This window comes from Phyllostomus discolor, chromosome 4 (genome assembly GCF_004126475.2).
Source record: "Phyllostomus discolor isolate MPI-MPIP mPhyDis1 chromosome 4, mPhyDis1.pri.v3, whole genome shotgun sequence".
Classification (NCBI taxonomy): Eukaryota; Metazoa; Chordata; class Mammalia; order Chiroptera; family Phyllostomidae; genus Phyllostomus; species Phyllostomus discolor.
Genome location: NC_040906.2, coordinates 101356516 through 101426069, shown reverse-complemented (window position 1 = coordinate 101426069; position 69554 = coordinate 101356516). Strand labels below are relative to the sequence as shown.

Below are 69554 nucleotides of genomic sequence, written 5' to 3'. Positions count from 1 at the left end.
AGGAAGTCAATTATTTCTTCATAGCCAGAACTGTGGGTTGAGATCTACCCCATTACTATAAATGCACATTTTGCATTCTTTTTTTTTAATTTAAGGAAGCATTGTTTTGGGGGCAGAACCCACTGAATTGGGCATTGTTGGATGTTTACTTAGAATGAACAAAAACTATCATTATGTTGTGTCCTGCTCTGTAAAATATAAAATGCAAGAAACATGATTTCATTGCAAGAGTATGCTGGACACCTGCACTCTGTGAATGTGTGTCTGTCTGCTCCAATGCACCCAACACCCAGAGGTCCCCCAGCCAGAGCTCAGCCATGTCCTCAGTGCTTTCATCAGCTTCCAGGGGCCATGAGCAAGGCTGGGGTGGTAGAAGCCATCTCTAGAATAAAGGTCATCAGGAAATAAGTGAATTAAGCATGGCCAATGACTTATAAAACCATCATATCACACTCGTGTTTACCAAAGCAAATGTGAAAGAGAGAGGAGATGACAAGGGGGGCGGTCTATGAGAAAAGACAAAAAGGCAGGCAACTTGGAACAAATGCAGCTTGCCCATTTATGAGACACCAGCTATCGGTAGGTTTCATACTCTTGAGTCTTGAACACCTTCCCTGATCTTAGGTGGACTACTCTGAGAACCAGATTCAGTGAAGATATCCAGCATACATTTAATAAATACCGGATCTGTGCCTGGACTCATGGAGGACATGGGGGTCAGAGCCTATCACATCCAGTCCTTGCCACCCAGAAACCTCAGTCAGAAGTTGTGGTTCTCAAATGGGGAACCATATGATAGAACCATAGGCATGGAAACATGGAAGAGACTGACAGCTGTAAGAGGAGAGAAGGGAGGTGGGCACTGGTTGAAAGAAGGGGAAGGGATAAGTTGAAGAACATGTATGAATGACCCATGGATATGGACAATGGTACAGGGATTGACCATAGGAGTTGGGGGGAGAGGCTGGGTGGAGAGGGAAAAAATGAAAAAATTGGGACAACTATAGTAGCATAAATAAAATATTTAAATTAAAAATAAAAATAGAAATTTAAAAAACCTATGAGCATCATGTACACTCAAAGGCAAGCACAATTCTGTGCAGGAGGTTGTCATTTCTCAAGTTGGAGTCTGAACGATTCTTCCCTACTAAGGAGCATAACCTCCTTCCCAAACTCTGGTCATCACTCGGCCAGGAGAAACACAGTAGATACACCCTCACTAACTGTCAGAATTAGAAATTGGGTCCCAGAGTGCCTTCCCCCTAATATTACAGAATAACTTTTGGGCAAGCACAAGATTCTGGGGAGTGCAGTGGAGGGCCACTTAGCCCTGTCTAAGTGAGATGGGTTGAAGAAGGCTCTCTAGAGAAGTGCCATATGAATGGATCTGAAGGACAAGGAGGGCTTGTCAGGTAGCAGATAAATATTATGAGGGAAGGAGAATTGGGCAGTGTGTGCATATCTTTAGCAAGAACGCATTAAAAGTCCCAGCATATATCAGGGGCCTGTCTGAGTTGGTCAGATCCTCTTAATCCAGGTTGTTATTTGCAGACACAAGAACACTCAGGGGGTGAAACATGCAGCTGGGCTCACAATTAGACTTCAGGTATATACAATGAACTTGAGTAGAACATGCAGGAGGAAAAGATAGAAAAAGAAAAATTCATCATGAGGAAAAAAGAAGAAATCTGTTATAAGGTGTAAGTGGCTTTGGGCAGAGCTCCAGTTGCTCCATATGCTAAGATACATTTGATGTTGTCAGTCTATTTAATTTTAGCCATTTTGGGGGAGTGTGTAGTGTTAGCTCATTGTGATTTTAATTTGTATTTTTCTAAAGACTACTGAAGTTTAGCATCTTCTCATGTGCTATTACCATCCTTTTTGGTAAAGATTAATCTCTTCAAATCATTTGCTTATTTTTTTGTTGTTTTTTAGTGCCTTGTTTGCCTTCTTGTTACTGAGTTACAACAATTGTTTATATATCCTGGATACGAGTCCTTTGACAGTTGTAAGTGTCAGAAGTAGTTTTTATATGAGTGAATTACTCTTCATTTTCATAATGATATCTTTGGAAGAGCAGACTTTCAAAAATTTTAAGAAGTTCCACTTATCAACTTTTAATGGTAGCTCAATATTCAAATATAGATATACCAAAATTTAGAAATTTAACTTGCTTAACCAGCTCATGCTTGGAAATTTGGGCTGTGTCCACCTTTTCAGTATTTTATTTGTTCAAAGGAATATCACTGTACTTAAAACTGTGTTTTAAGGATAGTATCAGATGTATCTCAAGAGACAGCATTTGTAAGGTTTTTGTTTTACACCCTGGAATGGTTTTCCTAAAGGACAGTTCATATCTTGTCAATGAAGCCCAGTTTCAAGTAACTGGCCAGTCCTCTTAGTATCCCATAGCTTGTTAATTTGTTTATAAATAAATAAAACCTCAGAAATGCTTAAAAACATACATGTGCAATACTGTCCTACACTTTGTTTAATAAACCATTTTTTTGTCCATAGATAAAGGTAATTGCCCTGGCTGGTGTGGCTCAGTGGATTGAGTATTGGACTGCAAAGCAAAGGGTCGCCAGTTCGATTCCCAGTTGGGGTACATGCCCGGGTTGCACGCCAGGTCCCCTGTAGGGGACATGTAAGGGGCAACCACACATTGATGTTCTCTCTTCTTTCTCTCTCCCTTCCCCTCTCTCTAAAAATAAATAAATAAATAAATAAATAAATAAATAAATAAATATTTTTTAAAAAGAAGATAATTATAGTAAATTTACAGTGAGCATTCCCAGAAGCTGAAATCTCATTTCTAAAGGAACTTAGCAGTGATTTATTGAAAGAGTGCTGGGCAAAGTGTGCTTTTCTGAAACTCTAATTACCCATCTGTGAAGCTGGCAAAGGTCAGCCTACTGTGTCTCACCAGCAAAGACGCCACAAACCAGATTAAGAGACACTGTTCCTGACCCTTAGAACAGGATGTCTTAACAGTAACTACCATTTACCCAGGCCACTATATCCTGGCTATGTTTAATCTTCAACAATTGCCTTGCCTGCTATTATTGTTCCATTTAGAAGGAGCAGGCAGTGACTGGCCCAAGGTCACATGATTGATAACAATAGAGCCATAAACTTGTGGTATAAAGCCTATGTAGTTGTCATTTTCTTCGCCTACTACCTTCTAGCCATACCACAGAACATACACAGGTCACTAAAAGTTTAAAGACATTTTGGATGAACACAGAGAAGTCAGTTATATAAGAATTTTTTTTTCTTTTGGAGAGAATTAATTTGCTGGTGGCAAAAGGGAGTACCTGGGTTTTGCTGGAAGCCTTGGAAACATCCTGGAGCCAGGTGGTGACCCCATGACTGGCCAGATTACTCCCGTAGGGCATGGTTAAACTGGATCAAGACTGGAGCTAAACATCTGGGTCTGTAGGTTTGGAAGCCAGGAGGTATAAAGTCTGGGGACATGTCTCCTTTCAGAAGGCCCTCTGGAGGGTCACTTTCCCATCTCTGTAAGGATCCCATAAAGGATGGCTGGAAAGGCCTAGAGAATGGACAGGTGATGTGTCAGTACCAGCTTAAACAGCAACTGTGAACTGCACGACTATAGCCTCCTTTCCTATCTTTACTCTTTAAAAAAGAAAAAGATTTTATTTATTTTTTGAGGGAGGGTGAGGGAGGGAGAAAGAGAGGGAGAGGAGAGAAACATCAATCGGCTGCCTCCCACATGCCCTGACTGGGGACCAAACCAGTGACTCCTCTCCTTGCAGATTGATGCCCAACCAACTGAGCCATACTGGTCAGGGCTCCCACCTTTAATCTTAACTCCTATCCCCCAACTTAGGTGCTTAGATATTCCAATTTGCCTAGGGCAGTCCTGGTTTATGTCTACTGGCCAGGTATAACTATTTTTATCCCCTTACATTCAAAACTGTCTGAGTTTAGATAGTCTATATTAATTCAGATGGACCAGGTGGAGACACTCACGAGAAACTCTAACTTAAAGCTCCATTAGAGTTGTCTTGAGAAGGACATTTTATGATAATATATTAGTCATGACCCTGTAGATTGCAAGTGACTTGAAATTGACTTTAGCAAGAAATATCATTATGTCTGTCTCTCTGCCTCTTTTTCTTTCTCTGTCCCAGTCTCTCTAACTCTCAACTCTTGATGATTTTATCCTGTCGGCAGGATCTTTAACATGGTGGGCAAACTTGCCTCTGGAGACTCAAGACTCACATCCTCATATTTTAACAACTCTAGCAGAAAGAGGAACTTCTGTGTCCTAAAAGCATGCATCTCTACAAATCCAGGGAGGGTTCTCAGTGGCTCTGCTTGGGTCATGCATTTATCTTCAGGCCAACTGTTATAGTTGTGGTGAATGGCTCACCTATGGTATGTGCACATCATGGTACAAAGGACAAGGCTGCCTCGAATCACATCAAACAAGGAAGGAGTTCTTAAGAAAAGGAGGACAATTAGCTGGGCAGACCAAATTTGTAGCATTTGCCATCTACTATACAGCCACCATTTACAGTCATTTCTAATATTCCAGGGGCTTTATATACCTGTATATTGTTCTTTATTTGCACAGTAATCTAAAGAGTGTCATTTACTTCTCCCCCCATATTGCAGAAGAGGCTGGAACAATTTAAATAATGTCGACAAATATAGAAAAGTGGTAAATGGAGGAGCTGACTTGACTCCATGTTGGTGTGCCCTTCCCACAATATCATGGCGGCATTTTACACGTGAGAGGGAGTGAGGATAATTTGGGCTGGGGGGCGGGCAGCCCTTCATGGACACCATATAACACATATGCTGCCCTGAAATCATACCTTTGGAAAGAGAAATTCCCTTCTGGTTCTGCCTGTAAAAGTCTTCTGCATCTTTTCTGTCTCTGTGAGAGATGACACCCAAGGATCCAGACCACAGTGTGAAGCAGGTCTGTTCCAAGCTGCAGCTGGCTAGGTACTGAATGATGTCAGAACAGGAGCCTCCAGCTGTCTGCTATTGGGTATAGCTGTGTGCTCCAAGTCTTCAGCTATAAAAGAATAGCAAAAAGTCTTACTGCCGTTGAATGCAGGATTATCCTGACAGTTAAGAGTATAAAAAAAAAAATCTCGCTCTGTCAAACAGAATGATGATGATGATAGCCATAATATAATGCTGGTTCAGAGCCTCTTTCTCAATTCTTGAAGAATAGAAGAAAAACATGGGATGGTGCTCTTTTCTCTCCATGGGAAGGGAAGACTGCCCTTTGTTTGACTAAGTTCTTCATGGTTTGAAAAATCACTTCCCCAGACTTCACAGTTCAGACGTGCAGGCACAGCACACACATTCTCCCCTATGCTTTCTCTTTCTACTTCACCACATTGTGGTTGCCCAGCTAGAGTCTTGGATGACAGTTGTCTCATTTCAATAAAAATATTTGTATTTTTAGCCCTGGCTGGTGTGACTCAGTCGATTGAGTGCCGGCCTGGGAACCAAAGGGCTGCAGGTTCGACTCCCAGTCTAGGGCACATGCCTGAGTTGCAGGCCAGGTCCCCAGTTGGGGGCACTTGAGAAGCAACCACACATTGATGTTTCTCTCCCTCTCTTTCTCCCTCCTTTCCCCTCTCTAAAAAATAAATAAATAAAATCTTTTTAAAAAGGAAAAATAATTTGTATTTTTAATAGCATTTATTTCTGATTACACACAAATATGTAAAATTTGAAAAACAAAAAAGAAAAGAAATAATCCCTCACTCCAAATTGCTCCACCCAGAAATTCCAATACTCAACACATTTGGATAGCAGTTAACACTATATTGTTATACAATTTAATATCCTGTATTATTTTAATAATACATTATGGCACTTCACCATCATAAGAAACTCCATGAGCATTATTGTTTTGATAAACAGTTCATGTATGTTTATACTGTAGTTTAGTTAATCACAGGTGGAAATAGGCCTTTTGCTGATGTCTGGGGGTGGGCTGGATAGATGGGCCTAGGGGTATCTGCTGTGGAGAGCTGGAAGCATGCAGGGCTCACAGGCTGGACTGCTGAAGAGGCAGAAGAAAAGGGAGGCCAGTAATGCACTCTATATTTGCTTGTCTGCCATTTCTTTTGGTCTCAACATTTAAGGGATCTGTTAGGCACCAGGCTGCCTCCCTGTTCTGTCAATGCTGACTTCAGGTCTTCAACATCACCCCTTCAAAGAGCCTCCAGTTGCTCCCTACATGGGGATGTATCCCTGGAAGGAGCTACATTGAACCCACTGCTGTTTCTGCGGTGAACCTAGGGCTGGTACTTGGCGCTCAGAAATGTTTGCAGACTGAGAGAGTGAGCAAGCATGATTGACAATAGCTCACACTTGTATGCTTTCAATTTTTTACAATTATAATAAATCTGATTAACACCTGTATTATTAAAGCTTTTCTAAAATTTTGAATTTTGTCATAGACTTGAGATTCTAGAGTTGAAGAATGTAGATATTTTGATGATCCTTAACACATATTGCAAAATTGCTTTTCAGAAATTCTGTATCAGTTACACTCTCAGAAGTAGTATGTGAGAGTGTCTGTCTCTGTTTTTTTTAAATATATTTTATTGATTATGCTAGTTGTCCCATTTTTTTTTAAGATTTCATTTATTTATTTTTTTTAAAGAGGAGAAGGGAGGGAGAAAGAGATAGAGAGAAACATCAATGTGTGGTTGCCTCTGATATGGCCCCCACTGGGGACCTGGCCTGCAACCCAGGCATGTGCCCTGACTGGGAATCAAACCTGTGATGCTTTGGTTCGCAGCCTGTGCTCAATCCACTGAGCTACGCCAGCCAGGGCTGTCTCTGGTTTTAAGTAATGTAATTTAAAAAATGATTTTGCTAATTTGATGAAAGTGGGGTCAGGAATCATATCTCACTGATTTAACTTTTTCCCCTCCCATAAAACTGAATTTTAAAAACCTATTTATTGACCATATGCATCTCCAATTTTGAGAATTGTCCATTTGTACCATCTACCCATCCATTTATATAAGTGGAATCTTTTTTTCAATATTTTATTTATTTATTCTTTTAGAGAGGGAAGAGAGGGAGAGAGAGAGATAGAGAGAGGGGGGGGGGGGAGAGATGGAGAGAAACATCAGTGTGTGGCTGCTAGGGGCCATGGACTGCAACCCAGGCATGTGCCCCGACTGGGAATCAAACCTGTGATGCTTCGGTTCACAGCCCGCGCTCAATCCACTGATCTATGCCAGCCAGGGCTATAAGTGGAATCTGTTTTTTTTTTTTTTTTTAAAGCTTCTATTGTTGGTTCATTCTTTTTTTTTAATATTTTATTTATTTATTTTTAGAGAAGGAAGGAAGGGAGAAGGAGAGAGAGAGAAACATCAATGTGCGGTTACTGGGGGCCATGGCCTGCAACCCAGGCATGTGCCCTGACTGGGAATCGAACCTGCGATGCTTTGGTTCGCAGCCCGCGCTCAATCCACTGAGCTACTCCAGCCAGGGCTATAAGTGGAATCTTAATGTTTTCCTTATGAATTGTAAGAGTTCTATTTGATTTAAAAAATATTTTCCTAGTTTCTTACACTTCAATTTTTTATGCCATATTTCTTTTCAAAATGGAAATAGCTGTGTTTTTTTTACCCTAATAGTAAAGACAATGGGCTACAATGGTAAAACAAACAAACAAACAAACAAACAAACAAACAGCCCTGGCTGGTGTAGCTCAGTGGATTGAGCATGGGCCTGCAAACCAAAGAGTTGCCAGTTCGATTCCCAGTCAGGGCACATGCCTGGGTTGTGGGCCTGTTCCCCAGTGGGGGCGTACGAGAGGCAACCACACATTGGTGTTTCTCTCCCTGTCTTTCTCCTTCTATTCCACTCTCTCTAAAATTAAATAAATAAAATCTTTTTAAAAATCCTCTAATTAAAAAAAATAAACACTGTAGAAAATCACACAGAAGAAAGTAGAAATCTCCTACATTGCTATCCTTGGACTTGTATTGACATTTTGACATTTCTGGAACATTTCCTTCCAAACTTTTACCCAGTGTATTGATGGTATTTCTTGAACTTTAAGCATTTTAATTTTTATGTAACACCAAGTTAGCATTTTTGGCTTCAATATATCTTCCAGTGCTTTTGTGCTTAGAAAAGTCTTTCCAATTTAGAGATAAAAAAAAAGAATTACCTTCTTAATAATAGAGCTGTATTTGTTTTTGCTTATGAAGGCATTAGAGAATATTACAGAACATTTGGGAAATTAAGAGAAAAAAAGTCAGCCATGATGGCTTGACCTTAGCACATCTATTTCCTTTGTACATAGTTCTTTTGAGTCTTTGGTCATGAACATTTATATTTATTTTTATGTGGTTGCAAGGATAATGCATGCACAATTTATCTTCTTTCACTAAGTATACCATAAGCATTGTTTTTATGTTACTACATAATCTCTGTAATCATTGTTTAAAGTGATACTCTAATGGCCCCTCTTGTCATTGTGCCATCTAGCTGACCCTATGCTGCTGAAAACCATGGAAGTTGGTTCCATTACTGTCAAGTGATATTTCAAAACACCAAAGAGCAGCAGCAGCACAGCAGACTCTCCCACTGTTCCTGGGGCTGACTGTAATAGGATTTGACTTCTGATCATCCCCTCTTTTCCTCAGAGGAGTGCTGGAAGAAATTGCTCTTGGAGAGTGGTTAGAAAAATGACAAATATAAAATGAGGAGGATAAAGACTAGAAATGAGAGCATGTCATGTTTTTAGGAGAAAGCTGCCTTGAAACTGAGGCTGTACTATTTAGGTTTTGTTTTTGTGACTCACACATCAGGTATGAGCTTATAATAATAATTTTGACAAAAACACTTTTCATTCAGGTGTGCTTGGTGCTTTTTCTGGGAAGCAGTTCAGTGTATTGACTGAGGGCTTAGTGCAGGAGGGCCTGGGTCTGAATCTCTGATTACCTGATGTGACCTTCAGCAGCTGCAGAGCCTCAGTCTGTCTTTCTGTAAAATAGGAATAATAGGCCAGGATCAAGATTCCCACTTACAAGTGCTGAGCAATAATAGGAGGAACCAGGAGTATCCAGAGAGACTACCAGGGGCCCACCAGGCAGAGGGAAGAGAGAATGGCTGTGGAACCCAGGCTGAAACTCTTATTCTTGAGGGTGTTTCTCTGCTTGTATAAGGGGGCTTGGCTTAAGGTCTACAAGAGTCCATCCTGCTCTCAAGGACCCCTGTCCTGGCTCCTGTCCACACACTGGACCTGTCTAGGTCTTGTCATTCTCAGCAGGGCCTCCAGGACACCTGTCTCCATTCAACTCAGCCCATAGTCCCTGAGAAAATGACCACCGCGGCAAAGAGCTGTGGCATCCTTCACAGCCCTGACATGATTTGGGGGAGTGGTGGGGATGGTATACATACAGGGTGGGGAAAAAGCAGGTTTGCTGTTGTGACTATGTGAAACGCAGTTTATTCTTGTATTATTATTATTTATTAATTATTGCATTATTTTCCATATGAAGAACTGTAAACCTACTTTTGCCCCCCCCTATTTATTCATGTTGAATAATTGTCATTGGTCTTTTGGCAAAGCTGGTTAGCAGTAAACTTATCTTCTCTTTGAGTACTGATCCTTTATCATTTTTCTTCCATCAAGCAAGAGGAAACACCTAGGGTATAGTGGTTGAAACCTGAGAGTTAAGAGCTGGTTCCTGGACTCTCTGTGCTTCATTTGTAAGATAAGAATAACACTTTTATTATATTAAAATGCATTTTAATAATAGCACTAACTCATAGGGCTCTTATGGAGACTGGACGAGATAATACCTGTCCAGGAGGCACCTAGGAAAGTGCAAGCCTACAGTGAGCGCTCACTAACGTTAGGTAGTTATTATAATAAAATAGCTCTTGGCAAACTGGAAGACTGAGCGCCTGGTTGGCGTGGGACTAGGCGCCTGGGACAGAGGCGTGAACATGTCCGGGAGGCATCAGAGAACCCAGGCGGAGACCGGTGAGTCTGCAGGCTCCGAGGAGGCTGAGAGTGGAGCGCAGGGCCACAGAAGCCGGGGGAGACAGGGGGCTCCTGGATTCCAGGGGCAAGCACCAATCGCCGCACGTTATCTCTGCTTTTTGAAAGCATCTTGCTACGTCATCTGGCCTCCTTTCCTGGGCTGCGGGAGGTAACTAATGGAGAGGAGAACCGGGCCCACGGCGGCGCGAGACCCACGACTGTCATATTAGTCCTCGTCCAGGGAGTCCCGCTCCGGGAAGCCCAGCGCACATGCGCGCCGCTCTCTCCAGGCGGGCTGAGTGGTTCCCGCGCCTGAGAGGCCCTTTAAAAGGCAGTGTCTCGTCGTGCCGGGTTGGCTGGGGGTGCTGACCGCCCCCGCAGGCTCGGCCCCTCCTCTCCTCTCCAGTCCCCACCTCCATCCCTTCTTCCTTTCCTCGTCCCCCGTCACGCTCCCTGCTGGCTTGTGGGCGCACGCTCCGCCTCCGCCAGTTGGCTCGGCTATCCAGTGCACCGCTTGGAGCCGGACCGGACCCCGGAGCCGGTGGCGGGGGCTGGGAGCTCGGCGCCCGACCGGGCGAGGCCCTAGGCGAGATGGCAGAGATGGGCAGCAAGGGGGTGACGGCGGGGAAGATCGCCAGCAACGTGCAGAAGAAGCTCACCCGCGCGCAGGAGAAGGTGAGCGAGCCGAGAACCCGCCGCGGCGCGGTTCCGGCCACCTGCCTCCATCCCGCCCAAGGGGCTGGTTCTCACCCGGGGTCGGGCGCTGTAACCTCCGGACAACCGCTGCCGTTGGTCTTCGGGGGTACACGGGCTGCGCTGCCCGGAGCTGTGGTCGCCTTCTGCGATCCGCGTCATCTGTCTTCCCCACCCCCCACGGCGGGCTGGAGAGAGCGCAGCTGTCTTCCCTTCCACCTCCCGGACCATTTTGTATTTTCGCCGCACGTCTGCGGAGAAACGGCGGCCCACGCTGATCTTGGGTGTTCGAGGTCCACGCTAACTCCGCCCTGGAGGCCGAGGACTCGGAGATTTGGGACGAGGTGGCGCCCCCGGCGGTTCAGGCCCCCAAGGGTGCTGCGGAGCAACAGCGCAGGGGGAGTTCCCTCCGCCCTGGTCGTCTGAGCAGTGCTGAGGGAATCCCGAGGGTGTCCCTGGGCCTAGGGGCCCGCGAGCTCGCTGCGGGTCTCTAGAGGCCCTCCTCCCACCCCCCTCTCCCTTTGTGTCCCGGCTGGCTGCCGGAGGATTGGTTTTCTTTTCCCGAGCGTACCCGCGGCCTGGAAGCTCTGGGGAATGAAAGGTTGCGTACCCATTGGGGGCTTCGCATTTCCTGAGGGTGGGAGGGGGCTTTTGGGACTCACTGTCGGGGTCGGGAGCCGACCGACCCGGAGGAGAGCGGCGGGCCTCAGGGTCGTGGAGGGCACCGCGGGGAAACTTGAGCCCTAGAGCTGGGAGCAACTGGCCACGGGCCGGGCCTAGAGCCCGGCCTCTCCCAGAGCCCTGGCTGTTTAGGAGATGTAGGACTGGGGGCGGCGGCCCCGCAGGCTCGGCCTTCTGCCCCAAGCCACCTCTGGTTTATTGCATTGTATTGTGCCAGCTGCTGACGCCACTTCCCCTGCCCACTCGGACTCTGAAATCTGAGATTGCAGAATTTGTGCTCCTGCCAGGTTGGCCCCTATCCTCCCCACCTTGGGTTCTGCCCCACGCCCTCAAGATGCGCGGACGAGTGAGCCCGGGGACTGACGGCCTTCCCTTGCAAGGCTTGTGGTTGTTTATAAACAATGATTTTTGCACAGCTGGGACCTGGGGGCTCCCTCAGGATTCAGCCACGTGATGGAGGAGGTGCACCGGCTAGAGCTTCCCCTTGCCTCCCGCACAGTCCAGCTGCTCTTCCTGGTGGTCCTGGGCTGAGGAGGTGAATGGCAGTGGGTGGAGGTGAGGGCGCTCAGCCAAATTGCAGATCGGGTCTGTCCCAGCTGCCCTCCCTACCCACCTTTCCGCCCTAGGCTTGAAGGACGGATTAGAGCGCTATAGATTGTCAGTGGGTGCTGGGAAGGCTTCAGCCTCCCAGGTTAGGGAGGGCAGATGCTGCTGCCCTTCCGGCCCCACCTCTCCCCTCCCCATTCCCTTTTTGTGACTGGATAATCCATCTAGGCGCCTGGAGGGGCTGCTCTGGGCCTAAACCTGCTTCCTGCTCCAAAGGGACCAGGAAGATGAATGGGAAGCAGAGAGCTGAAACCAGGTTTCCTGCCCCTACTCCACTGAGGTCCTGTTCCTTCTTGGCTTCCCTTGCTTTTGCTGTGTCCCGTTTGCTCTGGTTGCCTTGTCACTGTAGCAGCATCTTTCAGTAATTCAGGGGCAGTAGGCTTATATGAAGTGTCCCCTTCATATATGCGGTGATATTACTGGCCCCCCTGAGCTGCCACCCCTCTCTCTTTAGCCCATTTTGTGGCCACAGGCAGTTGGCTGACAGCTGGTCAGCTATCGATGCTGGCCTTGCACAATGGCTGGCCCTACCTGAGCTGGGACTGGAGCAGCTTAATGCTACTGGTGGGCAATGGTTAGGGTGTTGTCCCTCATCAAAAGCCAGAGCAGCACAACAGGCTTCCCGGCTGAGTCTCAGAAAGTAACCTTTCTTCTGTCCTCTCCCTTGTTAGCCCAGCTGGGTACCCCTTTCCAGGCAGTTTAATATGTTAACCCACCAGGACTTCTCCCCTCTCCCTCCTGCAGCTCAGAGTCTGTCACAACCTGAGTGACATTACCTGGCTGCCTCCTAGCACCTTCTGGTAGTGACAAAATCACATTGAACCCACTTTGTCAGTGGTCTCACAGGCACCCCTGTCCTTGTCCCACCTGTCAAATAAGTGAGCAATGTGGTGATTCTAGTTGTCCATTTGCCACAGGAGGACACTCTCTGAGCAGGGCCAAACAGTAGCTCAGTCCATTGGGACTTGGAGAGTGACAGTGTGGTCAAGGAAAGCTTGCTCTATGGTGCCTGTGGAGCCAGCTTTCTTGTCCCTCAGCTCAGAGTGTCTCTCCATATGTCCTGACTTGGCAACCCATTGACCAGCCTGCATCCATCACTGCTCTGAGTGCTTCCTGAGGGACAGGGCATTCATTTGGTCCCTGCGGGTCCTGAGTGACTGTTGATGAACAAACAAGGGTGTTTGGAGGCTCGGCTTGGGAGCCCTTACACTGACCTGTGGGTGGACTAGTTTGTGCTGTCTGTTCCTTTGCCTTCCCTTGTTTAGCAAATCCTGACTGGACATGTGTCCTGGGCCTGATCCTGGGCTGAACCCAGAAACAGTGGGGAGCAAGGTGTGTGTGGCTCTGGTTAGCGTGGAGCTATGGTCGTAAGGTCCTGTGGCCTCTGGGCCTGGTATGGGAAGAACATGAGAATGTATGGGAAGGGTCACCAGGGTCTGCCAGCCTGGCACCATTGCTGCTCACCTTCCAGCTCCCAGCTGCCCCCAGAATGCTTGGGGAGCAGAATGCATGCCTGGAGCTCAGACCCCAGGCGCCATGAGGTCATCTTCCCATTGTGTTTGGCTTCTTGGACCCTCTATAAATGACACTGTCCATTTTTGGGCCTAGTAGGGTGGTTGGGCAGAGCTAATTTAGGGTGGAGCTGGGTCAGATGACAGAGGATTAGAGAGTGTCTGGCTTGGCCCCTTGGGGGAGGAGATGGTTGGGGAAAAGGGACAGCTGGAGTGGGGGTGGAATCTGGCCTGCTTCCCGCTGAGGTTCACTGCCCAGGAGTCCTCAGAGATGGTGCATGAGGGTGGCTGGCCTTGAATTGGGAGTCTGGGCTGATGGTGACGGAGAAGGCCCTGTGGGAGTGAGTGGGTAAGCGTGTGTACTCTTTGTCTGGTTGGGAGGCCCCCCTGAGAGGGACAGGGTCTGGCACTGTCAGTGGACAGAAAGCCCTGGAATGCGGGAGCAGATGCTTCCTGGAGGGAAGGTGCAATGGCAGTTATTTATAGAAGCATGACACATGACCAGAGTGGCACCATGCTTATCTGGTGATCAAGGGCTTCTTCTGCAGCATCCATTTTGGTCCCTCAGTAGGAGTCAGGCCTTTACAACCAATGCTTATCCTCATAGCAGCCTCGAGAGCAGCCTCCTTACACCAAAGAGCAGGCCCTGGGAGCAGCAAGGCCACCCAGGTCTCTTCCTCCCACCTCCCCCTTTTCCATGCCCTAGTCCAAAGGTACTCCTCCTTACCCATATTCTCCATTTCTGTTTCCCCTTGGCATCCATCTCTCTGCCCTTGAGCAGCTGAGGAATCTTCCTGTTCTCCTGCTCTACTTGCTCATCAGCACCCCCACCATCCTTTTCCTTGCTTTCTCTCTCTTTAGTCCCTGGTCTATCTCATTCCTTTGAGTGTTACAAGCTTTTCTGTACCTTTTCAACCTCAGATCAGCTTCTCCCTGAGCTCGAGCTATTGATGTACATGGTTCCATCTTGCCTGAGGAAAGAAGGCATCAGAGCTTGGCATCATCTCTAGGTGGGGTGTTTATGGGGCTTGGTGGACATTTGGCTAAGGAATGTGGATGTGGGAAATGGGAAGCCTGGCCTCCAGCCTTCCCTGAGGCCCAGTGGGCTCTGTGTGGGTTGAGTGTCCACCTAGTAGAGTCTGCTGGTTCATGGCAGGGCTTAAAGTGAGGCTAAGGCTGTTTTGCTCAGGGGCCTGGAAAATAGGTGAGCACATTGGGCTGCATGGGGTGTGGAATAAGGTGTTCCAGGAGGGATATTATGGACCAGGGTGTAGGGTGGGTGTGAGCATTGCAAAGCTGCCCATACAACTGAAGGGAAGTTGTGTGGTGTGTTGGGATTGGTGAGTTGGGGGTGGGCAGTAGATTTGGGCCATTTTGATCAAGTCTTGAATCCAAGGGTATTTGTGTACCCTGCAGGTTCTCAGAGAAGCTGAGGCTTGAACTCTTGTGCATTTTAATCCCACCAGAGCTCCTTCTCACCTTCATCCTCTGGCATCTGGCCAGGCCACATCCTGGGCTCTGCCATCTCAGCCTAGCTCATCCTGTACAAGCTGTGTGAGTTGGAAAATGTGAGGAGAATGCACTGCCCCTCCCTCCTCACTTGGTTCTTTTTTCATGAGGTTCTGGAATTCCTGGTGGTAGGCTTCTGTCTTACCAAAGGGGAAGAGGGAGTGCACGTGTGGGCGTGGCAGGTAGGCTGTCCTGGGCTCCCTGCTAGTCAGGACCTTGGGCAAGTTGCAGAATTTCCCTCAACCCAGTTGCCTTATGTATAAGATGGGAATAATAATGGTTCCTCTTCACATGTTATGGAGTAAAGCCTTAGACAAGTGCTCATTAAATACCGGCTCTGGGGCAGAACAGTGCAATTGAATGCAAGCTGCAGCCTCTTACAGGCCTCGATAGACAGACAGCTAATTCCTGCTGAGCCCTTGGCTGATCAGGGATTATGATGTTGCCCTAGCCCCAGGTGGGGGGTGTGCATGTGATGTAGAGGGGTGGCTTGCAGCGGGGAGTGAATCAGACAGCTCTGGGTGATCTTGACTTGCCTGCACATAACTGTAGGTCTGGGTCAGTTTTCTCTCTCTGGGTTCTACGTTGGTTCTTGGCAAAAGGTTGAGGATGCTCATTCATTCATTTATTTATGAAACAAATGTTGAGTACCCCTAGGTGGTGGACACTGTTCTAGGGACAGGGGCAGAGGCCAAACAAAACCAAGATCCACATTCAGGAAGCTGACATTCTAGCTGAAGAGACAATAAAGAAACATGCATCTGTGGTGGCAGGTAATTATTATAAGGGCAGTGAAGCAGGGAGTGGTGACCTTTAGCTTTTCCTCAGCAGAGTGTGATGGATAGGCTCAGCTTTTCCTGAACATCCCCAGTGCAGGTGCTGAAGACTCAGTATGTATGTGGACGTGGGTCCTCACACAGGAGATTGGGTAGGGAGAGGCTGAGTGGAAGCTTCTGGTCTCCAGTTTACAGGGCACCTTTCACCTGGGGGTGAAAGGTTTCCTATGGGATGTCACCCTGCTATATTGTGTTTCTCTAAAGTTGCCTTTTGGTAAGTCTCCTTTTGGGATTAAAGGTGCAAAGAAAAGGACACCAGTGTTAAAACCAGCCATCAGAGGGCAAGTGTGGGCAGCCTTGGAGGGCAAGGACTCCCACCCAGGATGTAGGATGGGGAAGTGAGAGGGCTGCTGAAAGAGGAGGAGAAAAGCAGCAAATATGGCCTTGCCTGGTCAGGCCATTTGTAAGATTTTCACGTCAAGCATCACTGCAGTATGGGAAAACCACTCGGGCTCTGGAGCTGTGGGTTTGATCCCTCACCATCAATTATGAGGAAAGTCATGTTGACCTCTCTGAGCCTCAGTCTCCTTACCTGAATTAGGTGGTGTGTGCCACAGATTAAATGGACAGATTAAATGGACATGAGGAAAGGGCAGGGCCCCTGGTTTCCTAAAGGAGTTGTTCTTGACTGTGAGAGAGGCACACCTCATGGGAACTGGCTGGAACCCTAGGTTCCTGGTGCCTCCCCAAAGAGGTGTCACCTCCCAAAGAGGCCACATGGTTCTCTGGACTGGGCAGAAAAGCTGGCTGCATGCCAAGGCTGGGGACTTGAGAAGAGAAGGGCAGGTTACTGCTCCAAGGGAACTCTTTGTTAAATATTAACTTAATAGTAATAGCCCTGGTTTATTACGTAGCTGAGTGCCAGGTGCTTGGTAAATATTGTCATCCTTACAGCAGTCTGGTGAGGTCATTAGGATTCCCAATCAGCAGATGAAGAAACTGAGGCTCAGAACAGTGGTGTGATTTGGGCTGTCCTGGTAGCTGTCTGGGTTGTCTGGGGGACTTGCAAATAAGATGAGTGAGGCCCTCCTGACCAGGAAGGCTATCGCTTAGTGGGGGGGTGGTGGTTGGACAGATTTTTGTCCCTAAGACCTCTCCTTTTCCTATTAAATGAGATTTGGGGCCCCATTCTCCTCCTGGATCCCCACCTACTTTATTCATTATAAATGAACACCCTTTATTATGACATATCTATTTTTGTTTAAGTGTTTCTTTGATGAAATGATGGTAATACTAGCTATTTCTTAATGTTCTTGGGGAGGAAATGGTCCTGCTGCTGATCATGCCACATAGACATACACACATATAGGGAAGACTTCACTTTTCCAGGTGTGGAGTCTAAAAGTCCAGAACCTACTGCTCTGCGAGCTTGCTGTCCACCCTCTGGACTGGCCGTGTGGATGGGGAGGCAGCTCTCCCAGGTCCAGGCTGCACGCAGGCCCATGATATTCTGGGGCAAGGTCCCTAGAATATCTGCTCCATGAAGCTGGGTCCTGCCTCCTGTAGAGCCTTACTCTGGTGTCCCCAGCTTGGCACACAGGTGTTCAGGGTATACCTGTTGCACAGGTGTATGGATTCTTCAGGCAGGAGAGAACATAGGCTGATGGCTGGCAGAGGCTCAGGAAATTCACTGGGTTTCAGGGTGCAGGGGGAAGGAGCTGTAGCTGAAGGATTTCAGCCTTTAGAGATCAGGGGAGGCAGCATTGGGAGCTCAGGTGTTGGAGTCAGATGGAGGGGCACATCCCATCCACTACAGACCACTCAGAGGGACCTGGACCTCACTATATAGCATCTTCTTCCACAGAAGAATGGCTCAGAGCTGTGGTGGTGCTTGCCTGAACCAAGGGCTGCGGTGTTTGGGCCAGAAATGGGATTCCCAGGAATGGACTGGGGCCCTTTCAGGGAGTCAGTCCTGCTTGGCTTTAGGCCATAAGCCTGGACCCTCTGCAGGGGTGCTCTTCCTACCTGAGAAAGTTTTTAGGTGACACAGGTGCTAGAGATCATTGACCTGGGGATCTGCTGGACCCGAGACCTCACTGTTTAGGGGCCAGTGAGCTGTTGCCCTCACACCCATCTCCACTCTTTGCCATGCTTCTTTTCCGTCGTCCAGGACTTCACCTGGGGTGGGATGGGGACCACAGCATGGGGCAAGGGTGGGAGTTGGAGCCTGATGGTGGGCAGTGGTCTGTGGGCACTGAGGACTATACATGCTGCCCCTGGAATTGGGCATTGGTGCCACCATGCTGTACCCAAGCCTGGGTCGAAGGGCCAGGTCCCCACTGCTATTTCTGCCCCATGGAAGGCCAGCAAGCTGCGGATATCTCCACCTCTGCAGCTTGAAATCATGGAGCAGTGAGCAGCAAGCAGCGTATCTGGAGCCGAGGGAGTGAGGGGGTGGCTACAAGCTGCAGTTACCATAGGACTGGAGGAGGGACTCATCACTGGCCTGCTGGCTGGGGTCCTAGACCTTCTTGGTTCCTGCAGGCCACCATTCTGGAGTTCCCAGGGCACCTTTGGGTGGACATTCTTGCTAGCTCCTTGTTTTAGGTGCCTCAACTTCTTACACTGAATTATCACCAGTGGCTATGATGGCCTTATTCACTGCCAGTGTCATTCTCTATTTATGGCCCATATGCTGTGGGCCAGGATGCTGAAGCACTGAGGATACTGAGAAGAGAAGAACCTGCCTGCCCCTGCTCCCAAGGAGCTCCCAGCCCCTGTGAAGTGCCCAGAACAGCACTGGGGGGAACACTAGGGCAAGGGCACTGGGGCCCTAAAAGCTTCCCATCCACCCTGGGCAGTCAAGGAAGGCTTCCCAGGGGATGTGGCCCCTGATCTGGGTTAGAAGGGCAAAGGAGGCAGGTTGTGGGGTGGGGAGTGATGTTTCTGGAAGCCTGTTTAGGGTGGCTGGAATATGTGTGAGGGGGATGAGGTGGGATGAGCCTGAATCTAAAAAGACAGGTGAGGGAGATCAGGCCCTGGAGGACCAAGAGGGGCCAGCAGGCTCTGCCGCCAGATCCCCATTTTCCCAGCCTGTTCACCTTTCTTCCTCAGGTCTGGCCTGAGCCATTTGTTCGTCTCCCAGTCGGCTCACTGATGACCCAGTGTCTCACGATCCTGGGCCTCGGAAGTCTCTGGCTTTCCAAGGAAGAGAAGGAGGCAGAGTGAGGGGTGGGTGCCGAGTACCCTGAGGGAATGACCTTAGCCTCAGGTTAGGATGCAGCCCTGTCCAGGAAGGCACAAGGGTCTGGGGAGGGCTTCTGTCCCAGACTTTACCCCTTCAGGGCTGGGGTCACAGGGGCTGGTTGGTGTTTGTGCCCTAGCCTTACTGGAAAGGCTGGTGTGTACCCCATTACATGGATACCTGCTTCTCTGTCTTTTTGGGGTCCCCAAGGTGACACTAAGGAGCAGGGGACACTGCTGGACTTGGAGAACTTAAGAACTGGGAGGGGCCATCAGTAGATCAGTTCATCCTTCTCCAAGGCACCCTGTGTACTCTGCCCCTTGAGGTCAGGCTTTTGACCAGATGGGGTCCTCTAGCTTCTGGGTCAGAGCTGGGGAGACTCCTCAGAGGAGAAGTGTCCTCACAGGAGGAGGGGGCATGCTAGCTGGTAGGGATCTGTGGCTGTAAGCACAGCTCTCTGGGTGGGGAGTGGATGGCAGTATGGAAATGTGTGGATGGAGGATTAGGGGAAGCAGTGGCCTGTTGAGAGGTCAGGGTTTCCAGACATGCCTGTGCCTAAGGTGCCTTAAGAAGCTATGGGGCTGGAAGAGGGATGGTGTGACAGGAGAGCTCTTGCTAGAGGCCACTTTTTCCAACAGTTGCTGCTACTTTCTTTGGACCCTTTGCTCAGCTCAGCCTTTCCCCAGGACTATGGCCAACATGTCTGAATCCTGGAAGAGCCTGGACCCGACATGGGCACTAGGGACAGACCTGGTTCAGGGAGACCTAGACTGGGAGAGACCCCTCCGGGGGACCTTTACTTCCCCCATCCCATCTGTTGTGGCTCCCCCCTTTCTCTGCTCCAAGATAGCATCAAGTTTCTCCTCACAAGTCCTCCAGCTCTCTGATAGCTTCCTCAGTGGTGGGCACATGAGGTGTGAACCCTAGGCCTGGGAGCACTGTGGCTAGGTGAGCATAGGGGAGAGATTGAAGGGAGAAAAGGGAAGAGACAGTTAGGAGGTTTGTGTGGGAGGAAGACAGACCCAAACATGGAGGGAAAGGAATATGGTCCCAGTGACCACTTGCCCTCTTTGGGGCCCTGTGCAAACCATACACTCCCTGGGCCCTCATTTCATGCTCTGTCAATGGGAATGGGAGTTCCTGCCCCAGGGCTTATGGAGAGGGTCCAGGAGGAGGTGAATGTGTGGTTAGTGCCTAGTCCCTGGTGGAGGCCATCTTGGGGAAGCCCCCCAGAGCCCACATGTATGTATCATTCTGGCTTTTGTGTTGTGAGTCATTGTTTTTGTGTATGACAGATCCTTGAAATTGAATTGCAATACATTTCCTCCTTTTTTCCTGTATAGGCTGAGAAAGCTAAATTGGGAGGTAGTGGTATCACCTCCCTGAGGTGGGAAGTCAGAATGTCCCCCCAAAACAAGAGCCTGACTGAATGGGGGAGGACAAATGGTTCCAGGTGGGGTTGTGGTTTGAGAGTCCAGATGAGGGCAGGGAGCTTAGGGCAGAGGTGAGAGGTCTCCCATCATTCATTCATTCATTCATTCATTCATTCATGGAGCCTGGTGTGTAGCAGAAGGGTGCACAGGCTTGACAGACTTGAGTTGAGCCTTGACTGGGCTCCCGAGTGTATGTCCATCTGGGAACTGGAAAGTCGAGATCCCCATCCAGTCTGTGAGATGCGGTGACCTCTGGGACTCCTGTAGGTGATAATGGCAGAGCTGAATTCCTGCTGGGTTGAGCCAGGTCCAGATGGTTCAGGAAGGGAGGACAATCTTAACATTTCCATGACATTCTGACCCTCATACCCACCATTTTTCATTTGTCTCATGGTGTGAAGTAGCAGGACTGGAATGTGGCTCCCTTTGACAGATGAGAGCCCTGAGGCTCAGGGAATCCCTGGGATTTCCTCCCTGGAATTTCAGTCATTAGGCTTGGCCCCAAGTTGTCCTTTCCCAGGTGCTGCGTCTGGCCATTCCTGAATTCAGAGAATCAGAGGGTGATAGTGACAATTAAAATGCAAACATGAGTGCTTAAGAGTTTTCAATGAAAGTGCAGGGGCTGCTTTTGCAGGGCACACACATGTCTGCCGTTGTATGTGTGTGTAGCTTGGACTCTTTGGTTATGCCAGGACTGGTGCACTAGAGGAGAAGGTGAACCTGCAGAACTGGCCCTTCAATGTGTTGGGGATCCCCCAAAGGCTCCATGAGGAGGCGGTTGGGGGGTCATATTTGGATAGAGCTGGCCCAACTTTGCACTCCCCAGGGAGCCTCAGGATAGAGGAAGAACTGGGCAAAGATACTACAGCTTCCACCTCCCACAAAGAAAGAGTTGAGGAGGATCCTGGGGCCAGGGAGACTATTTAAGACATGTTAATGGTCAGGAATACAAATTGAGTCTTGTGATCTAAACCAAGAAAAAGAATCCATAATTAATTGGATGCATTTGCTGAACCTGGGACAGGGCCCAAATATCATTTTTCTGAAACTTAAACTAAGCCAGAAGTTTATATATTTGTGTCCTTCCTGCCCTCCTCCCTGAGGACTCAGAGGAGAAATCTATTCTGGAAGCAGGCCTGGCTGAGCTAGAATGCCACCATATTCCCTAAGCCTGGCCCTCCTGGTTGGGTGGACTGTGGCCTGGGGGAGGCCACAGCCAAGGGAGGCCCTGGGTCCTTTTTGAGTGTCAACATAAGAAATATCTAAACCTATAAGAACTGTTACAGATTTATTTAAGCCAAACTGACAACAATTGCTGGGAAGCAAAACCTCAGTGGATTGAGAAAATGTTCCAGAAAATGGCAGTTTTGCACCTTATTTTATGCATTGCAATCAAAAGAGAAGAAAGATGTAAATGGGTTGCACGAAAACCACTGGTGATAGATTAGGGAAGTGGGAGAAAGCAAAGTGGAGAAACTTCTGGGATTGGATAAAAAGGAAAATGGTAGACACATACTTCTTTTACATGGGTACAGGATAGGTAACAGTCACCAATTAATTCAATAACAATGTAGGGATTTATGGTCTTTCTCTCTGGTGTGATGCCTGTGTTCTGAGTGGTCTGGAAAAAGGAAATTTGACATTCTGAAGGCACGTTATAGTAGATGCAAAAAGAGAATAGACAGACTCACTAAAGGTAAAGATTGACTTTTGCCAGGGAAGATTCTAGCCTATAACATGACTACCCACCATAACCTGCCTCCAGTTAGAAAGTTTTAATTTCAGACCATCCTATTTTTTTACTTTAGGTGTCTGAGATTGCAAGGCCGTCACACAGGCCTCCCCTCAGGTTTAGTATCTGGTCCCTTTTTGTCCACGTGAAGATTTTGAGCACCATTCTGGGTCCTGATCCTGGCCCTACTGGCCTGGGCTGTGTGAAAGCTGCCCTGAGGGCAGGTGTGTGCAGGGCCTTGGGGAGGGAAGCTGAGTCATCACTGTGGGGAAGCCATGGTCAGCAGTAGGACAGAACCTGATGCCTGTGTCCTGACTTAGTACCACTGTACTCGTGAGTCACCTTGCTCGTTATGTGCTCCAGGAGACCAGGGGAAGCCACCTCTGTGTGCTGCAGCCAGCACTGTCACTCCTGAGCAGTGTGGTGGAGAGAGAGGCCTGAGTAATCAAGTGTTCTCCATGCATACCTGGAGCCCCACATGGTCCAGAACTTGTTCCTCCTTCTCTCCACCTGGGACTGGGACCAGCTACTTAACCCCTCTCACTTTGGTTTGCTCCTCTGTAAAGTGGGGTGACTCTCTCTCTTCTGGATGTTGAGCCTTGGAGGGTGGAGGCTGGAGGCTGTGAACCTGGCACTGCACATAGTAGGCATTCAATGCCAAGTGAATTGGAGTGTGAGCCTCCTGTGCATAAGGGATGAGAAAGGTTTTGCAAAGCATCTGATATAGTGTGGCAAGGCGGAAGACCCAGGCTCAAATCTGAGCTCTGATCTTCTCAAGCCCTTGATCTTGGGGAAGTTACTTATTTCCTCTGAGCTTCAGTCTTCCTATTTTTGAGGATTAAATGGGAGAATAGTGCCTCCATTTCACACTCGAGGACATGAATTTGAGGTAGCAGCTTGTGGTCTCAGTTCTGTGGGGTGAGGGTGGCTGAGATGCCTTAGGCAAGTGTGGGATGTTCAGCTGCACTCATGCCCTGCATGTGTGTCCTGTTGGGCCATCTGCCCGAGTCCAGGCTGGTTTTGGCCCCCCATCAGCTAAAGAGTCAAGGTCTAGCTTAGAATGCAGATGGTGGGGCCTGAGGCCTTAGGGAAGAGGATTGCCCAGAGAGGCCCTACGGGGGCCGGGGGCCAGGTGACAACATGGATCCCCCTCCACTTTCCATCATTTCAGACCTTCTACCCTGACCTTTTCTCCCTGTAGGCAGCAGGAATCCCTTCCAGCTTTTAGATGACTTGGACATTTTCAGAGCTGCAGCATAGGATGGCCAAGGGCCAATCTCCAGGACCTGGCGCTGGGCATTCAGATTGAGACCTAGTCCCATTCTGTCCTCTTCTGTGTTTTTTGCATGCCTCCTTTGGCATGCTCCCTTGATTTTGTCTTTTTTTTTTTTTTTTTTTTTTTTAAACAAAAGGGATTGGTTACTGTGTGGCTACTCAGATTTCCCTGTGTTTCTCCTGGGGGACAGTAGGTATGATCCCTTCCCCAGCAGGCAGAAAGCATATACTGGTATTAGCTGTGATTTCTGGAGGGGACTTATTCCACCCCTCCCTGTCCTCACTACCTCAGCTTTTTTGAGCCTTTGGAAGGAGCCTGGAAGTATTAAAAGGAAGAATGTGGGCCAGGCCCCAGAGACCTCCTTAGATGGTGAGACAGGGGCTCTGGAGTGGACACTGCCTGACTCCTGGGAAGCCAGAGCTAGGTCTTCCTTGCTCACCTGGTCTTCATCTTCCTCCTTCAACTCTAAGGGTGGGACACTGAGATCTGGAGAGTGATGACCCACCTTCCCAGGGCTCTGGTATGCAGTCCTGAAATAGTGAACTGTATGCTGACCTCCTGCATCTGCTGGGATTGGAGGATGGTACCTTCTTCTTCAGTACCCTGCTGTGTGCTCTGTTTCTCTTGCCCCTCCATTCCCTACTAGATAAGAATAGTAGAGTATAGGATTAATAGGAGGAAGCCCAAAAAAGCCCATCCTGCCCCCTGGACATTCATTCCATCTGTCGAGGCTGGGGCAACCACGTGACTCCCCTAGTCCATTCTTGGTCTGCTTTTGCTCTTCTGTCCTCCCCAACCTTGACCCTTAACCTGTAAGTTGATTAAACACCCCCTCCTCTTCCAGTCCCTTCCCACTCTCCTCTGTCTTTGGCTCTAGTGAAATGCAGTGGAGCTAGCCCTGGGCTGGGAGCACGGCCACCCCAGAACCAACAAGTCCCCACCCTTGATTCTCCATTCAGAAAGTGAGAAATCTTTTCTGTGGTGGCCTCATAGGTACTGGGAACTTGCGCACAGTACAGGACTGAGGCACAGCTCCCAGGCAGAGGAGGGGCCGGGAGTGGCTTCAGGGACTGGTATGAGGACCAGCCCTCCTCACTTCTGTGTCATGTGGTCACTTCTGTGGTGTACCCTTGGGTGGGTAGGACTGGATGGCAGCTGCTTAAAGCTGACTCTGGGCATTGATTGACTCATTTGAATTAAAAAATAACAATAACCAAAATAATAGCAATAATATGTTTGAAAAAATATCACATCTTATCTCCTTCCAGTATTACTTAATAGTTCCAATTGCACAGACCTGGAAGTGCAGGGTTCTGATTGGTAAAATGAATGAATAACCTGGTTGCACATTTAGGTTGGGCTTCTCAGATAGGAACAGACATATGCAAAGGGCTGAGGGCATCTGGAGGGACAAGTGGGTGTCTCTGTGTCTGCGGTGGGGTCAGGGAAGGATGCTTGGAGGAGTTTGACCTGAAGGGCCGGCATGGTTGGGCATCAGGAGGGCAGCAGGTTACCTAATGAAGGCTATGGGGGTTTTGTGGACCTCCACTGGTCAGGCCTTTGCTGGGCCCCTAGGAAAGGTAGATGGGTGCAGGTAGGGCCTTCACCCTCTCCTTGCCTCATCTCTGTTCTCTTCTGTGGGCTGTGCCCATGTCTGCTGCTCCTCTGAACAGGCTGTCCTCCCATTGAGCCCAGGAGGCAGGTGCTGAGGAGAAGTGGGTGGCCCGGGGACAGATTCTGCCCCTTTGTTGATGGCCGGTATCCAGGAGCCTGGGCTGAGAATAGCACCCACACTTGCATGGAGCAGACAGGTGGGTGGGTGGTGACTTATGGGGTGGCTGTGTTGATATCTCTGAACAGGTGGCATGGAGCACTGGGCCAAGGGTGGGGTCTGAACGCCCCACCCAGCACAACACAAGGGCCAGTGGGTGGCCCTGGCTGTGGCCCTCCATGAACCTCTCCATCTCTATAGAGTGGGCTGTATCCAGGCTTGGCTCTGAGATGTCGAATATCAAGTACCATTGGGCTGCCCATGTGGCTGCTAGTGTTTGGAAGAGGCCAGTACTTTCTGCTGCTCTTTGGTTTCCATGGGGCACTTATCATTTTACCCTTTTTCCAAAGGCACCAAGGTGTGTGGGGGCATGCAGGGTCCCTGCAGAGCTGATGGGTGAGGAGGATGCTGAGGGGATGTTGGGCTAGGAGAGGGAAGTGGAGTGGGCTGGTGTTTGCTCTCTGTGGGGAATGTTCTGTGAGAGCCCAAATGAGTCATGGGGAGCAGGTGTCCTTGGCTGCAGGCACCAGGCACCAGGAAAGGCTGTGTGGGCTGCGTGGTGGGGAGGGGGCAGGGTGGGGACTGGATGGGAGAGGCTGCCAGAGCTTTCTGGCTTGGGTGGGAGGTATCTTGGGTCAAGATACAGTAATGGAGCAGGAAGGAAACCAGTTGTCTTACCTCCACAGCCACTCATTATCCACCCTTAAATTCCCTGTTGACGGAGAGGGCTTGGCTGTTTCACTGATGAGGCTCAGGACTCAGAAAGGTGGAGTTCCCTTCCAGGGTCGTACAGCTGGGCCTCTCCCTGTACCTCCTGCCTGGGGCCTCTCCCACACATAGGGATCCAGAGCAAGAAGTGCTCTTCCCTGCTGACTCTCCTTCCCCTTTCCTTAGCAGCTGTCCAGACAGACCAACACTCTGAGCTTGTCACCACCGAACTGGTTGCTGGAGTGGGTGTGACTGAGGCAGGTGGGTGGGGAATGGGGAGTGGCAGAAGTCTGATGGTAGGTCTGTGCTGCCACCCCAGGATCCCTAGGCTGGTGTGTCCCTGCGTCCCTCCCTGATACCTTTGTATACCTCAAGCTCACCATGATCCCTAGGTGTCCCCATCTCAGATGATGGCACCTACTTCCTTGACGTGGCTCAGACCCTGGAGTCCCCTTCACTTCTCTTTGTCACCTCTTGTTTTTTCTATTTCTCGCCATGTCCTGACCTTGCCCAAGCCACCATTGCCTCTCACCTGGGTAACTGCAATCACCTCTAAACCAGCTCTGTGAGCTCTTGCTCTGCCATGTGTCCCCCCACACAGCATCTATGTGTCCCCCCACACAGCATCCATGTGTCCCCCCACACAGTAGCCTGCAAGGTTTTAAAACTGCCAGTCAGGTCAAAGCTCTTCAGTGTATGTGTAAGAAAGGTGCAAACCTTTAGGGGAGTTTTTAAAATTTACCTGAGCCAAACTGATGGCATATGCCAGGGAGCAGGATCTCAAGGGCTCTGGAGAATAATGGGCTTATAATTTCTTCTGTGCATATGAAATTACAGAGGAAATGAAAGGAGGATGACGTGAAGGTGGGAAAAGGCAAGGTAGGGATTGGATATAATGTGCTCTCTTTAGGGTTGATACCCCCTTCAAGAGGTCTCACTTCTGGTATATCAAAGGTGTGTTAACCTAGATACACAGAAACAAGGGGTGGGGCTTGCTTAAGGCAAAGAGAAACTTTTTACTAAAGAAGTTATATGCCTGGGGTGTGAATACGTACTATGACCTGGCCAGTTAGGATTATGAGCAGATCACCCTGTGAGGTTACTTCCTCCCTTTTTTTTTGTCCACAACCCTCTCTTCAGACACATTGGCTTTGCTCTTCTCACCTCAGGGCCTTTGCACCTGCTGTGCCCTTTTTCTGGCATTCCTCCATTATCAGGTTTCATATATCACTTCCCTGAGCTCCTCTCAGGAGCAGTACTTCCCTTGCCTCACCCACTCCATACCCTGCTGGGTTTTTGTTAGAGCACCACATGCTGGTCCTTTGGAGCACTGGCCCCTCCTGGGCAGGGACCTTGCTTTGCTCCCTGCAGAACAGAGCTATGCAGTCTGGGGGAAGGCATCCAAGATGCCCCCAGCCCTCATAACCCAGGGGAAAGGTCCGATGTCCATGGTGGGGGCTCCGCACTAGAGAGGCTGTTGGGTCAGTGCTGTGAGGGGTGAAGTCAGGTGGGAGCCACTGAGGAGGGAGCAGCAGTTCGTGAACAGTCCTGTCTTCCATGGGAGTGTGGGCTGGGTGGGGTGGAGGGCTAGTAGGGAGGTCTACATAGTTGGGTGGCACTTGGTTGTAAAAGTAGGGGCCCACCTTGGTCTGTCTGGTTTTGGCCCTTCCAGAAGCCTTCCTACCCCCTGTGGACTCCTGGTTCTGTGAGGCTAGAAATGGGCTTAGCCTGGTGGGAAGGGGCTTTCTGAGGGGAAGAGAGCCTGTCACCAACCAGCCAGGGCCCTCCAGTACTCCCTTGGGGCCCCAGTGTTCATTTAGCCTGTCCTCCTCTCGGCAGACCCCATACCCCTCTGTGCACAGTGGCACCTTGGGGTTGGGAGCTGATGGCTGTGTTAACATCCTAGCTTCTCACTCACTTAGCCCTGAGGTCAGGGACTTTGAGCCTCAGTTTCTTCTTCTGTGGAACACCTCCATCTTCTCACAGGATTTGGAGGACCCTTGTAGGTCTTTTGGATGCCTTTGGATGAGTGGCTACTGCTGTTTTGTGGCCTCCGTCTCACCCCCCACCAACCCAGCCTGGCCCCTCTGAGGACCCTGAACCCCTTCCCCATCTTGGCTTTCGTCCCATCTGCCTCTGCTCTGCTCTGTTCTAGTCTGGTCTAGTCACCTAGCCCACCCTAGCTCTTCTAGGGTCTGGGTGGCCCTACCCTGACCCTGGACCCAGCTTATCTGCTGAATGGATGGAATTTCAGGTACACTGGCAGGGGCTGGAGAAAGGAGAGGAGGGAGGGAGTCTCCTAGCCTGGAGTCAACTGGAAAATCCCCACGTGAGGTGGAGCCTTCCCTTCTACAAGGGGAGATGAATATGGAGGGGGAGGAGGAGGCCTCCATCCCTCCAGCTGTCTCAGGGGTGGAGTTAAGCTGCCAGCCCTGGAGTGGTCACAGCGGAAAGGGCCTGGGCTGGAAGGGCATCTCTGCACTCTGGCTTTTGCCCAATCAGTCACATTTCAAGGCATTATTGTGGAGCTAGCCATTGCTTTTGTGTATCCAGTTAAGGACCTAAAAGAGGAAACCAAATACCACTTTTTACTCTTGACAGTATTTCACAATGGAAAGAGAAAGTAACTAAAAGAGGAAGGAGATAATTTTAGAGGTGTAGTCTCCCAAGAAAGGCCAGTTGGCTTGCTCAGTCAGTCAGCTGTTCTGACCAGGGGCCCACAGAAAAGGATGGTGAGCCTTTTTGGACTAGTGACAGGGACAGCGATTTTCAGAACACAAGGACTTAAAAAACAAATCGCCAAGTGGGGCTGAGGCCTTGGAGCTGGGGGTGGGGATGGGTATGGGTAGCCCAGCTGTAGTTCACCAGTAGGAACCCGAAAATGTGTTCCTAGTTTTACATGTTGTTGCTGAGCTCTTTGCGGACTGTATTCTGCTGTATATCTGTGTTAGTTATGTCACAAGAATGTTTTTTCTACCAGCTTAATTTTTGGAATGAAGAAGGGTGGAGTGGGAATTTTTTGTAGTAAACCCTAGACATGCTGCCTGTTACTCCCAAGTGCCTGTGAATCCTGTTTGAGAATCATAAGTTGAACCATCGGGCTTGGGGTCCTGGTTCTGCCACTTGTTAACTGATTGACTTCTTTGAGCCTCAGCTTCTTCATCTGCAAAATGGGTCAACAGTCACTACTTCAGGTTGCCCTGGTGACACACCTGTAAGGGTGTGAGAGGTGGTGGACCTCCCTCAGGGTGGGTCCTTGGACCGGGCTTTTGGGGTCATGCTTTGTCATGTGATTTCAGTGAGGCTTGTTGGAGCTCAGAAGTGGGGACAGATGCAGTGCCTGCCACTGGTGTCCATGGAGAGCCTGCTGGGCTGGCTGGGCAGGTGTGTGACTGAGAGATGGAATCTGGTGGTTAGGGATCCCTTCTGGAGTGCGACCCTTGTTAGCAGCATTTGCCCTGGGAGGAAGGCAGGAAGGCAGGAAGGCAGACAGCTCATTCCCAGAACCAGCCTGGGGGAGCAGAGACTAGGGGAGGTGACTTAGGCCCCTAGGCCAAGCCTGACTCTCAGGGGCAGACCTGCGTGTATGTGTGAACATGCCCCGGAACTGGACCCTTCCACCTTGGGCCACTGCTGGTTTCCCTTTCTCCGATTTTTCTCTCCAACTGTCCTTCATTCTGGTTCTTCTTGCAGTTTCTCTTGGCCTTTGCTCTGGCTCCATGGCCTTCTCAGGCTGAGGCAAGAGCCCTGTGTGTGAGTGTGTGCACAGATAGGTGGCAGGCATCCACATGTGATGTGTGAGTGTGGGGGTACTGCCATGTGGACACAGGAACCTGTGTGTGTGCAGAGGGGCACTGCATTGGGGGCCTTAGTGCCGGGGGACATTTTGGCCTCTTACGGATGGGATGCAGTTCCTGGTTCTTGCCTGAGGCCAATGTTTCAAAATGTATCTTTCTTAAGTCATCAAGCCTTTGGGAAGTTGTAGGGCAAAACTTCTTGGTGCTGCATGAGGCTAAGGGGCTTTGTTGGCCAAAGCCTCTCAGCCATGCGTCCTGAGCTTTCTGGGACGCAGGCTCTGCTCCCAAGCAAGAGCCTGAGCTACTTATCCCTCAGACTTGGCTGGAGCTGGGCCCGGGGGTCCATAGGCTTAACACCCTCTCAGGGAGGCCAGGCCTCTCTTTCCAGCCCCTATCTCCACAGTCCCTCTCAAGCCAAGGGCACTGCAGCAGCTCTGCAGCTTCTGACCAAGCCAAAGTTGTCACTAGGAGATCACAGGCCTTGGTGAGCAGTGCTGCTCTGAAGGCAGAGTTGCCCGATTCCTCTTTATGAGTGAGTTCACTGGGCTTGCTGGAGGGAGAGGCAGAATTTCCTGGGCTGAATGAGAAGGCAAAGCTGCCCCCTTGTACAGTTACCACCAGCCTGGGGTCAAGAGCCACGTCCCAGGAGAGATACCTGGTGAAAGAACCCAGGAATCAGAGTACCCAGGTCTGGTTCTGGCCAGCCCCCAGGTGTTCCTGTGTCTCATCCTCTCACTCACTACGTGGGAGCACCACAAGCCCACTTAGAAGAAGAGGCCAAGGAAGGCAGGCCCTGTGGAGGGCCAGGCTACAGCACAGTGCTGAAGGCGCCCCTGGGCCCCAGCTGCCTGTTGGAGGAGCCTGTTGTCTCTTTGCAACCCACCATGCCCACAGTCACCAGAGCAGCCTTGACTGTGTGGCCTTGACTGGAATACAGGAATGGCCCCAGAGGGCAGCTGCTGGGGCTGTCAGTCCAGCTGGTTTGTCAGAGCAGACGAGATTGAGCCATACTTCTTCACAGCCACCACAAAGCCACAGAGTTCTGACCCTGCTTCTTCTTAGCCATGGGTCCAAATTAATGTCTCAGCATTCCTTTTCTTATCTTTAAAGTGGGGTAAGCATAGACAGCCCAGGGCATGGCCTAAAGATTCAGTGAGATGAGTAACCACATCTGTACCAATGAGCACACCTCTTCTTGAAGCGAAGGGATTGGGACTCCTTGGAGAAGTGACTCATTCTGGGCTGGGGCAGGAGAAGTACCAGCTGAGCCTGTAGCATCTCACGGTGTCAGAAAGCAAGGAAGTACTTCAAGACAAGTGGAGATATGGCCACAGGGTCCCACTGGCCAAATTTAGGAGAGTTTAAGCTTCAAAAAGAATGATGATGGTAACAGATTCAAACACAATGGTGATATCCCCGACCTCTCCATACAGAGGCACAAGAAGGGGCACTTGTTCTGTATGGAATGCCAGGTCACATGGGATGTGGTAGCCGTCTTGGGTGACCTGGTTCCGTCAAAGCTGACAGGTGCAGTGCTGCTCAGACATCAGTGTGCATACTGAGTACCAGGGGACTTATTACAGTTCAGAGTCTAACTTAGCAGGTCTGGAGCAGGGAAGATGGCACTGAAATTCTGTATTTGTGTCAGCTGGGCTCCCAGATGATTGTAATGCTACTGGTCTATGGATCCCACTTGACTAGCAAAGTATTAACGGAGGGTGAATGCTCTGTGTGAAAATGTGTTGGCCTTAGACATTCACATGGTGGCAGCGTGTCGGCCCTCAGGTGATTGATGACCAAGAGGAAAATTACCTTTACTGCAGAGGCCTGGCAAACACTGTGCCATGAAGGGGGTCAAGTTCAGCATACTAAGCAGGGCATATCCCCACGTAATGTGGCCGGAAGAATACAACATCATCTCTGTAGTCCTCTTGCCAAATCAGTGTTTAACCTGAACTTAATCACAAAGAAATAATCAGATGGATCTAGAGTGTGGAGCATTTTTGTGACTGCTTTGTACTTGTAAAAATGTGTCATGAAAGAGAAAAAAAAGTATACAATAACGAATAATCAGTAGGTGTAGCAGGTAATATTCTGTATTAAAGGAGAGAAGAGACATGACATTCAAAAGCAATGTGTGATCCATGTTGGATCCCAGATCTAGAAACAACAGAGATGTAAGGAATATTTTGGGAAAGAACTAGGGATATTTGAGTATGGGCTGCTTATCAGATAATAGTGTTAAACGAATACTTAACATATTGGGTGTGTTAATGGTTCTATGAGTATTTAGGAGAACATTCTTATTTTTAGGAAATATGTTGAAGTATTGAAGGGTGAAGTATTTGGGGGTAAAGGATCATGATGTTTGAAGCTTACTTTGCAGAGGTTCGGCAAATATATAAACCAACCACCCACACTGTTTTATCGACAAAAAGAGAGAAAACAAGTGTGGCCCAGGGGTAATAGTGCATGTGGGGAAGGGTATCTGGCAGTTTGATGCACTCTTCTTTCAACTTCCTTTGAGGTTTACAGTTCAAACTAAGAGGTTGGGAGGGGCATGTGGAATGTGGCAGAGAGTGGTGGGCTGGAGCTGACCTCTTCTCCTTCCTCCCTGCTGTCTTTGCAAGCACTCCTGAGACCCTGCCCAAATGACTCCTGCTTCCTGGGAGGAGTGCGGGAGCAGGGTAAGCCACTCTAGTGTCAGATCTCTCTCAGGGGGCTGAGGAGCCTGATGCTGGCTCTGCACTGTCAACAAACAGCCTTTGCATTGTGGCTGGACACCCATAGCATGAAGAACCCAGGTAGTGGCAGAGAGCCAGAAACCCAGGGGTCCATGGGCAGAATATCCCATCTTGTAATGTCTGCCTGGGGGAGGGCAGCTCTGGCCACTTGGTGGCCTTTGACTCCTAATTCTAGTGGCCCGGGCTCACTTTTTCCTCTTCGGGTGTAACGCCCAGAACAGGGCCAAGCTGTGTGTGTTGAGAGATCTGTGGGAAAACCTGGCCTTTAACTTTTCCACTTGCCTGACCATGTGTATATTGGCCCCTGCTTGTCTGAGAACCTCTGTGTGAGGGTGTGAGGATGTGCATCCTGTCGCTGTGTTCCCCTGACCACTGCTTTGCTGGGAGGAAGCAGTGGGGTGGTGCGGCCCACCACCTGCGTACGACTGGCTCAGAGTCTGAGGCTGATTGAGGTGGCAGAGGAGCAGGGCTGGAGGAGATGTTGAGGAAGGTGAAGGCCTTCAGGGATTCCAGCAGCTGGGTGGTGAGTCCCTTAGAGGGAGCTGGATGAGGCCCCCCTTGGATGTGTGAGTATGAGTGTGTGTGCAGGTGTGGGTTGGGGTTCTGGGGACACTCTGTGTGAAGGATGATGGATGGCCATGTAGGATACTTTCTACAGCAGCTGTTCCAGGCTGCTGGAGGGGCCCCCAGCTTTGCTACATGGCACAGCGCCTGGACACAGGCCTGACTGGGAAGGTGGGCCATCTGTCCCTCTGGCTTCCCTCCTCCCCAGCCTTAGGTTCTAGAAAGTACTTATTCCTGCCTTGTGTCATGCCATTCAGATGCAAGCATGTGTCACCACCAGTGTGGGGGTCTGGGCACTCTGGGAGCCAGAGGCCCCAGGAGGGGATGGCCTGGGGCTCAGGGCTCAGCAGTCCCAGCAGGCCACCCAGCATCAGTGCAGCCGGTGAGCCTGCAGGTACAGTCCATACCCGGTGGGCCAGCTGGAGTGGTGTGGGTAGGGCGTGGTCTCCCGGGTGCTTGTCCTCCAGTTTTGGAGGTTGGGAGCAGTAGTGTTATTCAGCTCAGTCCTCACTACGAACACCTTAGGCTCAGGTCCTGATTTATCTCTGCTTACCTGGCATCTGCTCATGGAGGTAAAGACATTTCCCTGTGAGGAGGGAGCACTTGATGTCTGTAAAATTCCAGGCTCCTTAGGCAGTAAGTGACAAACTCCTCTTAGTTCAGGTAAGACTGGCCGCAGGGGTCTTCTGTCCCTGTGGATTTGGTGGCCATGCAGCACAGTTGTGCAGAGGCACATGTTCGTCATGGGCTTGTCCATCCCAAGGCCTGTTTGCTGCCTGGGAGGACAGGAGAGGGCTTGGCAGGCCTCTGTCCATGCTCTGGGTCATGAGAAAGGCCAGTCTCGAGGCTGGGGCAGGAGCACCTCGCTCCTCCATAGCACTCTGGCCACAGGGAGCGCCTGCCGAGCCCAGGCTCCAGTGGGCATTCTTTTGTGTCTGGGGAGTCTCCCTCATTTCCCCAAGGTGGGGCTGCTGGCCCTGTCCACAGCCAGGTTCAGAGAGGCTGAACTGTGGTTGCTGTCAGAAGGGGACTCCTGTTTCTGCCCTGCCCTGAGTGGGATTGTCACTTCAGAGACACTTCAGCTCCACTCCTATCTGGCTGGGCTGAGGATGTGGTGAGAGGAACCAGAGTGACGCCGATAAGGCTTCCTGCACTGCTGGCAATTGTGCTGCTGAACTTGTCCCTACTTCCTCCTTCTGGGCTAACACCAAGTGTGGTGGGGCCTGTGTGCCCGTCCTCTGTCCCACCATCAGAAGCCTCCCTTTGCTTATCACAAAGGGAGGCCTGTGGCAAAGGGGGAGTGTCTGGGGCTCCCCCGATGCCTAATCCTGGACAGAGTGGGAATTCTGACCATCTGCCATCAGGCCCTCTTCCTCACCTAACTTCTGCTTCTCCTTTAAAACCCAGCTTGGTCATCCTGCATTCTCTGAGCCCCCATAGGCCAGGCCTTCCTAGACACCCAGAGTCCCCCTGTTGCTCTCAGTGGTCTGTCTGTGAGCTTGACATAGGGGTCCCCACTAAGCATACATCAAATGGGTGGAGCGTCTGTGTCCCCAAGGCCTAAGGTCACAGCTTCCCTCTCAGCAGGTGGAGGGTCTCTGCAGTCTGAGCACCTAGCAGCTGCTGTGTGTGACAGCAGCCCCAGTTACGGAGGGTGGGAAATAGGAAGCAGATAGCATTTGAGGGTGTGGGATTTTATTGGACTGAATTGTGTCTTGGTGTCTGCCCTCGGGCAGGTGGTGCTCAAATTGTTTTCTCTTCCAGTAGCCACACTGGGAGCTCCTTGAGGATAGGGATACAGGCCATGTGCCCTTCTTCCCTCATCTATAAAATGGGGTGTATTTAAGTAAGGATTAAATGAAGCCGAGACCAACATACATTTACTGAGCGTTTTCCTGAGCCTCAGCCATGTTGTGGTTACACATATTACTCCCATCTCAGAGGTGGGGCACTGAGGTGTGGAGAGCTTAAGCAGTTAGCCCAAGGTCACTCAGAGCCTCCCAAGCTGGTCACCCCTTCCACACTGCTTCTTCAGGGCTGGGACCCACTGGAGTCAGCTTGGGTTACCTAAGACCAGACTTTGGATCAACACGTATGCTAATTCTAATCCTAGTTCTAATGGCTGCTTCTCATAATAAGCTGTTGTATACGACCATGAGAGGAGACTGAATTTGAGAGATAGGATGTTTTGTTCAGTGTCATGACTCTGCCCTCAAAGCCCATGGCTCAGATTAGCCAGTGGACACCGAGAACATGCCGCCTGTCTGCCCTGTGCGCAGCCTTTTGTAGGAGCTGGGGGCAGAGAGCTGGACCTCAGGCTGTTCTCATGGCTGGGGCAGGGCCAGTGGTGGATACTTAGACACCATGACACAGCAATGAGGAGTACAGTTTCCAGACCTTAAATGGTACAGAATGATGCGGGAGAGGGAGAAGGCAGAGGCAGCCTTCACAGAGGAGGTAAGGTTTTGAAGGATGAATAGGAGTTTGCTGTGTGTACATGCATGCCCATGCATATGTGAACAGTGTGTGCATGTGACTTCTGTCTAGCATCTTGAGATGCCATCAATGTGGACCTAGTATGAGGGTTAGTTGTTGGCAGGCCTGGCCCCTTGTGTACAGGCTGCTCTGAAGGCCTTTGAGGGGCTTGCTGTTACTTGAGTATGTGCTGTGGGCCAGGTACAGAGACATGTTTTATAATCGTGAGCCTTAAGGTGGGTGCTAACATTTTCTTTATTTTCCAGATAAGGCACTTGAGGCTAAGAGAGATAGAAAGAGTCCCTTTTCTCAAAGGTCTTCTCACTGCCTGGCATAGTCTCACTGTAGCTGGCCTTTCTTAAGTCCTAAAGCTCTCCCTGGTGGCTTTGGCCATCTGGGTGTAGCACACAGCTGTGTCTGGGAATGGGGCCAGTGTGCGTATCTATGTGTGCATTGGGAGTCCCAATGGCAGGTGTAGATCTTTGCTGATTGAGTGCATCTCCTCAAAGAGAAGAGGCAGAGGTGGACAGGCCACCCCCTTGGTCCTCCAAGATTGAGGGCCAGCCAGGCCATGATCCTGATCCCTGGGAGCCTCTGGCTTACTCAGTGACCTCTCTGATTTATGGAGATTCTTTCTTACCCACAGGTCCCTTTCTCTCTTTGTAATAGAGCTATCTAATCTCAGGCACTTCCACAGCTCCACCGTGTTCCTACAAGACCAAATAGAGGTGGCTGCCATGGGAAATGGGGGCCTGTGGGTACGGTGGTGGCTTGTTTTGCTTTCCTCCTCTTACCTTAGTGTCTACTTGGTATCCAGCTGCATTTGTCCAACAGATTGTGTGCTGACCATGCGGCACAGAATTGTTCATGGGCTGCTCCCCAATGCACACCCTTGTCTCTCCTGCCACTCACATTGTCTCTCACTATCCTCTGTGACCTCAGGTTGCCTTGAATAATTAGAAATTTCTTGGTAATGTACCTCATCTTTCTAATCTTGCCTTTGCTATAAGCTCGCCCTCTATATTAGCTGCTGCTTCCCCCTGGAAGTCCTCCTTGATTGCCCACGCTAGATATACCTCTACCCTGGACTCCTACCAGGCCCATGGGCCTCCTTCTCTCTTGGGGCTGGACCCATATCTGGTTGATCTCTGCTGCTGCAGCAGAGATGCATGGCACTGGCCACAGAGCAGGTGCTTGGTGACAGATGGCCGAATGTACTACTGAGTGCTGATTGGCCTGCTGTGGCTCCTGGGACAGCCAGCCAGGAGCAGCAGGGAAGCACAGGCCCTCCTGGGCCAGTGGGGCAGGGGGTGGGGGTGGGGGGGGATCCATGGTCTCCTCAGGAACTGGGCATTCCTCGGTCCAGAACCCAAGTCTGGGTATTGGGTGGGCAAAGCTGGTGCTTCAGGCAGTGTAGCCCACTTTAGGGTCTTTGAGGGGAGGATATAGCTGAGGGGAAAATGGTGAGGACCTTCTGTCCTCAGGCAGCTGCTGGGCTGGCTCTGCTGCTCCCATCTGCTGATACTCATCCTTGCCCTGTCCCAGCTTTTTTCCCCCTGCCTGCCGTCCTCACCACCACCTGTTTTCTTCTCATTCTTGTTGGGTTTTGGCCACTGCCTCTACTGAACATCTAAGTGTTTTCTTCTGCTGCTTAATGGAGGTCCTGCCCTGCACTGTAGATGGCAGTCTGTCTCCGTCTTGGCCTCTGCTTCTCTCTCCCTGTGAACCCCAACCCCTCTCTGCCTCAGCATCACCTTTCCGAACCACTATCTCTTATCTCTCTCTGCTCTTCTCCCATGGTTTTCACCCCTCTCTTTGCCTCTTTATTTTGTGCCTCTCTTCCCCTCTCCCCCCTCTCCCCTCCCTTGTCCTCCCCTCCCCGCTCCTTCTCCCTGCCTCTTTCTCTTCCTCCTCCTCCCTGGGACTGTGGGAAACAGGACCCCAGAGTGGGGAATCTGGGAGAACCTGACAGGCCAGCCCTTCTGTTCAGTGCTTCCTCTCAGGCTCCTCTCCTGGTCTAGGATCTCTCTCTCTCTCTCTCTCTCTCTCTCTCTCTCTCTCTCCCTTTACCTACCTGTGCCTTCTGCCTCTGCCCTCCCCTCCTCTCCAGCATGTGGCTATGGTGTCTAGACGGTGGGGGCTATGTGTGTGTGCCCAGGGAGGCCTGCTGCTCTGTGGAAAAGGGAGCGGGTGGCTAGAGTGGGTGATATCTGAAAATCGAGTCAGATTGGGAGGTGACTCCTAGTGACACAGAGCCTAGTCCTTGGTCACTCCCGGCTGCCCTTCTCCCTCTGGGTGAGAGGGTGGGAAGGGCACTGCTCTGCTTCTCCCTCTGGGATTCAGGAGCCTTGGGCCCAGGATATGGAGCTATGTGGGGAGGTGGGTCCACCCCTGGTTTTTAGCTCACTTTTCAGCTGCCAGGGCTCGGGTGAAGCACCCCAGCATGCAGTGTGAGATCATCAAGGAGGGGCGCCTGATTCCTCCTGCTGTCTCTGAAGCCCCTTCCTCCTGGTTTCAGTCACTACAGCAGGCCTGTCCTAAGTTCCTCCTCTTGGCTGATGGGCAAGCCTTAGAGAAAGGATGGGGAGGTCTCAAGACTTGTGGATGCAGTGCTGTTCTTGGGGATCATAGCAGCCATGAGACCTTCCGATGGTCCCAGTGCCCTGGGCTGGTGATATTGGCTGGGGCCTCTCAGACCCTGGCTGGAGTGGGGAAAGGCCTTCAGTATTGATGACTGGGCCTTCTTGGTCTGGCCAGTTTCTTTCTCAAGGTAACACTCTTCTCTTCTCACTCTGCCTCTGCAGGTCCTCCAGAAGCTGGGGAAGGCAGACGAGACAAAGGATGAGCAGTTTGAACAATGCGTCCAGAATTTCAACAAGCAGCTGGTGAGTGTGGGTAGCCCTTGGCCTTAGGGAGCTTGTGAAAAAGGGACTGTGGCTGCCAGGTGGAAACTATCAAAAGCTGAATTTGTGGAGTAGGGGAGATTGGAGAAGGGGATTGATGTGGGCTGGCAAGGTCACAGAAGACTTCTGGAGGAGGGAGCACGGGCACTGGACATGGACCATGGTGGACAAGAGGAAGGACAGGGGTATACATGAGGTCCTTGGTGAGACATAGAAAGGGTGGGGGGGGGGATGGTGGGGATTGGGTGAAAGTAGACAATAGATTGTGGCCAGACTCTAGACAACCTTGAATGTCATGTCAAGTGGGAGCTACAGAAACGTGTAAGGAAAGGGTCATCTGCAGGCTTTACTGTGGGAGCAGAACAGACTGGATTTGATTTGGATCCTTGCTGAGCATCAGCTGTGTCTGGCTTTAAGCCATTTGTAGATGGCTCGTGGCTGCTTCCCAACAACTGTATAAGGCAGCCAGTATCATTGTTCCCTTTCTGTAGAGGAAAGACTCAAGGCTCAGAGAAATTAGATAATTTTCCCAAGGCTGTCCAAGTGTTGGGGTGGATTCAGTTCCATACTTGTCTGCTTTCAGAGATTGCAAAGGACTTGAAGGGCTTCCTTACCAGGTTCCTTTGGAGGCCAGTGGCCAGTTACAAAAGGGCTCAGTCACGTGGCAGCCTGGGGGCAGTGCTTAGATACAAGGGAGGACTTTCTGCCTGAAAGGCTTTGGATGCTGTGACTGGGTTGTCTCTGAAACCACTCCCCCACAGAGTCCCAAATAAGCCACAGCTGTGTCTGAGACAGTAGAAGGGCAGTGAGAGGACCCTGTGACTATCCCATCCCTGGTAAGGGCCAAGGCAGTAGGGAAGGAAAGAGAGCTGGGTCATGACTGGCTTCTGCAGCTGTGCCCCAGTGAGTGACAGATGGAGATGGACGCCCAAGGAGGCGATAAGGATGCAAGTGGGCATGGGAAGTGAGGGAAAGGTCTAAACTCTGCTAGGAAGGGGGCCAGGTGAGCACCCACCACCATCTCTACAGCTGGAATGGGACCCAGGGAAAGGGGTCTTTTTTGGAGAACTCTGACAGCTCCCTAGCCAGGGCCTGGTGAACATGCTGGCAGAGGGCCCAAGGCCAAGTCCACCTTCAGGAGCTTGACTGAGAGACTCCTAGGGTGGGGGTAGGTGCCCCCATGGCTGCTTGTCCCACAGACCAGTCATAGGGTGTGTTTCACAGCCCCGGTAGGCACCACGGCAGAGACTGCCTCTGTGGCCCTGGGTGAGCTCCTGCTCCTTCGGTCTCAGTTTTCTTGACTGTGAAATAGATGGTTGAACAAGAAACCTGAAGTTTTTCCTTCTGATTCTGTCTCCTGTAAGCCCATGGGACAAGTCCTCTATTCATCTGTCCTCCTCAGTTATGGGATACTTCTCTGACAGTCATTTAGTGATTGTTGTTACTACAGTATCTACTGTGGACCTGGTCCTGTGGTGTGTTTTACAGACATGAGCCTTGCATCCCTGAGCTGGATGCTAATATTCTTTTTATTTTACAGACTAGGCACTTGAGGCTCAGAGAGATTAAGCAGCTCTTCCAAGGCCTCCTAGCAGGTGTAGGGGCTCAGGAGTTTAAATCCATATCTGCTTACTCTCGAGCTCCCACTCTGGAGCTAGAGCCAGTACTAAGGGCAGCTAACTGCCTGAAGACAAATGTTAGGGCAGCCTGAACTGCAGCCTGTGCTGGGACATGGGGTTGTCTCAAGCAGGGTGGGCTGTTTGGTAGAAGGTGACGAAAATGCAGTCTGGGAGCTGGGGTTTTCTGTGCCCTGGTCCCAGCTCTGTGGCCAGAGAGTTGCTCTTCTCATTTGTTCCTCAGAGCCGTTGCCTCTGCACCCCTGGCTCTGGGCAAGCTGTCACTCACTGATCCTTGGGCAGAGGGGTGGGCAGTGAGGCCAGGGCCAAAGGTGTGCTAGTGGGTCTCTGGCTGTGGACATGGAGTGGCCACTTTAACTGGCACTCTTTCCATCTTCAGGTTGGTGGGGTGGACAGCTTTTCAGGGGCTAAGGGTGCTAGCAGGAGGGGGCAAATTTGAGTTCTCATTTGAGGCTTGGGGTAACCCTCCCTTGGGGGTTTAGGCAACCAGTCGGTTCTGGATTTGATTGGTGTGTGGGGGTGACTGGGCCCTGGGGGTGGGTGTCAGGATTTACAAAGGTATGAGGGTCACTATTCTGCAGGGGGTGAACTTAGGGTGTTGAAGTGGGCTTAGCCTTTCCAGCCTGCAGGGCTGGGGGGGACTCTCTGAATGGCAGGGAGGAGATCGAGCATGGGGAGCCTCAAAGCTGAGCATCCTCCTGTTGTTCATCTCTGAACTCCGAGCACAGTGAGCCCAGCACTAGTGAGGGACTGGGGTAGTGGGTAATATGATCTTTAGGGAAGCACATTCCTAGTCCTTCCTGTTGAGGTAGGTCCTAGGAGAAGGTATAGGTCACCCTGCTGTGTCACTTGTTATCACAGCCCCTGTGGGGCTCACTTAGTACTAGCCACAGCACCCCTGTCCTCTGTGCCTGCGCTGAGAAATCCTGGAGGCCTCTTGTCATTCCTTCCCCCCTGAGCACTGTAAACCCAGCTCAGGCAGTCCTGAAAACCATCCAGGGTCCTTCAGGTGGGCCAAAACCTTCTCATAGGGGCCAGCTATAGCTTGTACCCTAGGGACTCATCCTTGCTGTCTGTTTATCCTTCTTGTCCTTAGGGCCCACCCAGGCTCTGCTTCAAGTAGGCATCCCAGTCTGGGAGGGAAGACCCACCGACACTGATGCACAGTGGCAAAAGTCAGCTGGAGCCAGAGGGGCTGCATGCAGGAGGGCATGCCCCTACCCCTCAGACCCACTGGGAAGATGGGGCTCAGTCTTCAGGCCACCTGTGGGGGCTGATGTCAGGGATGGTGGGGAGCACTCTTTGGAGGGAGAGGTACTGTGTAGATGTGGGGTGCTGGCTGAGCTGCCACCATAGAGCTATAGTAGGTGTTGGTCCTGGGCTGTGGTGCCGGTCCAGACTCTGGAGCCCGGAGAGCCCACCGAGGGGGCAGTGGGTCCAGAACTTCGTCCTTCCCCCAGCTGCTCTGCAAGGAATATGTTAGAACTCTAGGCAGTTCTAGAGAATTGACAGAGCGGTTTTGGAAGTGAGCACATGAATTCTGTGCTGGCAGGCTTGGGCACTGCTCTGCAGGAGCAGCTTGATGGTGAAGGGCTGTGTCTGACCCTGGAGACTGACCTTGAAGCTGGTTTAGGGCCCCAGCTGCAGTTGCATGTGGGTGGCAGACTCTGGGCCACCCCTTGCACATCTGTGTCCCACGTGCCTGCTCACAGTGTGGCCTTGTTTGGGAGGCACAAGGGGCCCTGGTACTGCTTGGTACCCAGGCAAGCACAGCACCCCATGCCATGGATGACCCTTTCCTTGGGGTATGGTACACACAGGTGCTGGGGGCTGGTAGGGAGGGGAGTGAGATGATGGAGGCTGGGCAGGAAGAGAAGCTGGGTTTGGAAGTGTGACCCCTGGCACATGAGGCCCAGCGTGATTGTAGCCTCCCTACCTGGCCCACTCCCCCTCTTACGTCCTATGCCCTCCCTGTCAGCTGGGCCAGTGCCCTGAGAGCCCTGGACATGACCCCCACACTTCTCTGCACCCTGGTTTGGCCATCCCCTTCCAGCAAGCCATTCTCTCTGCCTGGCACGCTGAAGTGGGTGCCCACTGGTCTTGGGCACACCTAAGCTTTTGGAACAAGGTGCTTCTGCCCCTGACCCTCGCCCATGTTTCTGTGCTCATTGGTCACCCGTTCTGTGGTTGCATGAGGATGGGCTTCTGCATGCCAGTTCCATCATACATGTGTGTTCTGCCATGTGTGTGTCATTCAACCATGTCTTCAGTGTCTTGTCCAGGATGGAGGGGTCTCTGTCTTCTTAACTTCCATAGAGGGCTGAAAATAGTGCCTGGAGGAGACAGACAGGTGCTGACAAACTTGGGATGAATGTCCCTTCAGGCACATGGCTCCTACAGCAGGGATGGTGCCGAGAACACAGTGGGTGCTCAGTATGTGTTTGTGGCCAGAGAGGTGACAGGTGCTCTGCTCTGAGTTGAGCTGGTGCCAGGCCCCAGCCCAGAGGTGTTGACACATCTCTCTTCTCTACTCCTCTTAATGTACTGATGAGGACAGCCTTTATTAATTAGTCTTTGTGGAAGTACAGGAAGGAGAGGGTGGGATTCAGGGTGTACCCTCAGGTCCTCACCTTGTTCTCATCTTTTCTCTTTGCAGAATGAGGGCACTCGGCTGCAGAAGGATCTTCGGACCTACCTGGCCTCTGTCAAAGGTGAAAAGCAGACCTGGCCTGTGTGGGCGGGATTTCACAGGATGCGGGGAGGGGCCTTCCCCATGTGGAGCAGATGCATAAAGAGCCAGGAAGGGTGTCAGGGTCTGTGAGGAAGGGGTGAGGACTGTTGTAGAGGCCCACATACCTCCTTGGCCTCTGGGGGACCCCCAATCCTAGGTCCCCATGGCCTAGCTGCAGCATGGCCCTTCTGTCTCACAGCCATGCACGAGGCTTCCAGAAAGCTGAACGAGTGTCTGCAGGAGGTGTATGAACCCGACTGGCCTGGCAGGGACGAAGCGAACAAGATTGCTGAGGTGAGCGGGGGCAAGTGGCTCGGCCCTCCCACAAGGCCTTGCTGGCCCCAGCTGCCAGCGCATTTTACAGATGAAGAAACAGGTTTTTAGAAGCCACCGACCCTTGAAGTGATGGGGCAAGAGCTGATCCCCAGGTCCCTGGGAGGCAAGAGCTGCGGGCTGGGGTGGCTGACAGCCCCAGTGGTGCATTCACGTGCTCTTGCCTCTTCAGAACAACGACCTGCTCTGGATGGATTACCACCAGAAGCTGGTGGACCAGGCACTCCTGACCATGGACACGTACCTGGGTCAGTTCCCTGACATCAAGGTGAGAGACTGTTGAGCTAGCCAGCTTGTGCAGGGAAGGTGGTGAGGGAGATGGGCCAGGGATGGAGGCAGCCAGGGCTGGCTCAGGCCCTGCTGTGACTCTACCCTAAAGGCAAGCATCCCCTTCACTGGGTACCTTGTCTTTCCAGGGCTGCTTCCGCGGAGGCTAGCCTACCAGCTCCAGACCTGGGCTTTTCTGAACTGGCACCTTTGAGCCCTATACCACTGGGTCTCTGGGCTAGTGGAATACGCCCCATGGTGCCTATACATGTGTGTGGCTGAGGCACTGTGGAGTCTGTGGAATTGTTAAGATGTTTTAAGGGGATGTCAGGCCTTGACATTTGTGTCTAAAGGTGTCTTGTGTTAGGCTGTGTGTACTTAGAGGAGAATGTATACATACTTGTGCATCCACGCTTATCTGAATGTATTTGTGTGATTGTGTATGTTCAAAAGGACAGCTGCCTCTGCTGGGCCTGGGTATGTACTGTGAATTGTCAGTGTGCCATCATCTCCACTGAGGTCAGTGGGACCTGGGTGCTTTAGCCATGGAAGAAGGGGTGTCTGGAGCCCAGGTGGTGACTGTCATGCCGAACCTGATCCACTGGTGGTCATGCTCCCTGCTGGCCCTCTCAGCCACCCAGTGTGGATGCCTCAGGCTCCCAAGGTGTCTTGTGGTGAGTGTGGAAGGGAGCCTAATGGTGGTAGCCCTGGAGAAGAGAAACCTGGAACCCAGAAGACATCCCTGAGGATCTGAGGGCTAGTCTTGGGAAGAGGCTCCTCCGACACAGTATTGGCTGGTGGGTACTGACAAATGGGTTAATATTTGCAAGGAAATGGTTTCACTTCTAATAAGAAAAGATTACAGAGGACACATTGCTTGGAAGAAGTGAGATCTTTGCCACCAGAAATGTTTGAGCAATGGTCTCTGAAGCACGCTCTTATCGAGCCCGGGGCCTGTGCATGGCTCCTCTGGCTTCACTTAGGTCCCCACTGTTTTGGGCCCAACTGGGTCAGCATCACAGCAGGCCCTTTGCTGGGACCTGTTCAGCCCTCTCCTCCTCCGTTTGTTTCCCAGTCGCGCATTGCCAAGCGAGGGCGGAAGCTGGTGGACTATGACAGTGCACGGCACCATTATGAGTCTCTCCAAGTGGCCAAAAAGAAGGATGAAGTCAAAATTGCCAAGGTAGGGGCTGAAGAGGGACCAGGGCAGTGTTCTGGGAGACAAAGTGGAGGTGGGGGTGGGGGTGGGGATGTGTGCAGGCCCCAGGGAGCCACCCTCTTGGGCTGCACTTACCTGCCCCTTTGCACCCTGGCTCTCACACTCCCCTGGGGGTGGGAATGCTCAAGCCCCTTTATGGAAAGGTTTCCAACTGTGACTAGTACCAGGTCCCAGAGCTGGGGTGGGTGACTGAAAGGTCCTCACGGTCCCCTGGGAGAGGGCCTACCTCTGGCTCATTCTTTGGTGCCTGCCCTGGCTCCTGACCACTCCATTCAGTCTAAGGGCACTTTCCAGGAGAAGAACAGGATTGGGGTTCACTGGGAAGGCTCTACCTGGTCTGGTATGCTCTGAGTAGACTTCTGTCATGTGATATGATGTGACCCTGTCTTTGCTGAAACAAGCAAGACAGTTGGGTTGGGGTTGGGGATTGGAGGTGTAGGAGTGTGAGCCAGTGGGGGAGCACAGGACTTGAGCTGGCCACATTCTCCCCAGAGCCCTGAGGGTGAGTCTCCCAACCCCACCCACCACAGCCCAGAGCAAGATCTTGCTTGCTGAGTCCTCTGCGTTTGCTAACAATTCTCACATTTTGCTTTGCAGTTGGATGTCACTATCTTCTGTGCCCTGTTGGGGGCTTCACTTAATTCTCTCAGCCTGCTGAGGGTGGTGGGATCCCTGGAGGGGCAGCCAGCTTGTCTGTTATCACGTTTGGGACATTTGGACTTGGTGTTTAATATCTGTGTCTCTGTTTCTCTCCCCATTTCCCTCCTGTTTTTCCACTCTCCTTTGCCTTTGACCTTCCTGCCCCCAACCAGCCTGTCTCGCTGCTTGAGAAAGCCGCCCCCCAGTGGTGCCAAGGCAAACTGCAGGCTCATCTTGTAGCTCAAACTAACCTGCTCCGAAATCAGGTGACGCTGGCTTCTAACCTTGCATGTGCTGGCATCTTATGGTCTGTTGTCCTGTCCTTATGCTGCACTGCCTGGCTGGGGAGGGCTCAGCCCTCTTCCTGGGTCGGGAGGCAGGGGTGGTTTCAAATTCCTGTGCTGGGAGAGTTCCCTGATCTCAAACACAGGAGGGGGTAGGGGCTGGAGACTCTGGTTGGCTGGGGTGGGTTTGAGTCTGTTGCTCAGCATTGGGGTCTCTGGTAGTCCTAAGACTGAAATTTTAGTGTCCAGAAGCCCAGGAATGCCTTGGAACCCTTTGTCCTCTGTGAGGGCTACTGTCCTGACATGTGTTACCCTTCGAGCCTCAAAAGAGCTGTAAGGGTGATTCTGGATTTACTGAGGAAGCAAACCTGCAGAGGGGCAAAGTCTCCTGACCAGTGTCCCCGAAATACTTAGTGCCTGAGTTGGGGCTCACGTGACTCAAGGCCTAGCCGCTGGGCCATTTTCCTAGCTCACTGGCCCTGGGCTCCATGTGGCTGGTCCTGCCACAGGTGACCAGGCTCATGGGGAACCTTGGGATCTGTGAGTCCCAATGATGCCCCTGGAGGGGACACTGGGAGGGCTTCTCAGTTGGGCTGGTACCCTGAAACCTGGAGTTGCCCTTTGGGAGTTTCATGGAGGGCAGTCTGCGCCACAATGGTCCTGGAGGAGGTTCTTGGTACAAAACTTCTACGTGATCCTGCTGCTCTGGCAATACTTCAGTCTTCTCAGGCCCTGCTCTTGGAATGGGCTGGGTGTGGCCAGGGGCTGTTGGACACAGTACTCTGAGAGAAGTGGCCTGGTGGCTTTCTCTTCAGTGAAACTGACCTTACTCTAGTACCCCTTCATTTTCATAGTTTTGGGGTGGGGGCAGGCAATAGGCCCAACCCAGGAGGTTTGGCTTCTCTCTGGGCAGCTGCCCCATTTTTTGGGGGAGGGGGCACCTTCTGATTTCATCATCTCCAACTTACATGTATTGAATGCCGGTGATATGGGAGCTTTGGGCTCAGCATGGGCTTGTGGCCCAATTTTTACCTGACCTGCTGCCTGATTCTTTTAGGCCAAAGCTGTGGGCTGATTTTTGAGGGCAGGGTGACCCAGGATATACAGGGTTTGAGGGAGATGGCATAGGGAGGTTTTGATAGGCCTCTGTGTCCTCTGTTGCAGGAGGTGCAGGAGGAGTGAGGGGCTAGAGTGGGCCTTTTGTAGAGTTTAGGACTCTGGCTGGAGGGGGAATAGGGCCACTGACCTAGAGACAGGGTTTCTGTATAATTTTCTGAAAAAAGTTTGGCAGGAGGCCAGGTGGACATTTTTGTTGGGTAGGGGTACCCCCAAGAGCTTGCAGGGCCTGGGGTGGGGCCTGGGGCTGCGTTTGGGTTCCTGGGATGTGTGCAGTTGAGGATCCTGCCTGGAGGGCCCCACGCTCCAACCCTTGGGGAGCAGCAGAGGAGGCTAAAGCACATGATGTCATCTTTGGATATTGGACTGCAGATGTTTTGTCTTTCAGCCAAATTTGCTTTCCCATTTGGATTCAATTCTTATTTGAGCATATCCTCCGGCTCCTACCCTGCCTCATGCCTGGCCAGGTTTCTGTGGGCAGCTGGCTGGATGTGAACTGGGTACTTGGGACCTGGGGCCACCTTGACTTTGGGGAGACAGTGCAACCTTGTGAGACTGTGATCCCTCCAGCTGACCAGCTCTAGGTACCCCTAGGGCTAGTTTTGAGCTGTTCTTCACACTTGCCATAGTCTCCCAAAACTTGCCTGCAGGACCTGGGTGGTCTGGCATGCAGTAAGCAGGCCAATTTTGGGTCTGCTGTCCATGTCTATTAATCAGCATGTAGCAGAGCTGGCAGGGATACAAGGCCTCCCCCACAATGGCAGCTCGCCTGTACTGCCTGCCACCCAGTTCTTCTCAGAGATCCAGGACATGAGAACATGACTCAGAAGGAATAAAAGACTTAGACTCTGACCTCCAGGAACTCTAAAATGGAGCCACCCTGCTCTTGCACTATTGCTGGAATATTGGGACAGTCCCTGGCACATGGTGAGGAGATGCTGTGCCATTGTCATGGTCACGATTGTTTATTGGGAAGTCAGGACCAGCGTTGTGGAGTGGAGGCTGAATCCTTAGTGAGAGGCGGTCTCTGAAGGCACAGGAGCTGGGTTAGTCGAGGTGGGCTCCTGGGGCACATGAGTCTGGAGTCAGACTCCTGGTTGTGGGTGGGAGGCATTCATGACAGTGTGAGGTGCTCACAGCCAGATGTGTGGGAGTCACTCACTTTGTGGATTTTATAAACCATCATCAGTAGCCCCAGTTAGGCACAGGGTACCCAGACCAGATCTAATCCATCCAGGAGCAGCTGAGGCATGGATGTCTAAGGAGATATTTCTTTTTTTTTTTCCTCATTCTATCTTTAACTTTTAAATTACATTGTAAAAACTTAGGCAAGGAGCTCATGCTCACTCTAGCAAGTCCCAACAACCTGAAGGTAGCTGTAGTAGGGAGAGATGGTGACCCCTCTCTCCTCCAGTCCCTCCCAGAAGTCACCAGGCTCAGTTCTGGGCATAGCGGAGACAAGGCTGACTTGGGCTGGTCCCAGTGCCTGACACTGGGGGGGCCAGCCTGGTGGACTAGGGGAAAGCTTATGCTTTGTGACACTTTGGCATTCAGACCAGTTGGCTCCCTTGGTTAGAGGCCTGAGAATTTGAGGCTTCTTCTGGAGGGAAGTTTTCTCCTGGGTGGGTCCTGCCACATTCCTGGGCCATGACTCAGACCTTGAATCCGAGTTACCTCCTCCCCAAATCACTATTTCCATCAGTGCCCTCCAGAATGAGCTGGCAGAGCTGCTTCTGGGGCGGAGTCCTATGACTCACCTCCAGCCTTGTCTGGCCCTCCACCTTTAGAAGGGGCTCCTGCTGCTTCATTTCTCTCCATTCTTGGCTCTGTGATGGGGCCCAGCACTACTGCTTGGTGGATTTAAGCAGCTGGAGAGTACAGGGCTTGCCCAGGGAAGAGGAAGGCCTTGGAAGTTGACTCAGGCACCCTGCCCAGCTGTCCAGTTCCATACTTCCCTGGCCTTGCCCTCCATCTAGAGTGGACAGGTGATCGAGGAAAGAATGCTAGGGGGGTGGAAGGAGTGTAGGGAAGACTGTCCCAGGGAGGTGAACTGAAGGCTGGTGGCTGAGACTGAGTAGGCGGCAGCATTGAGACAGGAGGAAAGGAATACTCTGAGGGGAGAGCAAGGCCCAGAGAGCTGGGCAGCAGGCTGACACCTAGCCTCAGAGGGGTTCATGGGTAAGTGGACAGGGTCTTCACTTGGTGGGTCTGGGTCTGCCCAGCACCCTAGGCCCCATGTCTGCACCTTCTTATTGTGCCCTGTTCATCCCTCACCTCTTTCCTGGTTTACCAGGGCAAGACAGAGAGGCCCTCCCTTTTGTTCGGCTCTCCCCTTTCTGGCGCAGCCCCTGAGGTCCTGGCTGCAAGGTCCCCAGGTGCCATAAGGGGTGGTCTGCCCAGGTATCCACATCCAAGTCCACCTCCATCTAACCCAGACCCCTGATCTGAGCCCATTAGGTGGGAGGTAGGGGGGCAGGTCTTGAGGGGTTGGCCTGGCCTGGTCTCGGCTGGCTGGGATGGGGGCCTAGCAGGAGTGACTGGTTCTGCCCCTCAGGCTGAGGAGGAGCTCATCAAAGCCCAGAAGGTGTTTGAAGAGATGAATGTGGACCTGCAGGAGGAGCTACCATCTCTATGGAACAGGTGAGGGCCAGAAGGTGGTACCTGAGCCTCAGCCTCCTTTCCAAGGAGTCTGCACAACTCTGTCTTGCATGTCTGCCCGTGGTGCCCCACGTGGTCTCAGGGCTGTGTCTCTGATGAGGGTTGCCCACCCTGACCTTCATGTTCATTTTGTCTGCCTCCCTCCCCCACTGCAGCCGTGTAGGTTTCTATGTCAACACATTTCAGAGCATCGCAGGCCTGGAGGAAAACTTCCACAAGGAGATGAGTAAGGTAGGCCTTGGTGACTCGCATGAGCCTCAGGGACTCTGGGCCTTGCTCCATACACCCTGCTTGGGGTGACGGTCAGAGGCACAGAAGGGGATAATGAGCTCTCTGTTCCCTGCTGAGGTTCTGCACACACTGTTGACCACAGCACTCCCTCAGGTCCCTGCACTCAGAGTGTTCTGCCCAGTGGGAACTGCTGGGTGTGCGGGGGGAGGCAGGCAGGCTGTCATCAGAGCTGGAAGGTCTAGCCCCAGCCTTTGTCCTACTCTTCCCCGCTCCCAGCCCTACTCTTCGCCTGGCTCCGGTCCTGCTCTTCCTGCCTGAACAGAGCCAACCCCACTCACACTGGAAATGTGTTCTCAGACAACTTTGGTTCAGGGAGCTCAGTGTTAGAAAATGGTGGTGGTCCCAATTTGTAGGCAAATAATAATTAAATTGCTAGGATTTTCTCAGTTTTTAATGTTCTTTCATGTGTCCTAAGATATCGAAACATGTCTTTATCCTCCAAATCTGCTTTAAGAAAGGGTCTGATTAGCTTACATTTCTATGCTGTGTTATTTTCATTTTAGTTTAACTGGCAGTTAAACTCAAAGCTGACTTGAAGAAACTCAGTCTTGGCAGCTTTTTCCCACAGTGCAAGTGGGTGGATCTGACTCTTGTCTCCTGGGCCCAGAGGAATGAAGTGATGGTGGTAGATTCCAGGCCCAGGGCAGGAGGTGGAAAAGCAAGCTTGGGGCTTTTTCTGAGTTGACACCCGAGGATGATTTCCTCCCTTTTCGGCTGTCCCTTTCCTTTCTTCTTTACTTTTTCCCTTTAGAGACTTGAGACAGCTTCGGAAAATTTAAAGAACAGGCAGAGAAAGGTGACTTGGGGAAGAAAATATTTATATGAAATAGGAAGGAAATTAATCTCTGAGCTTCCTAGTAGCCAGGAAAAAGAGGGAAATATTCTCAGTAAAGAAACTCACTATGTGCATGGGATAAACCTCTTTCTTCTCCTGCCTGTACATTTGGTGGAATCTGGCAGTTGTTTTGTGACCTGGAAGCATCTTGGCAAAATGATCTTAACAAGTAGGATCAACAATTAGTTTGCAAAAATAGTTTTAAAAATTTAAAAATAGTATAACCTCTATGTGGAATTTTAGGAAATCCCTATAAGTAGAAAGAAAAGGAAAGATGGTCCCCAGGAAGAATAACTATTAGCAAAGCATCCCACCTCCTCCATTGCTCTCCCTGGTTTCCTGGTGTGTTGGAAACCAGGTCCCACTGATGAAGAAGGAGGAGTGGGGACAGGGGGACAGGGAAGTGATTAATAAGGGAGAAGCGAAATGGTACTGGGGAGATTGGGGCTGTTTGGTGATTCCAGAGGCCCCCCTACCTGGTTGCTATCCCTCCTGCAGCTCAACCAGAACCTCCATGATGTGCTGGTGAGCCTGGAGAAGCAGCACGGGAGCAACACCTTCATGGTCAAGGCCCAGCCCAGGTGTGTGATGTCCACTGACCTTCAGGCTGCTGGTGGGTGTGGGAGGTGTGGCTTGGGGTGGGCTTCTGTTGCTTGCTGCTCTTGCAAGGCTGGCACAAACCTTCTTCTTGTGGTCCCATGGGTTTGGCCTCCCTGTGCTCAGAGGAGCAGGCGAGGCCACTGCCGTTCCCTGTGTCTCCCATCAGGGGAGGAGCACTCCTCAGCAGTCTGCACGGCATCTGAATCTCACTTCCTGTGGAGCAGAACAGCCAGGGTGCCTGTGTAGGTTTGGGAGAGGGTAAGGGGGAACTGAGTGATTCACAGGTATGGAGCCTTCTGGAAAGTGAGTAGTCCTCTTAGATCAGGGGCAGCACAATCTTTTCTCTCTTGTGCTCCCAGGAAGCCCAAGTCCCAGGATGGTGGCATTCTGCACACCTGCAAGGGTATCCTTGTTCCTGCCATTAGCCCAGCCCTGGTCACCTCCTACCTTGCTGCCTCTGAGAAGACACCTGTTTCCTGAGGGGCAAGGAAGAGGCAGGAGACGAAAGGTCTTGCCCTTTGTCTTTGCCCTTCCTGATGGGAAATTATAATGAATCTGGGATTTCCCTTCCTTTCTGGCCCTGGCCATTGTAGCACAATGTGGAGAGCACAGGCACCCTCACTTTCCTCGTCTATAAAATGGAGTGGTTGTTTCTGCTTCTTGGGGTGATTGGGGTGTTATGTAGGACTAAGGAAGCATTCAGTGAATATCATTACCCCTCTTCTCCCCTGAAAATAAAATATATGTGAGACAGAGGGGCCCAGAGAGTGCCCTGGACTGAGGAGTGCTGGGGGTGGAGTGGAATAAAGGCCAAAGGTGATTTCTCAGGTCTCTGGAGGGAGGACCTGCCACCCCTTGTGCTGCACGGCATGGCTTAACTGAGGTCATGGTGGAAGTATCTAGGTTGGGGGTGAGGGCAGGGGTAAGTGGTCGTCATCCTGGGCACTCCTGCCCTCAGTCAGCCATTCTGTGGCAAAGGGGCTAGTCGTTCTGAGGAAAGGCGAGGGATATGAGGTCTTGTGAGCCTTCCTTATACCGAAGGAGGCCTGCTTGCCTCCTCTTCCAGGGCCCCATGAGGCTAGCTGACCCCATTCTTTCCTGGTCCCATTCCTCTGGGCCTGGAGCTCCCGTGGGCCGGACCTTGGCAGCATGCCTAGGTCAGTGTTGGGGGGGCAGTGTTCAGGACTGGATGATGGTGGCCCAAGGGCAGTGTTGGGCCCTCTTCACAACCCCTGGGTGTTGGGGGAGACATTGCTTCTTTGCTCAACCCCTTTGTTAGGGGTTGCTGATGGGGGATGGTGACAGGCCAGCCCCTCACCACACATTTCCCCCAAATGAAGACCTCCACATCCTGTCCGTCCCCACAGAAAGAAAACTAAACTGTTCTCCCGACTGCGCAGAAAGAAGAACAGGTACTGGCAGTGAGTGCTGCATTTTGGAGGCACCCCAGGCCAGCGTCCTGGCTGGTGGCCCCTGTGCATGCGCCTCATGCCCTTCTCTGAGGGTGCCACTAACTCCTAACCTGCCTTCCTGTGTGTGGTGCTGCCCACAGGGTTGGTGCTGTGTGGTGTCGTGTGTAGCTGTGGGCAAGGCAGAGGGGTCATGGGGGGAATGGCAGGCAGACAGCTTGGGCTCAGTTTAGCACCTGCCTTTGCAGACCCATGTGTGCCAGCTGCGGCTGGACTCAGAGCGTTAGCAGGTGGACTGTGTCACCGGGAAGGAGGCCTGGGCAGTGCAGGGAGGGCTGTGCAGTGCAGTGGTGGTTCTGAAGGGGTGTGTGCCTGTATGCTGTCCTTATATATTTTCTTTTTTCCTCCCTTCCTTCCTTCCTTCCGTCCTTCCTTCCTTCCTTCCATCCTTCCTTCCTTCCTTCCTTCCTTCCTTCCTTCCTTTTTTAATGATGTTATGTATTTATTTTTTGATTTACTTTTTTTGCATTTTTTCTATTACTATTTAGTCCCCTTTTATCCCCCTCCCTCTCTGTATATTCTTCAAGGAGGCAAATACATCCCATGAAATGCAAATTTAATAAAGATGGGGCAATACCGGCAATGTTTTTCACACATCTCTTCTGCTGTCTACGTCTCCCTCCCCCAGGTGATCGGTTACTGTCCTGTCCAGCACAGTGGCCAGTCACCTCATGTGGCTGGCCAGCATTTGGAATATGGCCACTGTAACTGAGGAGCTGAATTTTTAATGTAATGTAATTTAAATATAAATGTAAACACCGCCTATGGCTTATGGCTAGTCTCAGTCAGTACTGTCCTGGAATTTCTGCGAGTACAAACATAGGAGGTGGTTATTTTCTACCACCTTTACATCCAAGTGGAGGTTTATGCACATTTGCCTAGTTTTCAGTACTGAACAATCTGGCTTATGGGCCTCGCCCTGTCATCCCAGCTGCTCTGCAATAGGCATTGCCTCCTGTTCACCCACCTGCCACAGCTTCTGGGTGGTCTTCCATGTTTTCCTGGAAGGGCCCGTTGTCTGTGGGAGCAGAAGTGCAGAGACAGTGATGGCATGGTGTGGCTGGGAGTGTGGTGTGGTTGGGAACGAGTATGGATGGGAGCTAAGCTGTGCTTGGCATTCTGGTGGGAGTGGGTAGACAAGCAGGGAGGCAATGAAAGGCCTTTGGGGTCAGGCTGAGTGGGAGGGGGCGGGTTGTGGGGGGGGGGCTCAGCCTGCACAGCTGCCATGTGGAGTGTGGGCTGAGGCTTACTTTGCCTCCAAGATGTTTGGCTTCCTCCTGCTGTGGGGAGCTTGGGCACTCCTCATGTGGGCCTGATGTGGGGCTGCTGGGCTACCTCTGGCGCAGACTCCTGGGGACCATGGTCCTCCAGTTCAGAGCTCCCCATGTGCTGTGCGGTCTCATTTTCACCAGTCCTCAGGCACACGGACATGCAGTTTCTCACGTGGGGACAACACATTTTCCCAGCCTGTGTGGATGCACGTTATACTCAGTTTCACAGACATGTCTACATGCTCATACATATGCACATGTTTTCATGCACATGGACCCTAAGGCATCTGCACATGCACATGCTCCCTCACAAACACACCTGTGGATTTACACATTTCCTTTCAGATGCTGGGATCTCCCTCCAGCGGGCTCCCTCTTGTTTTGCCTCCACAGTGACAACGCTTCTGCAAAAGGAAACAAGAGCCCTTCACCTCCGCCGGACAGTTCCCCTGCTGCCACCCCTGAGATCCGAGTCAACCATGATCCCGAACCAGCCAGTGCAGCCACCCCTGGGGCTGCCCTCCCCAAGTCCCCATCTCAGGTATCTCAGTGGCCTGTCCCCTTCCCTCCCTGCTCTTTTTCATGCTTTGCTGTTATGCCCCCTCTTTTCTAGTTCTCTTGTTTCCTTCCTGGGCCTTGGTAGGTTTGGAGCTGGAGGCTTTGCCCAGAGAGGGCTAAGCCTGGTCTTGTTCTCCCTTGGGCCCTGCCTGGTCCAGGCTTATCTGAACGGCCTTGGCCCTTTTAGGGACATCTGTGAACATTTCTTTCCTCCTCAGTGTCCCCCTGCCCTGCGGCAGTGTCCGCCCTTTCTCTTCCCTCCCTGGATTTTGCGTGGCTCGACTTTCTCCATCTTCTTTTCCAACTGAGGCACAGGTCCTTGGAGGTGGCTGCCTCCCCTGTCCTCACTTTCTCTCTCCTGTGTGGGGTCATGCAGGTCCTTTAGAGGGACAGCAAGAGAAAGGACTCAGAAGGGTTATGTGAGGTGGGTAGGGGATAGGCTTGTGCTTCTGGTCTGGCTCCTGCTGGAGAAGCCTGGCCTCTGCCCCCAACAGGTTTCTCCGGGTTTCCGCAGGGTCCCCAGGAGCTGGAAGGGGAGGGAAGAGGTGCTACGTTCATGGGCAGACCTCACTGAGCCGTGTTAGACTGTACCCCAGCTCTGTTGGGTTTATGCCATTACCCCTTTAAACAGCTGATTAGGACAAAGATATTATTAGTGATAAGAACCCACACTTGAATAGCACTTACTTTGGGTTGGACACTGTGCCAGCACTTTCCATAGTTTTGTTAATTGAATCCTGACAATCACCCTTTGAAGCAGATGCTGTTATCAGCCCAGCTTGACAAATGAAGAAGCCCAGGCTTGGGGGTGTTGTGTGACTTGCCTGAGGCCCCCAAGTGGGCCGGTGTGTGACAGTGTTTCTTAGGCCTCCTCCAGGCTCTGGCTCTGTGCCGGCCCCTCAGGTGATGGCAGAGGCCGAGCTGGAGCTCCTTTCACAGACTGTGGAGAGACCCCAGGTGTGCAGGAGAGTGGAGGCCTGAGAGAAGGCTGGGTGCGTGGGCTGTGTCTCCGCCACTGTTTCTCAGCCTTCTTATCAGGTGGTGAGCCCTCCTATGGCTACTCCCTTTTTCTTCCCTCTTATTTCACCTCCTTCCCTCCTCCCTTCTTTCCCTTCCCTTTTCTACTTTCTCTCTGCACAGTGTTTCTGAACCTCCTGCCGTGGGAGGGTGGCCATCGTCCTGGTGTTTATCTTGGGGAGCAGTGACTATTCTTGCTTCATTTTTCTCAGTTGCCTGGGTGGGGCCGTGGCCCAGGATGTGACTAACCATGGCTTTGTCTCTATCTCCCCCCCTTTCCCACCTGACCTCCATGCTCTGCTGTGCCTCCCTGTGCTGTCCCTCACCCACTGTTGAATCGCAGCTCCGGAAAGGCCCACCAGTCCCTCCGCCTCCCAAACACACCCCATCAAAGGAGGTCAAGCAGGAGCAGATCCTCAGCCTATTTGATGACACCTTTGTCCCTGAGATCAGCGTGACCACCCCCTCCCAGGTCAGCCGCGGCTGCCGCGGCCCAGCTACCCCCTCCTCTTGCTCTCTTGGGGTGTGCATGAACTTACCTCCATTCCACACCCTATGCCTCTGCCTCAAGAGCCGGGAATCTGGCCACAGAGCCTGGCCCTGAGCCACCCCCTCACTCATTCCTTCATCCTTTCATCCATCATCCCTCATTCACCTCTGAGCATGTATGTGGCCAGACTCAGGGACATAGGTGAATGGTCATAGCAGAGATGGTCAGCTCAGCAGTGGCCTTGTGGTTCCATCAGTGCTATGGCTGAAAGGGGTGGGGAGCATGGACGACCTGGGCTGGTCAGGGCAGGCTTCCTGGAGCAGGTGGCTGCAAGCTGAAACAGTGGCATGTGCTTAGGGCAGGACAGGTGAGAGATGGACTCAGGAACTTCTGGAGTTTAGTGTGCTCATAAATGCCATAAGGAGGCACATAATGCCTATTCACACATGGACAAAAGGAGGGCCGGCCAGGGAAGGTTGCTGTGGTAGCGCTGGAGCGGGATGTGCACAGTGTGCTAACATCTCCAAGACTGGTACCCAGGTCTCCTCGTCAGGCCCTTTCCACGTGAAGCTTGGTTTTGTGTAGCCTACTAATACCAGGCTGTGGTGGGCTTGTGTTGGGCTGCTGCTGTGGGGTTGCCCTACCTGGGAAGCTCTGGGCTCTGTCTCCTCAGTACAAGCTTGGAGGCCTGGAGGAAAGAGGCAGAGCTGGAAGGCATGAATGTGGAGGAAGGGGCAGATGAGATCTGACCCCTAAGAGGAGTCTTGGGGCAAGTAGGCTTCCAGCCAGCCCCCAGGGAGGACTTTGGGTCAGAAGTAGGAACTTCCAGTAGAGGGTGCTAGGTGGGTGCAGGATTCTGCCCTGGCTCAGGAGCCCAGGAGGTAGCCCCTGTCTGTAGAAGGTGGCTGAGTCTGGCCCAGGGGCACTCCTGGAGCATTGCAAAAAACAGGTGGTCAGACCTTCAGGGCAGCATGCTGCTGGGATGCTTGCAGCTGGAGCTTGCCTCTGCCCTGGTGACCTGAGCACTAGTGAACCCTGACTGGGGAGAGGTGCTGGTACTTACCTACATGACCTTGTTCAGTTTTCAACCACCCTCAGTGAGGGGGTTGTCTCCATTTAACAGGTGAGCCTATGGGCCTGACTGGTAGCCAGACCAGACTGCCTGTCCCAAGTGTGTCCATCTCCACATTCACCGCACATTGGCCTCACTGCCTTTCCACTCACTGCAGGGAACTGGGTGTCTGCCCAGTGGGGATGGGGAATGTACACTGTGGGTGCTGTTGCCTGGGGCTGGGGTGGGCTTGTCCCCATCCACGAAGCTATGCTGACAGGGCTGCTCTCCTGGCTTGTGGTAAGTAGCCTGTGTCCCTGTGACAAAGACAGTCCTGGTCTTGCATGGTGGGGATGGTGGCCATCTGTCGTTTGACCTGGTTACTGTGTCCCCTTGGAGTATGAGGGGAGCAGCTGTCTGGGCTTGAATGACTTCTGAGAAGGTGGGTGGTGGGGCTACTTGGGGGAGAGAGATGCTAGGAGGGCACCTAGTGGCTGTGCACCTAGGGTGTCCTGAGCATATATTTCCATAGAGACAAAGGGTTATGACAGAGGGACAGAGCAGTGATGTCTCTCCCCCAGGATCATCAAACGGTTTGACCTAAAGAAAAAGTCAGTGGTTGAGATGAGCTTGGGACAGGGCCTCTGGGACCGGGGCCTCCTGTCCAGGAAGAGTCCACGTGGTCTGGGCTCACTAGGCTCTGTGTCTTGGCACCAAATGTTCATTCTTGGGCCTGAGGGTTTTGGCTTTGTCCCAGCAGGCCATACCTCAGCTGTGCAAGCCCCTCCCCACACTTCTGGGTCTTTATGGGGGCCCTCAGAGGGACAAGGGCTAGAGGGTGCTCCCTATCAGTGCTGAGTGCCTATCAAGAGCAAGTGGAGCTGGGCTGGAGCGGGCTTCTGAGGGCTGTGGCCCTCCCAGAAGTGTATGAGGGTTGGGGAGGAGGACCTGGGCTGAGCCCGTTTCCTGACCCAGAAAGGGAGACCCTTCATACCAGATGGAGGCCACTCCACCCAGGAGGGCAGCATGTCATCTGCTGTGGTGTTGAGCTGGCTGTCCTCTGCAGGTGGCTCTGGGAAAGACCCTTTCCTCCCATGATTGTGAGGCCCAGCTTACAGTGTGGCTGGTTCTCCCAGCGTGATCAGGGCCACTATGTCCCAGCCTCCCAGCGCTGTGCTTATCACATGAACATTCATGAGCTGTACCCAGACCCACTGAATGGTATTCTCAGGGTGGTTGGGGCAGGATCTTTAATTTAATTAGACAAAAATATCACAGGTGTTGGGGACCCCACCTTAATGATTGGACTTCTAGGCAGAGTGATTGGCTCCGCTCAGCCCTGCCCTTGCTTCCTGGAGCTGGCTAGTGGTTGGGTGTCTTCACAGGGTGGCCTGTCCATATGGGGCAGTGAGGGGAGACTGAAGCCTTTCCCAGGGGCCCTATAGGTCAGGGGTACCAAATGTGGTCTTGTCCAGCCTGGTCTGTTGCCTGTGCTGCTTCTGGGGGTGTGTGTGAAATCTTGGGAGTTGGTGGTGCAGGGAGATGAGAGGCACAGGTGCTTCTGTCAGCCTGCAGGGTAGAGACCAACGAAAGAGGGGGTGGGGCTTGGCATTGGTCTGGCAAGTAATTGGCCTGTTCCCAGTGACTGAGGTGGGTGCCAGGCTTGTGTGGGTAGGAATGTGTGCTGGGGTCTGGCATGGAGAGTGCTGCTTTGTGTGTGAGGTGGACATCATGTCCCTGATTTTGGGTGCCTGCTGTGTGTGTCTGTGTTGAGTGCTTTCTACTTGTCACTAATTGCCTTCCTCCTCTGCTGCTGCTGCTGCCAAGTTTGAGACCCTGGGGCCTTTCTCGGAGCAGGCCAGTCTGCTGGACCTGGACTTTGACCCCATCCTGCCTGTGGCGAGCCCTGTGAAGGCGGCCACACCCTCTGGTCAGGTTGGTTTGAGTCCACCACCACCCGTGGGCCCATTGGCCTCTAGGCTACCAGGCCCTGGGCTTATGCTTGCCCACTAAGCCCTGTGGGACCATGTAGGCCTGGGCCTTTAATGACCTTCTCCCACTCACACTCTGGTCCCTGGCCCTTGTCACCTCTCTGGTCCTGATTATGGGGGAAGGGAAGATAGCAGACAGAGGCTGGTGAGAGGACCCTTGGGAGGAGAGTCAGCTGAACACTCACCTGGCAGTATACCATCCATCCCAGCACCCTGTGCCTCCCCTGGGAGCAGCCCTGTGTTGGGCACACTCCCTGGCCTGGTGTTGTGGCCCCTGAGACGTGTCCAGGACTCAGCTGTCTGGGGCCTGCAGAGCCTGGCTCAGGGCTGGCCTGTGCCTGCTGGCTCACCCTGGATGGGTGCAGGGGTGGGGGAAGGCGGTCACTGGGGACTGCTTGCCTGAGCCTGTCTCTAACTTCTGTGCTAACTCTGTCCTTGTCCCTGTGCTGTGCTCAGCCGATCCCCTGGGACCTCTGGGAGGTAAGCCATGTTTGCTCTGTGCCTGTCCCCAGGGGTGGGGCGGGCGGGGGAGCTGCTCCTTCACATGTGCTGGGCCCACTTACCTATTCCTTCATCTAGCCTGTTCACAGGTGCACAGGGGGCTGTTCTGCTGCTTCCTTCTGGGGAAGCACCATGCCTCCATCTGGGCCCTATGGAAACAGGGCTTCTTGGTGTAGCCTAAGAAGGGGGCCCTTCTTGGTGTGGCCCAGTTGTCAGGACCTGTGAGTGGCCCAGACAGTGACTAGCTGGTCACCCAAAATGGACATGGTGTACTCATGCTGGGCTGAGGCTTAGAGCTGGAGGGCCTTGGTGTGGAGGGTACTTGTTCTTGAGGAGCTTTCTACCCACAGGGGCCACATAGGGCAGTGGAATCAAGGGACTGTTGGAACAGAGAAGGAGGGGAGGGAAGGCAAACTGAGATTAGGTGCCCTTATGTGAGCAGGGCCTGCTGGGCATGTGGCATCAGAACCTAGTGGCTCTGACATAGAGGGTTAGGGAGGGCATGGGACCTGCCCTGCAGGAGCAGGGGCTGGGGTGACAGTGCTGGTAGCCAGGCTCCTGGCCACTTGGTAAGCTCCATAATAGGGTTACACTTCGGAGGAGGCCTGGTGGGAGCTGGCAGAGCCATTTGAATGAGCAGATTTCAGTGGGTTCTAAAAGTATGTTGGTGCATTCATACACCTGCCTGTCCCTTGGCAGTGATAGGATCAAGGGATTGGAAGTAGGTGTCCTTTCTGAAGGTCTGCATCTGTTCCCCACTGGGCTCTGGCCAGGTGGCCTGCCACAGGCACTACTCTCCCTTCTGACTACACTGGTGGCTCATGCATGTCTTCTGTCTCGTGCCCTGCCCAATACCTTCTCCCCCTTGCCTCCTACCTACCCACCCTGTTCTCCCTGGTGGCCATCATCAGCCCACAGAGAGTCCAGCTGGCAGCTTACCTTCCAGGGAGCCTAGTGCTGCCGAGGGCACCTTTGCTGTGGCCTGGCCCAACCAGATGGCAGAGCCGGGCCCTGCCCAAGTAAGTGCCCACCTACCAGCCCCCTATCTGTTCCCAGTATCTGGGGGTGTACCATGGAAGATGAACCCAGAGAAGGGGCACAGGATGGACAAGGCCACAATGAGACTGAGGCTGAGGCAAGGGCCATGAGCCAGGTGCCTCAGAATGGGGCTTGTCATTTGTGTTAGGGGTGGCTGGAGTCAGATTAGCCCTTCTTCCCTCACCACCCTCACCCCAGTCTCCTGGTTGAGGCCTTTCACAGTGGGAGGGAGGAACATTTTGAGCACCCACTAGTTTGTGGTGGTATCTTTTCAGAATTTTCTCATTTAACTTTCTCCTTACACTAGATGTCTCCTCCTTTTACAGAGCTAGGGAGGTTGAGAGATTGCTCCCAGAGCTGGAAGTGACCAAGTTTGAGTGTTGGTCTTGGGCAGCCTGATTGCATTCAGGTAGCATCCACTTGGTCTTGTCCAGGTTTCCAGACTGTGCTTCATCCTCTCCTGGGAGAAGCCTATGTGGGCAGGTAGGCAAGGCAGGTTCAAGGAAGCTGAGGCTAGGCCAGACCTTGTGCCCATGAGCGGTGCTTGTGAGGGAGGGTCGGGGTGACGCCCTGGGACCTGTGCTATCTTGTGCCTGTCAGCACCTTCTCCAGCTGTTCCCCAAGCCCAGGGCCTCATCTTCCCTCCAGGGGCTCTCTGTACAGTGCAGAGACACCGGCCAACTCTGGACACCCCTTGGGTGCTTCCCTCAGTGGCCCTGTTCTTTGTCCTGGTGGCGGTGCCCCCACCCTGCGTTTGACCCCATGCGGGCATTTATGTTGCAGCCAGCAGAAGCCTCAGAGGTAGCAGGTGGGACCCAACCTGCAGCTGGAGCCCAGGAGCCTGGGGAGTCGGCAGCGAGTGAAGCAGCCTCTGTAAGACTCAGGGACCAGGGCTCTGTCTTTCTTCCCTGCTGTCTGTCTGTCAGCCTGCCTGCCTGTGCCTCCTAGCTCTGTGTCTTGCCTGTTCTCTTTGCTTGGTCCAGGTTGTAGTTACTGTCAAGACTGGAGGCAGGCTGGGCTGGCATCAGGCTCAGATACCCCCTTCCCCTGCCAAACAACCCCTGCTCCCTGGGACTTCCTCCTGCTCAGGCTGACCTGTGCTCTTCCCCCAAACCCTGCCCAGAACTCTCTGCCTGCCGTTGTGGTGGAGACCTTCTCAGCAGCTGTGAATGGCACTGTGGAAGGAGGCAATGGGACTGTGCGCTTGGACCTGCCCCCAGGGTTCATGTTCAAGGTGAGGCCAGGCTACGGACCCCACAGCTCTGCTGTCTGACAGTGTTCTGGGGGTGGGATCACCCCATTTATAGATGAGAACACTGAGCCCTGAAGACTGTGTAGGTGGTCCAAAGTTGTCCTGCTCGTACAACCCTGCTACCCAATCAGAGGGGTGGTATCTGGTTTCCTGAGGTTCATATACTCCTGGTCACTGTTGCACACCACACCGGAGCCACCACAAGGCTTGGTGCACTATACAGGGTTGCAGGTGGGACTAAGGGCCTGAGAGGGGAGGATGTCCAGCTCTCCCCAACCTCTGCAGGTGCAGGCCCAGCATGACTACACAGCCACTGACACAGATGAGCTGCAGCTCAAGGCTGGGGACGTGGTGCTGGTGATCCCCTTCCAGAACCCTGAAGAGCAGGTGAGGCTGGTATGGGGCTAGGCTGGCTGCAGGGCAGCTGGGCAGCAAGAGACTCCTTTCCTCCCCTCCTCTCCTGTCTTTTTCTCTCATCATTCATTACTCCCCACCCTTTCTACTTTCATTCTATCCTTTCCCTCTGCCTTTTGGCTGGCTTATCTCCCATGTTGTCATATTTCCCCCTCTGTTGCTGTCTCCCTGACTGTCTCTTCTCTCTTTCCTCACTTTCTTCCTCGAAGTTTGTCTGCTTCCTTCTTTAATCAGGCTCTGTCCACTTTCTCCCAGCTTTACACATATTTCTCCACTTTTCCCTGCCCTGCCCTGAGTTCTCCCTCCTTCCAGGACAGGGTCCCTGGCTGTCCCTCCATGAATTCTCCTGCCCTGCTTACTGCTACTTAAGGTGCTTGCTCCGTGTACTCATATTGGGCTCCTATAATCCTGCATGCCATCCCCTCCAGGCTGGCCTCGTGCCCGGCCACATAGGACCCACAGGGACAGTGTGTGGTCTCTAGCAGTGTATGACCCCTGAGTATCCCAGCTGTTTCTTACCCCAAATGTCTTCCAGAACCTTCTCTTCCTGCTATGGCTTCTGCATGTTAGTTTTTTTAGTCAGAGTGGGCTCCCTCATGTCCTGGACCCGGCCAGGTGAGGCAGAACTATCTCCTAGGTCGGGATGGGCTGCTTTGTGCATGTAGATGTGGCTCCTTAGCAGTAATCTTACTGTGTGGTGTCAATGAGCCTTTGCAGGGTACCAGTGGTGGTGTGGGGTGCCCACCTTGATATCTGGGTGACATTAACAGTGTATAAAAGGCCTAGTTAGACTGACCTATTTAGTTTTCAATATGTCCATGTGGTTTAGTTGTCGGGCTGGCTGAAGGTAGGAGGAAGGCTGGGTATGGGATGAGGCCAACCTGGGTGGGGGTCCTGGGCTGGGCTTTAGGGTACCAGGTACTTACTGAAGCCACACTGGGCTGGGAGATTTGTGCAACAATGATTTCCTGGGCCTGCTGAATCAGCCAATTCTCCTAAACCTCGGGTCTCCACTGATCTCCATCGTGGGCTAGGCCTGGGCTGGGTATGGTTTTCAGAAGCAGAATCCTGGCCCCTGGCCCATAGCCGAAGTCAGCTAGGGCAGATGAAACAGCAAAAACATAGGTGGGTAGCAGTTGCAGCCCGGCTGAAGGGACAGTGATGTCCTCAGCCACAGGCCAGGTCAGTGGCTCATGCAGGTCCAGGGTCAGGGTTAGGAGCCTGGGAAGTTGTAATCCCTGGGAGGGGCAGGGTTAGGGCAAAGGCCCCTTTGGAGGGCTTGGTGGGGTGTCTCCAGAAGCTTTTTTTAAAAAAGATTTTATTTATTTATTTTCAGAGAAGGAAGGTCGGGGGGTAGGGGGGAGAGAGAGAGAGAGAGAGAGAGAGAGAGAGAGAGAGAGAGAGAGAGAAACATCAACGTGCGATTGCTGGGGGCCGTGGCCTACAACCCAGGCATGTGCCCTGACTGGGAATCAAACCTGCGATGCTTTGATTCGCAGCCTGTGCTCAATCCACTGAGCTACGCCAGCCAGGGCTACTCCAGAAGCTTTTCATACTCAACAGAACTTTCTGGAGTTGTCTGTGTAAGTCTGGAAGGACAGCTGATGTCCTCAGTGAAGTGTCCTCTGTGGGCATCTGACATTGAAGAGCTCCTTGGCTGGGATCGAGGGGTTGTTCAGACATGTTCAGACCAGTGCAACCATCAGCCTGCCTTTCCAGAGTGAAGAGGACTTGCCAAATGACGAATTCAATGCACCTGCTGAAGGGCAGATAGCTTCTGGGGCAGTTAGGTTTGGGTCTGGGGAGATTATCATGGAATGCTGCCTGGAGGAGGTGTTCTTTAAGGGGCAGTGTGACAAGCTAGAGGAGGGAACATTTTCCCAGCAGACCCTCAGTGGGACACATACTCTGTAGGGTCCAAGTACCCTCTTTCCCCATCCCTGGGTGCTCTGCTTCCCCTTCAGGATGAAGGCTGGCTCATGGGCGTGAAGGAGAGTGACTGGAACCAGCACAAGGACTTGGAAAAATGCCGGGGTGTCTTCCCTGAGAACTTCACGGAGCGGGTTCAGTGAGGGCAGCAGCTGGTAGAGCTCTCTGGGTGTGTGAAGAACATCTTTTCCCAAAAAATGTGTGTGTTTATTTTTGTTTATTTTTTTTCTTTAATTTTGGAAAGCAAAGGGAAATCAAGAGGAGAGACTAAGCCAAGAGGTGTTCTCCCAAAGATAAGGTTATTTTCCAAAGAGCCTGGTTTCGGCAAGTTTGGTAGAATCACCAGTGTTCCTGAAGCTGCTGTGTCCCCTAGTTGATTTCCTGGCTGCCCCTGCCAGCGCTCTTTGGGTGGCTGCTACCACTAGTGCCCAGCTGAAGGGCAGGGCCTAGGAGCCTCAGAGCCACCGTGCTTGCCTGAAGCTTTCGGCTGAGCCATTTGGGCAAGGGTCCTCCTTTCCTGGCAGCTGCTGTGGTGGATCCAGGCTCTCCAGGCACCTTGGGACCCAGACAGCCAGCTGGCCTTGCCCTGTCCTGCAGACCGTCTGTGTGCCGTTTGGAAATAAATCATAGTGTTCAAAACAAAATGAAACAAAAACACTGACAAAAGCACTCAGAAAATGTGTGTTTATTTTTCTCCATCCATTCCTGTTTCCTGTGCATTGTAGCTGATTACCTATGGCTTTCCTGCAACTCAGGCCCTCCCCTCAGGCCCTCTCCCTGTGTGGTTTTAGTGGTGGTTGGATGGGAGGTGACAGGAACAGGTGTTAGCAAGGGAAGACCAAGAGCTTGAAGAAACAGCTGTGTGCTAAGAAGTCTGCAGGTGCCTCCCTGAATCATGTGATTTAATATATGTGAGAACTTGGGGTCAGGTGCCAGGAATCTTTGTCACAGCTTAGGAAACAGGCCTGAGGAGGTTTGATGGCTTGCAGGAGAGTGGTGGGATGGGTCTGAACCTGAGCAGCTGGTCCAAGCATATGGGAAAGGCCTCTGCCTAGTGTGCCAGGACCATCAAGCTTGGCCTCTCAACTGCTCCATCCAGGCTATCTGGGGCTGAGCATCAAGGTCAGCGTGTGACTGTGAACATAACCCATGTGCATCTGTTCCTCCACGTTCCAGGAAGAATAGTCATCTGACCTCCCTGCCATCACTGCCTCCATGTCCCAGAAACTGTTCCACCACAGGTTACATTATGAACAGTATATATCCTTCTTTAGCCATTTGGAGACTTGTGGCAGTGGGTGCACCTGAGTATAAGTTCAGTCTCCTGAATACTCACTCACTCATCATTTCCCATATAGGCATTGAGGTTACAGGAAATAAAATATGTACCCCTGATGTGCTCACAGTTGGGGAAAGCAGAGCAATTGAGACCACAGCAGGGGCTGTCATGGTAGTATGCTCAAGGTTCTGTAGACAAAAAGCCACCACTCTGGCTTCACATGGGAGGAGGTGTCTGCTGGGCCTTTAGGGTTAGTGGGGGTCCCCAGGAACTGACTGATGCAGGGAAGGCTCATTTTAGGCAGAGAAGCAGGTGAAAGAGTAGGCAAGTGGGGCCAAGAGGTTACAGTTAAGTTGTAGATGCCTGTGGGGGTTTGAGCTTCTGCTGAGGAGTCTGGAACTCAGAAAGAGGTAGAGACTGAGGCCAGGGAAAAAATGAAGGCACCTGGTGGAGGAGGGAGGAAGGAGAGGTTTTTGTGGCACTGACTGCTGAGGAGCTGTGAAAGGCCTTACGAGAAGAACTCCCTCCTTCAGAAATAGTGGTCCATGAGTCTGGACAGAATGGGATGGGCAGTTGACCCAGTCTTGGTTGTCTTGCTCTGGGGTCCCCACGGCTTCCTGAGAGGACACAGGTAGGCTGCTCTCCTTAGGCAGAAGAGCAAATCACTAATCAGAAAGGCCCTTTTCAGTGTAATTAAAAAGGGTAACTAACAGTGAGCATGGGAGCTGCCTTCCTGGCAGCCCCTGGCAGCCACTGCTGGTGGAAGAAAGGGAGCTGAGATTTCCCCTCCCAATCAGCCCAGGTCAATGCCCAAAGGCAAAGATGAATGTTGAGACTTGCTAAAAGAAAGGCTTGGAATCCCACCGTGGACAGAGGCTGTGTCCCCCAATCTGTCAACCTCAAGTGTTTAGCTCATGTCCCCAAAGTGCCCTGTCCAGTGGGAACTACCTGGGGTGATCAGGAAGGAGGCACAGCTCTTCACTCAGGAGATGACAAGCTCATGATGGGCCAAAATTTATTCACAGAGATCATCGCAGAGGTAAGGCAATGGGATTTTTTGTTCTGGAAGCCCGTTCTTATTTCAATAGGTCTAGAGCAGGGTGTCAAACTCATTTTCACCAGGGGCCATATTAGCCTTGTGGTTGCCTTCAAAGGGCCAAATATAATTTCACCTCCTTAACAGTTAAGGAGTAGTTGCATACAGTCCTAAAATTATTTTGGCTCTTTGAAAGCAACCGTGAGGCTGATATGGCCCCCAGTGAAAATGAGTTTGACACCCCCTGGTCTAGAGAACATGTAGTTTCTCTAGAGCAGAGTCATGGAATGGGCTGGGGAGGTGCTGGAAATTTATCCTTTTACTAATGAGCTGGTAACCTCGAATCTATGGCTTGAGGTAGGTGTCTTCACCTAAGCTTTAGGTGGGTGTTCTAACTGCCCAACTTCCCCAAATGCCCATGGCACCACAGACCTAATGTCCTGTAGGCTGGGCTCATCAAACATAGGGCAAGCCCTAGATGCTGCTGGGTGCCCACCTAATACTCATCTGTTCCTTCTCCCTAACTGAACTCTGATTTTGTTCAAGTACCAGTGAATTCCACTAAAGTCACCCTGCCTTCCCTGCAGCTCTGGGTGGCTTTATGACACAGTCCTAGCCAGTGAGATGAGGGAGGGTATCATTTCCTAAATGAAAAGTCAAAGCCTTGTTAAGAGAAAGGGACTTACTTCCTTCCCTGCCTGGAATGAGGGCTGTAGGTGCAGCAGGCATCTGTGAACCTGAAGCTATAGGTATGAGGACAAAGACACTGAGGATGGTAGAGTGGCAGGACATCATCACAGTCATGTTCATTCCAACCCGATTACTGTCTCCTGACATTTTTTATGTGTGTGCAAAGTGTAAGCCCATCATATCTGTGGGGGGCCTCTTTTACTTTAAGTGTTCCTGATGTGTGCCCCAGTGTCTGTCACCAAGTCCCCTGACTGGCCTCATTTCCTCTTAGTTCAGGCCTGTTACCTTCTGCTGCACAAATGTGATAGTGTCCTGGTAGGCCTCACTACCTTCAATCCATCCCTGGAGTATACCATGGCTGCCAGGGTGGTTTTTCTGAAACTCATTTCTTACTCCCATTACTCCTGTGTTTAAATCCCTTGGTAGTTTCCATCTCCCGCACAAATCCAAATCTGTTACCCAGACTCTGCAGGTTGTGGCCACTGACCATCTCTGTACTTGATTTTCCTCCACTCCCAGTTTTGAATTTCATGTCCTAGTAACATTGCTGAGCTACATGTCCTCTTCCCTCTGTCCATCTTTGCTATGCTGTGGCCAACTGTTCCTTCACTTGCTCATGTTCACTCCCTAGTAGGACTTGAGTGACCAGTCCCAGGGGTTGGCTACCTCTGAGCTTCCCTTCATCTGTCCATCTGCCACAGAGCAGTATTTAGGGGATTGAGCTGCCCACCCTTCCTTCCCCTGACTGTAGGACCTAAGTCAGGATCCAGGTTCAGGATGCTTGGAGAGTGCTGTGTTCTACTGTGCTCCATCACACTCTGCTCCATTCGTGCCACGTGGCCACCACTGCTTATTGCAGAGGCCACAGGTCATTGTTTACTAGAAAATGAAATAAATGAGTCATAATCACATCACCCCACCCCAGTAACCTGTTTCGTTTTTGCCTATTTTGGGCTGTAGTTTTTAAAAACTCAAGGGCAGACTGGTATTTCTCCTGGTTGCATTTTACCCTGTTAGATTTAACCCAATAGTTGAGATTGTCAGCCCTCCACAGGCTCTGAGTCAACTGTGGCAGACTTGTGTTTCAGCCTGTGGTCTAACAGGGCAAAGCTGGTGCCCAGGTGACAGGCAAAGAGAGGAACAGGAGAACAAATCTTGACTCTGCTCAGTATCTCCCCTCTGTGAAACCTCCAACAGTCCATTCAGAGGACTCAATCCAAGCTTCCACATGGGTTTAAAAAAGAGGTGGTAACAGAATTGCTGAGTTCCACAAAGTCAACTCATGCCTGCATACATAGTCTCTTTTAAAATACTGGTTTCCCAGAGTTTGACCTCCCATCATTGTCTTGTCATCTACTAAACATTCTCTATTTTATTGGCAAGACCATGAGATCCCAAGGCAGGGATTACACTTTAAGATATGTGTCCATAATTTTTTGAGCCAACAGCTCATTCAAGTGAACATTTCACACCTGTCAGATTGGCTGCCATCAATAAATCAACAAACGTGGTGAGGGTACGGAGAAAAGAGCCCTTTTGCACTGTTGGTGGGAATGCAGACTGGTGCAACTACTGTGGAAAGCAGTATGAAGTTACCTCAAAAAATTAAAAATGGACCTGTCTTAATGACTCAGTGATCCTACTTCTGGGACTATATCCAAAGAAACTCAAAACACTAATTAAAAAGAACAAGCACCCCTATGTTCATTGCAGAGTTATTTACAACTGCCAATATATGGAAGCAGCCCAAGTGTCCATCAGCACGAGTGGATAAAACAACTATGGGACATTTACACAATGGAATACTACTTGACAATAAAAAAAGAAAATTTTACTTTTTGCAATAGTATGGATGGACCTGGAGAGTATTATGCTAAGTGAAATAAGCCAGTCAGAGAAAAACAAATATCATATGATTTCACTTTTAAGTGGAATCTAATGAACAAACTGAACTAACAAGCAAAATAGAAACAGACTCATAGATATCAGGATGACAGCTACTGGTGGCAGGAGGTTAGCGGAAAAGGAAAAAGGAAAAGCAAAAAGAGCAAAGAGCAAAAAGGAAAAAGGACTCATGGACATGGACAACAGTGTGGTGATTGCAGGGAGGAGGGCGGTATAAGGAAGTTAAATGGTAGTGGAAAAAATAAACAAAAATTAAAAAAAAACGTAAAAAAGACTGACAGTGACCAGAGGGGAGAGGGGAGAGAATTTCAGGGGAAGGGGGGAAGGGTTTGAGGGAACTAGTATAAAGAACACATGGACAATAACAAGCGGCGGGGATGGAGACGGCAGGGAGGTGGGGGGGGGCGGGTTGGGATGGGGATAAAGGGCAAAAAACTGTACATGAACAACAATTAAAATAAAAAAATATGTAAAAAATAGTGTGGGGTGTGTGTATCCTTATTCTCACAAAGACTGAAGCTGCTCAGCATATTCTAGAATCTCTCTGGGAAGTATCTTCAGGCCAGTAGCAAATGCACACACTATGTGCTGACAGCTAATTACCTTCTTTTGGGA

General features: G+C 51.6%; 1 protein-coding gene across 32 annotated transcripts; it reads left to right on the top strand.

Moving 5' to 3' along the window:
* Positions 1-10309: 10309 nt before the first annotated feature.
* Positions 10310-64698, top strand: BIN1 (bridging integrator 1). Of its 32 annotated transcripts, none has more exons than XM_036023688.1 (20): positions 10432-10690; positions 29255-29339; positions 38340-38420; positions 42732-42786; positions 43006-43100; positions 43312-43407; positions 44482-44589; positions 45438-45530; positions 49219-49304; positions 49478-49553; positions 50947-51029; positions 54134-54329; positions 55707-55835; positions 58732-58839; positions 59352-59375; positions 60308-60415; positions 61218-61307; positions 61558-61668; positions 61972-62073; positions 64065-64698. In XM_036023688.1, the coding sequence occupies exons 5-20, from the start codon at positions 43008-43010 to the stop codon at positions 64170-64172; spliced, it is 1611 nt and encodes a 536-aa protein (XP_035879581.1). In that variant the 5' UTR covers positions 10432-10690; positions 29255-29339; positions 38340-38420; positions 42732-42786; positions 43006-43007; the 3' UTR covers positions 64173-64698. The 32 variants fall into 32 exon arrangements, with proteins under 32 accessions (XP_028364593.1, XP_028364603.1, XP_035879581.1 ...); XM_036023680.1 differs by lacking the exon at positions 29255-29339 and adding an exon at positions 52416-52460 and having other exon boundaries at positions 10433-10690; positions 54182-54329; XM_028508792.2 differs by lacking the exon at positions 29255-29339 and having other exon boundaries at positions 10310-10690; positions 54182-54329.
* The last annotated feature ends 4856 nt before the right edge of the window (positions 64699-69554 follow it).

What these genes read in the sequence shown, in the direction of transcription:
- BIN1 (XM_036023679.1), top strand. Translation starts at nt 10,607, where the DNA reads ATGGCAGAGATGGGCAGCAAGGGGGTGACGGCGGGGAAGATCGCCAGC. An exon ending in CTAACCTGCTCCGAAATCAG is followed by an intron (nt 45,531 to 49,218) that starts GTGACGCTGGCT and finishes TCTGCCCCTCAG; the next exon opens with GCTGAGGAGGAGCTCATCAA. An exon ending in CTACCATCTCTATGGAACAG is followed by an intron (nt 49,305 to 49,477) that starts GTGAGGGCCAGA and finishes CCCCCACTGCAG; the next exon opens with CCGTGTAGGTTTCTATGTCA.